Source organism: Coregonus clupeaformis, chromosome 30 (genome assembly GCF_020615455.1).
Source record: "Coregonus clupeaformis isolate EN_2021a chromosome 30, ASM2061545v1, whole genome shotgun sequence".
Taxonomy (NCBI): domain Eukaryota; kingdom Metazoa; phylum Chordata; class Actinopteri; order Salmoniformes; family Salmonidae; genus Coregonus; species Coregonus clupeaformis.
The window spans coordinates 30,030,301-30,101,847 of NC_059221.1; the positions used below are offsets into that span (position 1 = coordinate 30,030,301).

At 43.1% G+C, this 71,547-nt stretch overlaps 3 protein-coding genes across 6 annotated transcripts; 2 read left to right on the forward strand and 1 right to left on the reverse strand.

Annotated features, from left to right (window-relative positions):
• Nucleotides 1–14,608: 14,608 nt before the first annotated feature.
• LOC121545593 (E3 ubiquitin-protein ligase Itchy-like) lies at nt 14,609–33,997 on the forward strand. Of its 4 annotated transcripts, none has more exons than XM_045209542.1 (24): nt 14,609–15,081; nt 19,873–19,959; nt 20,311–20,452; nt 21,732–21,856; nt 22,629–22,766; nt 22,907–22,949; nt 23,056–23,258; nt 23,469–23,676; nt 23,997–24,092; nt 24,246–24,429; nt 25,068–25,137; nt 25,256–25,340; nt 25,574–25,702; nt 26,344–26,416; nt 26,605–26,676; nt 26,755–26,843; nt 31,165–31,324; nt 31,445–31,578; nt 31,762–31,902; nt 32,008–32,128; nt 32,255–32,359; nt 32,489–32,585; nt 32,689–32,761; nt 32,852–33,997. In XM_045209542.1, exons 2-24 carry the CDS (start codon nt 19,890–19,892, stop codon nt 32,949–32,951), a joined length of 2,658 nt encoding a protein of 885 aa, XP_045065477.1. In that variant the 5' UTR covers nt 14,609–15,081; nt 19,873–19,889; the 3' UTR covers nt 32,952–33,997. The 4 variants fall into 4 exon arrangements, with proteins under 4 accessions (XP_045065477.1, XP_045065474.1, XP_045065475.1 ...); XM_045209539.1 differs by having other exon boundaries at nt 14,610–15,081; nt 23,466–23,676; XM_045209540.1 differs by having other exon boundaries at nt 14,610–15,081; nt 19,877–19,959; nt 23,466–23,676.
• Nucleotides 33,998–34,290: 293 nt separating this feature from the next.
• Nucleotides 34,291–42,622, reverse strand: LOC121545594 (zinc finger protein 341). The gene is made up of 15 exons (XM_041856255.2): nt 42,540–42,622; nt 41,974–42,084; nt 41,608–41,798; nt 41,218–41,367; nt 40,901–41,116; nt 40,559–40,742; nt 38,896–38,989; nt 38,523–38,773; nt 38,136–38,344; nt 36,195–36,403; nt 35,938–36,034; nt 35,717–35,849; nt 35,513–35,624; nt 35,281–35,351; nt 34,291–35,144 (listed from the first exon to the last, which is right to left on the reverse strand). Exons 1-15 carry the CDS (start codon nt 42,568–42,570, stop codon nt 34,753–34,755), a joined length of 2,451 nt encoding a protein of 816 aa, XP_041712189.2. The 5' UTR covers nt 42,571–42,622; the 3' UTR covers nt 34,291–34,752.
• A 412-nt stretch (nt 42,623–43,034) lies between these two features.
• LOC121545597 (transcription factor E2F1) lies at nt 43,035–46,895 on the forward strand. The gene is made up of 7 exons (XM_041856261.2): nt 43,035–44,428; nt 44,570–44,672; nt 44,804–45,023; nt 45,220–45,372; nt 45,484–45,598; nt 45,750–45,978; nt 46,121–46,895. The coding sequence occupies exons 1-7, from the start codon at nt 44,183–44,185 to the stop codon at nt 46,354–46,356; spliced, it is 1,302 nt and encodes a 433-aa protein (XP_041712195.2). The 5' UTR covers nt 43,035–44,182; the 3' UTR covers nt 46,357–46,895.
• Nucleotides 46,896–71,547: the final 24,652 nt, after the last annotated feature.

Genomic DNA, 71,547 nt, shown 5'->3' on the forward strand with positions numbered 1-71,547 from the left:
GGCACAAGGGTGTAATCTCCCATCCGCACCCCTCTGTGACAGGACGGCTCCCACCCCACCTCTGAGGCGTCCACCTCCACCACGAAAGGTCTCTCTGGGTCAGGGGTCACCAGAATCGGAGCAGACGTGAAGCGGCGCTTGAGATCCTCGAAGGCCCCTGCTGCTTCCGGACCCCAGTGAATCTTGGTCCCTCCTCCCTTGGTAAGCGTCGTCAAGGGGGCTACCACCCGAGCTGAAATTCTTAATGAACTTCCGATAGAAGTTAGAAAAGCCAATGAACCGTTGAACCTCCTTGACCGTGGCAGGTGTGGGCCAATCGTGGACCGCCTTGACCTTCTTGGGATCCATCTCTAGGTGCCCGGGAGTGACAATAAACCCGAGAAACTGAGTCTGAGAAACATGAAATTCACACTTCTCAGGCTTAACGTAGAGGTGATTGTCAAGGAGCCTCTGGAGAACCCTGCTAACATGCCCCTCATGCTCCTTCAGTGACCTCGAGAAGATGAGGATATCGTCCAGGTACACGAAGACGAACAGATTAAGCATATCCCGGAGAACATCATTAATCAGGGCTTGGAATACTGCGGGGGCATTGGTGAGCCCGAACGGCATCACCCGATATTCATAGTGCCCCGTGGGCGTGTTGAACGCCGTCTTCCATTCGTCTCCTTGCCGGATCCGCACGAGATGGTAAGCATTGCGGAGATCCAGCTTAGTAAAAATGGAAGCCCCTTGAAGCAGCTCAAAAGCAGTGGCCATGAGAGGAAGGGGGTATCGATTCGAACCGTGATCTTGTTGAGTCCCCGGTAATCAATACAAGGCCTAAGACCCCCGTCTTTCTTTTCAACAAAAAAGAAGCCCGCCCCAGCCGGGGAAGTAGAGGCATAGATGAGGCCGGCTGCCAAGGACTCCTTAATGTAGGTGTCCATAGCTGCGTGCTCGGGGGAGGACAAGGAAAAGATCCGACCTCTAGGTCTGTCACAAACCGGGCTAGAAACTCCGGTCTCAGATGTGGAGAGCTGGGGGTACTACCCCTTAGCCACAGAGGAGGTGTTGTAGGACCCAAATGAAACACCCAAGGCAATACTCCAGGCAAGTAGATTTAATGTTCCAAAACAGGAGGCAAAACAAAACAACTCCACGAGGGGAGAAAAACAAACTAAAGATAACTTTGAACAACTTACTAGGACAGACACGGTGGGACAAAGCAGGAGACACATAGTCAGGACGCAATAACCAAGTGAGAAACAAGGGGAAAACACACAGCTAAAATACACAAGGGGAAACAAGGCACAGGTGACCTGGATCAAGCTAATTAGGACACATGAGGAAGAACTAAGGCAGAGGGGAACACAGATGACCTCTAGAGGCCCGGAGACAAACAGGAGGCAGGAAGCTGACACACACGAGGAAGAACTAAGGCAGAGGGGAACACAGATGACCTCTAGAGGCCCGGAGACAAACAGGAGGCAGGAAGCTGACACAAAGCATGATGTTTCCACCCCCATGCTTCACAGTAGGTATGGTGTTCTTTGGATGCAACTCAGCATTCTTTGTCCTCCAAACACGACGAGTTGAGTTTTTACCAAAAAGTTCTATTTTGGTTTCATCTGACCATATGACATTCTCCCAATCCTCTTCTGGATCATCCAAATGCACTCTAGCAAACTTCAGACGGGCCTGGACATGTACTGGCTTAAGCAGGGGGACACGTCTGGCACTGCAGGATTTGAGTCCCTGGCGGCGTAGTGTGTTACTGATGGTAGGCTTTGTTACTTTGGTCCCAGCTCTCTGCAGGTCATTCACTAGGTCCCCCCGTGTGGTTCTGGGATTTTTGCTCACCGTTCTTGTGATCATTTTGACCCCACGGGGTGAGATCTTGCGTGGAGCCCCAGATCGAGGGAGATTATCAGTGGTCTTGTATGTCTTCCATTTCCTAATAATTGTTCCCACAGTTGATTTCTTCAAACCAAGCTGCTTACCTATTGCAGATTCAGTCTTCCCAGCCTGGTGCAGGTCTACAATTTTGTTTCTGGTGTCCTTTGACAGCTCTTTGGTCTTGGCCATAGTGGAGTTTGGAGTGTGACTGTTTGAGGTTGTGGACAGGTATCTTTTATACTGATAAACAGGTGCCATTAATACAGGTAACGAGTGGAGGACAGAGGAGCCTCTTAAAGAAGAAGTTACAGGTCTGTGAGAGCCAGAAATCTTGCTTGTTTGTAGGTGACCAAATACTTATTTTCCACCATAATTTGCAAATAAATTCATAAAAAATCCTACAATGTGATTTTCTGGATTTTTTCTCTCTCAATTTGTCTGTCATAGTTGACGTGTACATATGATGAAAATTACAGGCCTCTCTCATCTTTTTAAGTGAGAGAACTTGCACAATTGGTGGCTGACTAAATACTTTTTTTCCCCACTGTATTTCCACCGGTCTAATGTCCATTGCTCGTGTTTCTTGGCCCAAGCAAGTCTCTTCTTCTTATTGGTGTCCTTTAGTAGTGGTTTCTTTGCAGCAATTCGACCATGAAGGCCTAATTCATTGTGGTCCTCTGTAACTCAATTGGTAGAGCATGGCGCTTGTAACGCCAGGGTAGTGGGTTCGATCCCCGGGACCTCCCATACGTAAAAATGTATGCGCACATGACTGTAAGTCGCTTTGGATAAAAGTGTCTGCTAAATGGCATATTATTATGCAGTCTCCTCTGAACAGTTGATGTTGAGATGTGTCTGTTATTTGAACTCTGAAGCATTTATTTGGGCTGCAATCTGAGGTGCAGTTAACTATAATGAACTTATCCTCTGCAGCAGAGGTAACTCTGGGTCTTAATTTCCCTGTGGCGGTCCTCATGAGAGCCAGTTTCATCATAGTGCTTGATGGTTTTTGTGACTGCACTTGAAGAACCTTTCAAAGTTATTGAAATTTTCCGGATTGACTGACCTTCATGTCTTAAAGTAATGATGGACTGTCGTTTCACTTTGCTTATTTGAGCTGTTCTTGCCATAATATGGACTTAGTCTTTTACCAAATAGGGCTATCTTCTGTAAACCACCCCTACCTTGTGACAACACAACTGATTGGCTCAAACGCATTAAGAAATTCCACAAATTAACTTTTAACAAGGCACGCCTGTTAATTGAAATGCGTTCCAGGTGACTACCTCATGAAGCTGGTTGAGAGAATGCCAAGAGTGTGCAAAGTTCTCATCAAGGCAAAGGGTGGCTACTTTGAAGAATCTCAAATATAAAATATATTTTGATTTATTTAACACTTTTTTGGTTACTACATGATTCCATATGTGTTATTTCATAGTTTTGATATCTTCACTATTATTCTACAATGTAGAAAATAGTCCAAATAAAGTAAAACCTAGGAATGAGTAGGTGTGTCCAAACTTTTGACTGGTACTGTATATATTGTACAAAATAAAGAAAGTAAATTATGGGTCAACATCTAAAGATTACTCACAGCATTGATCAAAGCTCAGAATGCTTATTTTCTTGATCTGACAGAGTTCTAATCTCGCCTGCCTCTGCAAACGAGTGGAATTATGAATACAGCCCAGTACATCACTGGGACCGAGCTCCCTGCCATCCAGGACCTCTAAATCAGGTGTCAGAGGAAGGCCCAAAACATTGTCAGACTCCAGCCACCCAAGCCACAGACTGTTCTCTCTGCTGCCGCACGGCAAATGGAACCAACAGGACCCTGAACAGCTTCTACCCCCAAACCATGAGACTGCTAAATAAGACTCCTAAATGGCTACCCGGACTACCTGAATTGACCCTTTTTTGTACTGACTCACTTTCTGGACTCTACCAACATACTCACACATACTTACACTGACACCCCCTCCCCCCCACACACACACACACAACATGCACACACATGCATACTGACGCCACACACACACACACTTTCACATTCACGCAGCTTCTACTGTCTATTATCTATCCTGTTGCCTAGTCACTTTAACCCTACCTACAGTATATGTACAGTACAAATATGCTTTTATGCTTGATCTGAAAATGTGGACGGAGGCTTCATATGGAGGGTGTGACGCAATAGCGGAGCCTCTGGAGGCATGCAGAGGCCAAATCAAGCTCCATACCGAATGGCTGTGTGCCTCTCAAATTTTTTAACAATGCAGAGGGCTCTGTATAGCTCCGCATTGTCATAATTGGTTGACTGTAAGTGAGGGCGGGAGGTCCTGTATATTTTTCTAACTTGATCACTAATAATCATAATAATTTGAGAGTGCTCTTCTTGACCATTGGTGGCCTGATAAATCCTACCCCCGCAAACCTATGTGAACTTTCCTCCACATCTAAATGTGATGAGTTTGCGGCATATTTCAGAGATAAGATAACAAACATTAGGCTGGGTATCAGTCAAGCAAGACCTGATGAGAAGTTTGATGAAATGTGCCCTAACCTACCACACAAAGGCACTATGTATTTATTTTCCCTGGTTGACACAGACATGCTCAGGAAAGTGATATCCCAACTTAAGCCTTCTACCTGCCTTCTCGATCCTATCCCCATCACCTTCTTCAAAACAGTTTTTAATTGCATATCTGAAGAAGTGCAAGCTATTGTTAATCACTCCCTGTTCACAGGCACTTTCCCCACTATACTAAAAATGGCTATAGTCAAACCCCTTCTGAAGAAAAGTAATCTAGATTCTTCAGCTTTTAGCAATTTTCGGCCAATCTCCAACCTTCCATTCTTTTTCTTATTTTTCTTATTATTCTTTTTTTTAAATACTTTTTTTGGGGGGTAGATCAGCTTTAATATTGCAGATAGATTGTAACTTCCATCAATGTAATTGTCTGCATCACTTCCAATCCCCCATATGTTGTTTTTTTTCTCCAACCTTCCATTCTTAAGCAAAAATGTTTTTTAAGTGCTAACTGTATTTTTGAAAAATTCTAATCTGTTTTTCGGGCCCACCGCAGCACAGTGGCAGCCTTACTTCAAGTGGTAAATTATCTTCGAGCCAACACATGCAAAACAGCTCTATGTCCTTGTACTCTTGGATTTAAGTGCTGCTTTCAACACTGTTGACCATTATGCCCTTCTGGACAGAGAGGTGGGTTTGCCTCTCCGGTCCAGTTCTAAATTGGTTTAGGACCTATTTAACCGGTAGTGAGTTTGGTCACCCTTGGTGAACATAAGAAAATACATATCACATGTGGTGTTCCACAAGGTTCGATTTAGGATGTGGTACTGTTTAGTTTATATATGTTACCCTTGGCAGCGTTATCAGAAAGCACAGCATTGATTTTCACTGCTACGCAGACGATACACAACTTTAAATGTCTGTGTCACCAGAGGATTTTAGCTCCACAGATAAATTATTAGACTGTATTAGTGATTTAAATACTTGGATGGCTCATAACTTCCTCCAGCTAAATCAATACAAGACCGAGGTACTTACTGTTGGAGCCAAAGCACAAAGAGAGAATCTGGCCGCACATTTTAATTCACGGGCAATAAAGATAAAACACCAGGTAAAAACCCTAGGTGTTATTTTAGATTCTGATCTCAATTTCGAATCACACATTAGGAATGTGACCAAAATAGCTTTTTATCACCTGAGGAACATTGACAAGGTGCGGCCGTTTCTCTCTCAGGCTGATACAGAGACTCATCCATGCTTTTATTACAAGCAGACTTGACTACCGTAATGCTGTCCTGTCTGGTCTACCCATGAAAGCCATTGGTCAACTGCAAAACATACAGAATGCTGCAGCATGGATACAGACAAAGACCAGATAAAGAGCACACATTACACTGGTTTTAAGGTCTCTGCACTGGCTGCCTATGAGTTTTATAATTAATTTTAAGATGATTCTATTGGTTTTTAAATCAATCCATGATGGTGCACTCCAATCCATGATGGTGCACTCCAATTAAGTTATGTACCCAGTAGGTCCCTCAGGTCCTCTGGCACTGGCCTTTTAACTATCCCAAAGCCTAGGACCAAGAGGCATGGAGAGGCAGCCTTTAGTTACGCCCCCAGCCTCTGGAATAGCCTGCCAGAGAACCTGAGGGAGCCGAAACTGTGGACATACATTTACATTTACGTCATTTAGCAGACGCTCTTATCCAGAGCGACTTACAAATTGACATATTTAAGAGATCTTAAAACACACCTTTTTAGTTTTGCTTTTCCTTAGGGTGCTTTTTAGTCATTCAGCTTTTATTGTTATTCTTTTAGTTTTTTATCCTCTTGTGTTTGTTGTGTGGTAATATTTCAGTTTTATTTTTTCAATGTTTATTTTTTCATTTTTTTCTGTGAAGCAGATTGTGTTGCATTCCATGTCTGAAATGTGCTGTATGAATACTGCTTTATTTAATTTGATCTGTATAAACACATCATTTATGGTGATATGGCCTCTGCAGGAGTCAGGGCATTCATACTTCTTGCGCTTCATGGAGCAGTATAGAGCGACGGTTACGTATGTAACCACGGTTATGTGAGCTATTGGATCACTCCAATATGGTATCCTTCCGCTTTCAGATTAGTCCCGTGTACCAGGTAGTGCTGCGGCTGACCCTCTTAAATAGCTGCCGTCGCATTACTCCCACCTCGTGTCCCGCCGTAGATCACCGACAAGAGGATTGGAGTGATCCAATAGCTCACATATCCATGGTTACATACGTAACCTTCATAATGTAGCACTATATTGGATCATTCCAATATCGTATCACAATACCACATTAATCGGTCAACTAGGCATGGCCAGACGAGCAAAATCCCTTAGGACTGAGCTCAGGGCAGTCATGGTTGCTGTGTCCCTCCATCCCCCTCCAGGGAAGTGGAGGCAACACCCAACACGGCCGTCCCAACCTGGTTGGCGGCAGCAACATTGACTCAATAGTACCTAGCAAAAGTGCTGGACGACGCCCAAATGGCAGAGGCGCAAATTTCATCAAGGGAAACTCCTCGGAGCAGGGCCCACGATGTAGCTACTCCTCTACTAGAATGCGTCACTACAGCAGACGGCAAAGGCCGGCCGGCCAGGTGATATGCTGTAGTAATAGTGTCCACAATCCAATGTGAGAGTCTCTGTTTCGATAGGCTCTTCCCCAGAACTCTCTGACCATAACACACGAACAGCTGATCTGACTGTCATATTGTCTTAGTCCGTGTAACGTAAGTGTCTACTTCCCTCACTGGGCACAGCACACTTGGGGGAAAAGCCAGCCCACTCACAGCCATGGGAGGTGCAGGTCGGGTCTCAGCGGCAGCTGCCACAGGGTCACAGTGAGGAGGGACAACAGGAGGTTGAACCATGGTTGTCTCAGCCAGTATGGGGCTATCAGGAGCAGCCGGTGGCCCATCAAACTGACCATGTCTAGCAAAGCTGTGATCAGGGGAAATAGTGAGAACGCATAAAGTGTCATTGCCGGCCTATCGTGGGTGAGGGCGTCCAAACCCAGAGGGCCTGGAGGGTCCGACATTGAGAACCAGCTGGGACAATTAGTGTTCTCCTGAGATGCAAACAGGTCCACCTGCGCTCTCCCAAACCTTTCCAACAGTTGTAACACAACCTGAGGGTGTAGACTCCAGTCCCCCTCCGTCGGGCCATTTCTCGAAAGCATGTCCGCTGCCCGGTTCAAGACCCAGGGGATGTGCGCTGCCCGCAGTGACGCCAAGCGGATCTGAGCCCACAGTAAGAGCTCCACAGCACCTCCATGAAATTGCTCGGATCTTAATCCCCTCTGGTGATTGATATATGCCACTACCGTGGTATTGTCTGATCTGACCAGGACATGCTTCCCCTCCAAGTAGGGCAGGAGCTGTTGGAGTGCCAGGCGAACTGCCCTGAGCTCCAGCACATTGATGTGCTTGCCACTCCATGGGGGGCTCCAGCATCCGCTCGCTGCCATGCCTCTGAACACCACCCCCCAAGCCGCTAGCGAGTCATCTGTGCACACTAGCTCCCTGCGGTGGACTCTGTTCAGTATCACTCCCTCCAACAGGAAGGAGTGAGAGTGCCATTTCAACAGAATCCTCACACATGCATTTGCCACCGATAGCTGACGATGTCTGTGTCGTCTCTGGTGTAGATGGTGAGAGTTGAACCATCGCTGGTGTGGCTTGAGGTGAAGAAGGCCCAACTTGTTATGTAACACTATATTGGATCACTCCAATATGGTATCCTTCCGCACGGCAGGATACATTCCGAGTAAGAATTTAAGATTAGTCCCGTGTACCGGGTAGTGTTGCGGCTGACCCCCTTAAATAGCTGCCGCACAACTTCCACTTCCTTTTCTCGGCACATTCCAGAGAGGATTCGCTTGGTAAGAGCTCTATGTTAGTGTATATAAGCGCAGAAGTATACCCACAGCTATTCAATAGCTTGGAGAAGCTAGCTAGCTAGCTAGCCTCTCCATCAGGGTGTTCTGCTGTCCCCCCACTCGGTTTGGCTTGTACCATCTCGTTTGGGTTTCGTCCTTGTTTTTATTTCTTGGGACAGTGTACCAACCTGGGCGATACTCGGTTTGGTCTAACAGTATTGCGGCGCTTAGGGTTTGTCTTAGTTGTCTGTGGGACTTTCTGTCCACCGGAACCCTCCCTGTTATAGCCTTCGGGTTCGGGGACCGCGCCTACCCCGCAAGATTGGGAGACTGTATGTTTAGCTTCGGCGGGCTTGCAGTTCTCCAATGAGAGAACCAGGTTATATCTCTCACAGGGCGCAGCCATCTTGCATAGACTCTTGTGTGTTCCACGGTGAATGAGCTATGCAAAGTAGCTAACTTAGCGAGTGGTGAACATTGCAGGACTAAGCACGGTTCTATACACACTTTCCCTTAAGTCCTGCCAACCAGCACCCCCACGTATATAGCAAGAGATAAGCTATAAACGTGGCGTTAGTTACAGCCAACCCACACGTATAAAGCAAGAAATAAGCTATAAACGTGTATGAGGTAGATTGCCCTGCCCCTTCACGGTCAGGCAGTTTACACTGTTTGCTTAATTATTTTTCCACAAGGAAAAGTTACAGCCATTCATGTCTTCTCTCCATCATTCAGATAGTGTATGAGACAAAGGCTGATACTGTAGGTCCGTAGTAATTTTTACCATTATACAGTATTGCACAGTGTTTACTATAAACAGTATATTACACTGTTGGCTTAATTGTTTCCACAAGGAGAAAGTACAGCCATTCACGTCTCCTCTCCTTCAGATAGTTTATGAGACTAAAGCTGATACTGTAGGTCCCATTTTATTACACAATATTACACTGTTGGCTTCATTTTCCAATAATGGGCTGAGTTTATGTTAGTCCGACCATAGTGAGATTACACTGGTGTTTTTTTCACACAGTTGCTGGGTTGCGATAGTTTTTGTTACACTGTTTTACAGTACAGACAGTAACTATCATCGTTTCCCTTGGAAACTCACATCTCAGCTCTATTCCACTGAGGGTTTCAGTGTGTAGCTGTGTTTACTATAGTTCTGTTGCACTACTTTACAGTACAGACAGTAACTATCCCTTCATTGAAAACTGACAGCTCTATTACACTACTTTTTTCACACAGTGTGTAGCTGGGTTTACTATAGTTTTTCTGTTGCACTACTTACAGTAGGCTACATACAGTAACTATGCTAGTTTCCAGTGACTATCCTAGTTTTCCCTTGGAAACTCACTTTTCAGCGATTACACTGCGGTCTTGCAGAGTGTGTAGCTGGGGTAACTAGTTCCGTTGTACTTACAGTTAAGACAGTAACTATCCTAGTTTCCCCTATTACATAGTGTTTTAGTTTATAGCTGCGTTTGCTATAGTTTTGTTACATTAGTTTACAGTACAGACAGTAACTATTCTAGTTTCCCTTAGAAACTCACATAACAGCTAGATCACACTGCTGGTCTTATGCAGTGTGTAGCTGGGGTTGCCATATTATATTGTTATACTACAGGGTATACTACCCATCTCTTCTTCCCACAGAGAGAAACTACAATTTCCAGTATGGCTTTTTGCTTTGAGAAATGCAAGGTGTCCCTGCCAACAGCAGCATCTAAGAAGGGTGGCACTGCAGTCACCCTGAGGTGCTTACCGTTGGCATTGGCAGCTTCTCACAGGCCCAAAGGACAAACTAAGAGAGGCAAGTGGAGGCCCCATGGGCACTAAATACAGTGATGGAAGGCTATGAACTCCAACTCCAATGCTGGCCAATGCTATAGTTCTGGCGCCTCAAATGTCGCAGGGTCTTCTAGTGTTGACGCCCTGGTTGACTGAATGTTTTCAGATGGAGTGTCAACCAACATCCAAACCCCTCATTCTGGCCAAGGGTTCTGTCTGACAGACACGTTAACCGGCCATTACAATTGTCCACACACGCCCCTCTCGCTGTTGCGGGTGAACTAGGGGCTTCCCCCAGTGTGTTGTGCCCGGCCACAGCAATTGACACTTTTCACAGACTCAGGCAATACGAAAGCTTTATCAGTTTTCATTAACTATGGTGAGAGAGTTTTTGGCCAGGGCCTATCCGACCAGACTCTCACATTGCATGGTGGACACTGTTACTGCAGCATTTCAGCTGGCCCCGGCTCTGAACAAATTAAGGGAATCGTTCACAAACATTGGCACATTCTAAGATCCGATGACAGTATTGGTAATGTGCTTTCGGACCCTCCATTGGTCGTATTCTTGCGGGGCAGAAATCTCAGAGATCAATTGGTAAACTCTGATTTACTACCCCTAAATATCCCTCCAAAACGTCTATTTGCGCCTCTACCGGATGGAAACTACAAGTGTAACGGCTGCGCTCAATGCAATGGCACTTACAAATGTAGATCCTTCAAACACCCCCAAACAGGGAAACAGATCCCAATCAAAGGTGTTATCACGTGCTCCACTAAGGCAGTTATTTATCTTATAACTTGTCCTTGTGGTAAAAATTATGTGGGTAAAACAAAACGCGAATTAAAAGTACGAATCTCTGAGCATCGTAGCACCATCAGCTGCAAAAACTCGACATACCCAGTCGTAGCCCACTTTTTGGAAATGAACCACTCGATTTCGTCCCTATGTTATATCGGCATCGAACATGTCACCCTCCCTAGGAGAGGGGGTGACCTCGACAACTTATTGTTAAAATGAGAGGCTGCCTGGATCTTTAATTTAAAAGACCCTTGCTCCCTTCGGTCTCAACGTAGACTTTGATTTGAAGCCATTCTTTTGATTTTGCTATTCATTGTAAATGTTTGTGGGCCTATGTAGCCAAGTTGTATCTATGATTGTATGCTATCCATTCATGTTTTTGTATGTTCTGTTTATCTGTGAATTAACCACACCCGGCCATGATTACAGACACCTGTGTGTCCTTTTGTAACAGTTTTGCTTCCGTCCCTCTCCTCGCCCCTAACTGGGCTTGAACCAGGGACCCTCTGCACACATTGACAACAGTCACCCTCGAAGCAACGTTACCCGTCGCTCCACAAAAGCCCTGGCCCTTGCAGAGCAAGGGAAACAACTACTTCAAGGTCTCAGAGCGAGCAACGTCACTGATTGAAACGCTACTAGCACGCTCCGCTAACTAGCTAGCCTTTTCACACCGGTTACACTTTGACACTATATAAACTAGAGACCTGCAGTGTTTTTCATTATACCCTGATGAAGACCGCTTGTCTGTCGAAACGTTGGTTATTAGGTTATTAAATTATTGCATCTGAGCTCCTAGAGTATGCAGCTCTCCTTTTCTTTTTCATATGGTGCAGGATTCTCAGAAATTGTATTTTGTCTTTCAGGAACTGAAAGCCTGGGACTTTTGAGACATGATGATCCTCGTCAAGGGCATTTGCTGAAATCACAAAGAGAACCAAGTGGAAGTTGTGCTCTTAATCTTGTAAATATATTGTTTACATTCATATGCATTACTTATGACATTTATATTAGCAAAAATTTGAATGCATAGATTTTAATTAGTATTTCTTGTAATTCTATACATTTTGTGTTGATTTCTGTTCATTCTTTTGTGCTTTTGTACTTGTCTGATGACTCATTTATTTTTTGGGTACTTTTCACCCCTTTTTCTCCCCAATTGGTAGTTACAGTCTTGTCCCATCGCTGCAACTCCCCTACGGACTTGGGAGAGGCGAAGGTCGAGAGCCATGCGTCCTCCGAAACATGACCCTGCCAAGCCACACTGCTTCTTGACACACTGCTTGCTTAACCCGGAAGCCAGCCGCACCAATGTGTCGGAGGAAACACCGTCCAGCTGGCGATCGAAGTCAGCTTGCAGGTGCCAAGCCCGCCACAAGGAGTCACTAGAGCGTGATGGGAAAAGGAAGTCCCGGCCGGCCAAACCCTCCCCTAACCCGGATGACGCTGGGCCAATTGTGCGCCGCCTCATGGATCTCCCGGTCACAGCCGGCTGTGACACGGCCTGGGATCGAACCCGGGTCTGTAGTGACACCTTAAGCACTGCAATGCAGTGTGTTAGACCGCCGCGCCACTCGGGAGGCCTTGACTCATCTTTTTATGGGTGTTTCCCAGCAGTTTATGATTTGTTAGTATATTTTATCAGGGGTGGCTTCATGTTCAAGCCCCGTTCTACCACACCTGATTCTACTAATCAGCTTGTTAGTAGAAACATGTATGGTAGAACAGGGCTTGAACAAAGGCTTGCATACCCTGTGGGTCCTTAAGAGCAGGCTGGACCAGCCCTGATTAATAAGTACTTGTTCCTAAGTTTGATTATTGTAGGTTTGACTGTAATTTGACTGTAATTTTGCTATCCATTCATGTAATTTTTCTTGTTGTTATAAGTCACTATTTTTACAGGTATTCTAAAGTACATTTCCGTGTAAATAGTTTAGTTATTGTTAATGATTTGTGCGTTTCCAGGAGCTTGCTTGATTGTCTTAAAAGTGATCTGGGACGTTATTTTAGTTTCTCCAACATTGGCTTAAATGGGTTTCTGTTTTTTTACTTCCCTCTGGAAAATAGGTATTTCAAAGTAGCATCAAATAAAAACTATCATTGATATTATTTCTGTTTCCATGTGTCATAATTTTGTGTCTTTACTACACTACAACTTACCTACATTTTGCATTAATGTTCATCAGCAACTCATTGAAGGAGCTCTATGCATTGTTTACCAGTTTTCTGTGACTTTTCCACAGATTAAGGGCCACTATGGCACAACTCAATTTTAGGAACGTGTTCCTAATGTTTGGTATACTCAGTTTATGTTCAATGTAACACTGAACGCTACAAAAAAGGCAAATTTCCATCATTAGTCAGGCTTTTAAACGGACACTAGATGGGGTAGCTGTTCAAAGTGAAATGTTTTCATGAATATGTTTCTCTTTTAATCATGTTCATTTTCTTATAGATCTTATGTAAGCTGCACTGCAATTCAGTTTTATTGCAAACTGCCAAAGTGCTCCATTGTGGCACATGTATTTGTATAAATAAAACCTAGCTATCTAATATCTGGATGTAAGCTGATTTCCAACTCTTAAAGGACAACAATAATAGCAATGACAACCTTGGGGATGTAAACTGTTGTGGATTTGGAAACTACAGGTGCTCCTGAGTAGAATGGACCCCCTTTTACTGCAACATAATGTACAGAAAATTGTGTATGGTGCAATATGTATGTCCAAATGAGCAGCGACACTCCTCTGGGTGTAAACTCTGTGGATTTTGAAACTAGAAGTGCTCCTGAGTAGAATGGACCCCATTTTTACTGTGACACAATGTAAAGGAAATTGTGTACTATGGTGCAGTATGTCCATATGAAAAATGTACTGAACATTGTGCAATAGGAATGGGCTAATTAACAGTGGGATTCATAAGTGTTTTCTAAAGTTGATTATTATAATTATAATATTATTCATATTGTTATTACTATTATTAATAGTAGCATTATAAATAATGTTTTGTTATTTGTATTACTGTTGTTACCATGATAACTATCTAGTTACCATTACTTTCAATGCTGTCAACAATAATGTAAATGTTATAATATTATTTGTGCTATAAAGGCTATTAACTTTACTTTATTCCTTTTTTCATATTGTTAAACAAAATTTCGACTATTTATATTATTTTTCACCATCTTCATTATGGGACTTTTATTTTGAAAGAAAATGGCTGCCCTCATGGCCTTATTCTTGCTTATTCTTACTGGTCTAATGGAGATGGACCCGAGGTACACTCCTCGACCACTTACCGGTTTCCGGGTCACGGAGGAGGAGGACGGAAAAGAGAGGACATAGGACGGATTTTTAACCGAACGAGAAACCCCCAAAGATTATCCTATGACGTGCACCCCACCTTGTTTCGGCAGAGATACGTTTGAGGAGATGGGAACTCCATTGAAATCGTATAAATGCCGCGTTAATATACTAGTCGGTACTAGGAAACTCGAACATTCAGACTTTCTGATTCGTTTAACGCGGCACGTGTATAACTACAACCAGTTACCAAGTCGGACATTTCAAAATGTTCTAGTTTCGATTAACACATGAACGCAGCATAACGCCCTTTGTGTGTTAACCATGCGTCGTCAATGGGCCGCGCGCTGCATTCTGGGTGATTCTAGGACAAGGAGCTCTCCCTCAAGGAGTGAATGGGACTCAATTGGGCGCTAGCTCAAAAACCCAACATTAGCATGAATAACGTGAACAAGAAGTACAGCATTACAAATGTTTTCCGATATGTGAGATAATTAACTTATTCTCTGTAATATCGTATAGCTTTGAAATCATGACATTACATACTGTCGAGGACAATAGGCAGGTTTCTCGACTCATACCCTGACTTTTAGAAAGGATGGCGTGACGATTATCATAGCAACCGTGTGACGCTCATGACAACGTGAACGCGATTGGTCGACAGTCTGCCGGGCGGAGCGTTACGCGTTTCTCTATCGTTTCTCGCTGGTATTATGTCCTCCTCTAATATATCTGGTTTTGGTCACGTGAAACGATTACGAAGATGGTGGAAGTTTCTTTCTTGAAGTGAAGCCGCAAAAGAACCCAAACAGACAGGGATATTGGGGAAAGTTGCCTGTAACGTCTCGTCTTGAACTTCTTCTGCCCTTGGATTCGGGTAAGCGAAACGACCGAGGTGGAAAGTCCTCAACCACAATATTTTGCGAACTCACACTTCCACTGGGCTAGCCAGCCATGACACGAGCTAGCTAGCTTGTTTTTTTAGCCAGTCGTGCGATTGTGTGGTAACGATCAGTTGCCAGATGACATTTAACACGTAAACAACAACCCCGTTTTAAAAATATTGAAATCAAACTCTGCATCCCGGAGTAGAATGCAGTATATGTAGCAAACATTTAGTTAGCTATCAGATTGTGGAGTTTCAAGGTTGTCATTTCACTAATTTTGAGACCGAGCTAGCCACTCGGCTAGCTAAGCTAACGTTAGCCTCCTTCCTTGTCAAACAGGTCGTCACTAAGCCTTTTTGTCAATGTCATGCGCGTTGACGATAACATGAAATCCTAATGATGACAAACAAATTGCAGCTATTATTAGCTGTGTTTATGCTGTCCAGCCCTAATATTGTTATTGAGTAAATGCAGTTGGGGATCTCTTGCTGTCATCCGGTCACATTTGTATCCATAACGGCATACTCTGTCATTTCACCAGCCTGGCCCAGCCACTTTGTTTTGTGAGCTGAGGGGTGGGGCTGCATTGTGGGTTATGATGGGTAAGACGGTAGTACTAAGTTCATAGAGCATTTATATTCTTCAAGAATCAAAGCTCTTCCTTTTTGAATGTGACACTGTAACAATTCCATGTTTTTAAAAGTGAAACATGCCTGTGTGTATATCAGTTGATTTTGTCAGTTATATTTACATGTTCTTCTGGGGTGTAAGCATAATAGCATATGTTATTCACTTTTGAATAGTTTATGGAATATCTGACACTTTAACAGAAACATAATAATTGGCTGATGGTGAGTCATTCTTCCTGGTCTCAGCTGATGAGCTCCTGACTTGTTGTGAGTCATTTAGCTGGCTTGCAAAGCAGTCCATCACTGTGAGTAACACACATCCTTTGTCTGTAGGCCGCAGAATCAGTACTGATCAATTATTAACTCCGGGTATAGCCAAAGTGAAAGTTTATCCAGAGCTCTTTCTCTCATTTGCACAGGGGAGATAGGCGAGGAACATACATTATGCAGAAGGACAGTGAAGTAACCACAAACCAGGAAAGAAGACTAGGCTATGCTTCCTGATGCTACTTTCACAAGTGTAACATTCTCTCATGGCATTTTCCAGAGAGCAAGCATTTCTAAATGACTCGTATTGTGAGCTCTTGAGATGTGGTTTCGGAATGTATTTAGACCCCTTGACTTTTTCCACATTTGGTTACGTTTCAGCCTTTTTCTAAAATTGATTACATAGTTTTTTCCCCCTCATCAATCTACACACAATATCCCATAATGACACAGCAAAAACAGGTTTTTGTAAATTTTTCGCAAATTTAGTAAAAAACATAAAAACTGAAATCACATTTACATACACTACCAGTCAAAGGTTTGGACACACCTACTCATTCAAGGGATTTTCTTTATTTTTACTATTTTTTACATTGTAGAATAATAATGAAGACTTCAGAAATATGAAATAACACACATGGAATCATGTAGTAACCAAAAACGTGTTAAACAGATCAAAATATATTTTATATTTCAGATTCATCAAATAGCCACCCTTTGCCTTGATGACAGCTTTGCACACTCTTGGCATTCTCTCAACCAGCTTCATGAGGTAGTCACCTGGAATGCATTTCAATTAACAGGTGTGCCTTCTTAAAAGTTCATTTGTGGAATTTCTTTCCTTCTTAATGTGTTTCAACCAATCAGTTGTGTTGTGACAAGGTAGGGGGGTATACAGAAGATAGCCCTATTTGGTAAAAGACCAAGTCCATATTATGGCAAGAACAGCTCAAATAAATAAAGAGAAACGACAGTCCATCATTACTTTAAGACATGAAGGTCAGTCAATATGGAACATTTCAAGAACTTTGAAAGTTTCTTCAAGTGCAGTCGCAAAAACCATCAAGCTCTATAATGAAACTGGCTCTCATGAGGACCGCCACAGGAATGGAAGACCCAGAGTTACCTCTGCTGCAGAGGATAAGTTCATTAGAGTTACCCGCCTCAGAAATTGCAGCCCAAATAAATGCTTCACAGAGTTCAAGTCACAGACACATCTCAACATCAACTGTTCAGAGTGGACTGTGTGAATCAGGCCTTCATAGTCGAATTTCTGCAAAGAAACCACTACTAAAGGACACCAATAATAAGAAGAGACCTGCTTGGGCCAAGAAACACGAGAAATGGACATTAGACAGGTGGAAATTTGTCCTTTGGTCTGGAGTCCAAATTGGAGATTTTTGGTTCCAACCGCTGTGTCTTTGTGAGACGCGTGTGGGTGAATGGATGATGTCCACATGTGTAGTTCCCACCGTAAAGCATGGAGGTGTTATGGTGTGGGGGTGCTTTGCTGGTGACACTGTCTGTGATTTATTTAGAATTCAAGGCACACTTAACCAGCATGGCTACCACATCATTCTGCAGCGATACGCCATCCCATCTGGTTTGGGCTTAGTGGGACTATCATTTGTTTTTCAACAAGACAATGACCCAACACACCTCCAGGCTATGTAAGGGCTATTTTACCAAGAAGGAGAGTGATGGAGTGCTGCATCAGATGACCTGGCCTCCACAATCCCCTGACCTCAACCCAATTGAGATGGTTTGGGATGAGTCGGAAGGCAGAGTGAAGGAAAAGCAGTCAACAAGCGCTCAGCATATGTGGGAACTCCTTCAAGACTGTTGGAAAAGCATTCCAGGTGAAGCTGGTTGAGAGAATGCCAAGAGTGTGCAAAGCTGTCATCAAGGCAAATGGTGGCTATTTGAAAAATCTTTTGATGTCCTCACTATTATTCTACAATGTAGAAAATAGTAAAAATAAAGAAAAACCCTTGAATGAGTAGGTGTGTCCAAACTTTTGACTGGTACTGTAAGTATTCAGACACTTTACTCAGTACTTTGTTGAAGCACCTTTGGCAGCAATTACAGCCTCAACTCTTATTGGGTATGATTCTACAAGCTTGGCACACCTGTATTTGGGGAGTTTTTCCCATTCTCTGCAGATCCTCTCAAGCTCTGTCAGGTTGAATGGGGGCGTTGCTGCACAGCTATTTTCAGGGATGTTAGATCAGGTTCAAGTCCGGGCTCTGGCTGGGCCACTCAAGGACATTTAGAGACTCGTCCCGAAGCCACTCCTGCGTTGTCTTGGATGTGTTTTTAGAGTCATTGTCCTGTTGGAAGGTGAACCTTCGGCCCAGTCTGAGGTCCTGAGCGCTCTGGAGCAGGTTTTCATCAAGGATCTCTCTGTACTTTGCTCCATTAATCTTTCCTTCGATCCTGACTAGTCTCCCAGTCACTGCCGCTGAAAAACATCCTTCACCGTAGGGATGGTGCCCGGTATTCTCCAGACATGACGCTTGGCATTCAGGCCAAAGAGTTCAATCTTGGTTTCATCAGACCAGAGAATCTTGTTTCTCATGGTCTGAGAGTCCTTTAGGTGCCTTTTGGCAAACTCCAAGCGGGCTGTCATGTGCCTTTTACTGAGGAGTGGCTTCCGTCTGGCCACTCTACCATAAAGGCCTGATTGTTACAGAGTTGGTTGTCCCTCTGGAAGGTTCTCCCATCTCCACAGAGGAACTCTGGAGCTCTGTCAGTGACCATCGGGTTCTTTGTCACCTCCCTGACCAAGGCCCTTCTCCCCCAATTGCTCAGTTTGGCCGGGCGGCCAGCTCTAGGAAGAGTCTTGGTGGTCCCAAACTTCTTCCATTTAAGAATGATGGAGGCCACTGTTTTCTTGGTGACCTTCAATGCTGCAAACATGTTTTGGTACCCTTCCCCAGATCTGTTCCTCGAGACAATCCTCTCCCGGAGCTCTACGGACAATTTCTTCGACCTCATGGCTTGGTTTTTGCTCTGACATGCACTGTCAATTGTGGGGCCTTATATAGACAGGTGTGTGCCTTTCCAAATCATGTCCAATCAATTGAATTTACCACAGGTGGACTCCAATCAAGTTGTAGAAACATCTCAAGGATTATCAATGGATGCAGGATGCACCTGCGCTCAATTTCAGGTCTCATAGCAAAGGGTCTGAATACTTATATAAATAAAGTATTTCAGTTTTTTATTTTTAAATGTGCAAACATTTCTAAAAACCTCTTCACTTCATTATTATGGGGTATTGTGTGTAGATTGATGAGGGGAATAAATAATGTAATCAATTTTAGAATAAGGCTGCAACGTAACAATGTGGAAAAAGGGTTGGGGTCTGAATACTTTCCGAATGCACTGTAGATGTCAATAGGTCTAAGTAAACCCAGACCGCAGAGCTTTTGTTTTTAGGAATCATAGTATCAATCACACATCTATTTATTATTTTGTATATTTATTTAAATAAATAAAAATTACGTCTCAGCTGAGTAAATTGGACTCCCAGACTCTGATCTACTTGTAGTGAGGACTAGTAGGATAATGCCTGGTACCAGCATAATCTTTTATGTTTAATAGCAATATAATTTTATTACCATTCAAAAGAGGTCAATGTGTTTTATTCGCTGGGTGGTTAACTAATATAATGCTGACCATGATATTTTATACTCTTGTTACATTACGCCTATAAAGATTAGATAACCCTCTGTCTGTAACAGTGTAAAGCATTTGTCATAATGCATTGAACAAAAATAGAATTCCTAGACTGTGGATGGAAAGGCTATGACTTGCATTGTATGGAATGTGCTTTGGGCCATTGCATTAATGGTTGACTGAATGTGTGTTTGTTTGTTGCAGGTAGCCAGCCCTATGTCATGGCCTCCAGCGTTGCTAAACCAGGCCCTGGGAATGGCTACCCCATGAAGGCACAACTGCAAATCATGGGTTGGTTCATGATCCTTGTAATTTTCATAATACGTAGTCTATTCATGTCATATTTTAGAATTCTTCAGAATGGAAATTAAAAGGTTAAATTTGGAGAATTAGTATACGTGCTGTAGTGTCTATGATTTATAGTTCCCTTATTTTTTATTTTGGTATTGAAGTCAGTTGCATAGCCATGTTTTGTATTGTAGTGTAAGGGTATAGTCCATAGCAAACATAGGAAATTCTGTTTCTCAGGGTGTGGACTGTTTATTTACAGAATTGACCTGAAGTGCTATCAAACTAACTTCTACCAGACAGTCTAACTTCTAGCTCTGCCCTAATTGACAACACTTGTTTACATCCCCTCAGTGCTATCAGCAAAACTGAAAGAAAACAGGAAGAACTGGTTTGGTCCCAGTCCATATGTTGAAGTGGCAGTTGATGGCCAGTCCAAAAAGACAGAGAAATGCAACAACACCCACAGTCCCAAATGGAAGCAGCCGCTAACAGTGTAAGTTGTCGTTGTGTTATTGATGACAGTCAGTGTTGAGAACAAGGAACGTCCTCTTAATTGAACAACTACAAATTATTTACACAAGTGGCAGGTGTAACTGCCAAAATAAAGGGAACACCAACATAAACCGTCTTAATAGGGCGTTGGGCACCACGAGCCAGAACAGCTTCAATGCACCTTGGCATAGATTCTTTAAGTGTCTGGAACTCTATTGGAGGGATGCCACACCATTCTTCCACAAGAACTTCCATTATTTGGTGTTTTGTTCATGGTAGTGGAAAACGCTGTCTCAGGCACCACTCCAGAATCTCCCATATGTGTTCTATTGGGTTGAGATCTGGTGACTGAGACGGCCATGGCATATGGTTTACATCATTTTCATGCTCATCAAACCATTCAGTGACCCCTCGTGCCCTGTGGATGTCATCCCCTGGGGACATAGCCACAGTGGCCAAAATAATGGCCTGCCCAGCATTTTTATACGTGACCCTAAGAATGATGGGACGTTCATTGCTTAATTAACTCAGGAACCACGCCTGTGTGGAAGCACCTGCTTTCAATAGGGCCCCGTGTAGCTCAGTTGGTAGAGCATGGCGCTTGCAACGCCAGGGTTGTGGGTTCGATTCCCACGGGGGGCCAGTATGGAGAAGAAGAAAAATGTATGCACTCACTAACTGTAAGTCGCTCTGGATAAGAGCATCTGCTAAATGACTAAAATGTAAAATATACTTTGTATCCCTCATTTACTCAATTGTTTCCATTATTTTGGCAGTTACCTGTAGTAGTGCCAAGTGCCAACACATCCACACAATCAATCCCTTCATTGTATAGCTCTGGACTCTTACTCTACTGGCCCTTCTTATATTAGAGTGGGCCCCTCTCCTATTTCAGTGTGTCTTGGTGTGGTGTATTCAGAGCAGTCATACTATGGTGTAGTAAGCTGATGGGCCTTGTAACTCTATTTTCCTGCAAGCATTCAAGTTTTAACTAGGCAGCTGTTATAGTAGGCATGGACACTTGCGTCTAGTCTCCACGCTAACACTGTTGAAACATTTCTTCAAATGTTATAATAATAATGTATTCAACATTTATAGCGCTATTCATTACATAAATAATCTCAAAGTGTTTTAAGGCAACAAAAAAGACAAGCAATTTAGAAAAATAACAGAATTAGATGTTCACCATAGACGATCATCTAGACGCTTTCATATATTACTGCTATATTTACAGTGAATTAACTGTCATCTTCATTGTCTGTCTTTCATCTCGTCAATAGAATTGTCACTCCTTTTAGCAAGCTAATCTTCCGAGTATGGAGTCACCAGACCTTGAAGTCGGACATAATGTTAGGCATGGCAACTCTGGAGGTCAGCGAAACACTCAAAGCCAACGACATGAAAAGTGAGTGCCTTCCTTGTATCATGTTATGCATACCTTGCTTGGCTATGTGATGAAGGCCTGTACTGTGTCTGTGTGCTAGTTCTCACACACAACACGGCACAGGCACCACTCTCTGCATTGAGGCAGATGAGATTACTTTCCTCTCATAAAGAGTAAATTCAGTCCACTGCCAATTTTCTAAACACATGTAAGCCAAACCAGATGGAAAATATCACATCACTCTCCTATTTTGATGATCGGTAAACAATGATAACTTTGGTTTGAAGTAGGATAATTACTTTGTTCCTAATGGCTGTATATTTGCTAACAGAACTCCTCTGTTTTGATTGGTTGGTTTCCTTGCCTCTTATGGGGATTCTCTCTCCATTACTTTTTCCATCCACTAGTTTGTTGAATGTATATTTGATAAGGTGATAACAAGAGAGAAACATTGGTCATAGTCTATGTGGTGTACTATCCATGCAGTACTGTCCCTCCTGTAGCTTAGTTGGTAGAGCATGGCGCTAGAAACGCCAGGGTTGTGGGTTCAATTCCCACAGGGGGCCAGTATGAAAAATGTATGCACTCACTAACTGTAAGTCGCTCTGGATAAGAGCGTCTGCTAAATGACTAAAATGTAAATGTAATGTCCCAAACTCATTAAGAGTCCTGGTGGAAAGTGGCAGACAAAAATGATTCAAAGTGTTGATAAAGACTTTTGACAGGCGAGGAGCTGAGAGGAAGGAGGGTTTTTATTACATAACCAATACTTTTGTTCCATGTTTTTCCCCAGTCTCTGAGGTGGTGCAGACGCTGCAGCTGAGTGCAGACAGAGACCAGACAGATGTTGTGGGGGACCTGTCTGTCTGTCTGGATGGCATGCAAGTGGACCCAGAGATGTTTGCCTCTGCTGCCGAGGCTAACACCCAAAGTGAGTCTGTGAAATGTTATCCACAGTGTTGTCTGTAATGATTTGTAGGGCGCGTTATGGTTTTCCCAACTTGCCCAGAAAATAAGCTCCAGCTTCCCCTCAGTACGTTCAGTTCCCAACTCTGTGTTTCTGGATCTCAGGTACATCGAATGGGGAATCGCAACAGAATGGGGATGATGTGAGGTAAGCATATTATTCATGGTTACTGTGGTAATGATGCTCTTGCTTATATTTGTATATGGGCACTGTCTTGTCAGTGCTCCAAAGTTAATAGTTGATCTTGTGGCAGGCGGAGTAGAGACGGCTCTCCTTCTCTGGATGGTTTGGAGCACAGAGCTTCCCCAAATGGTCGTGTGGTCACAGTGAATGGCACAGGGTCTTGCAAAGGGTCTCCCTCTCTGTCAGCAGGGGGCTCCAGGGGTAATCCTCTACGGCCCCCCAGGCCCTCTCGACCCCCTCCACCCACCCCGCGCAGACCAACCTCCTCTCCAGGTGAGGCGGTCAACATCATAACCCATCTTAAAACCAACAGCAAAGCTCCTGGGGATTTATTGGCATAATATTTTGCTTTATTTGTCCACAATTGAAGCATTTGTCAGATAATGGCAGAAAAGGACACTACATTACATTTACAATACACTAGATGGTTTTGTTTTCTCAAACTCACTCAATCTTCTTTTCTCATTCACTGGTTCACAGCAGCATCCTCTAATGGATCCATTCCAACTGAAGAAAGTGATGGCCCCAGCATAGAGACCCCAGTCTGCACACCTGCAGTACCAGCCCCAGACCCTAACGCCCCACCCCCTACACACGACCAGAGCCAAGCAATAGCAGCCAGCCAAGCAGACAGTGTAACCCCAGGACCCCCCAGAGCCCCCGCTGTCGCCGCAGGCCCATTGCCTCCTGGGTAAGAGTCAAACCATCCATGGTGATCTGGCTGGCAGAAACACACTGTTAGTCAGTTTGTGTTGTCAATACAACTCCACCCTCAGGATCATCTTACTGTTATGCGCTGTTAAAAAACACAAGCGAGATTGGAATGCGGCTGTTGTCGTGACTGCTTTCAAACTGCAATGACCTGTTATTATTGCTCCAGGATTACGTAGTCTCATCACTTTTATACTTTAACTCTACCCTACCTGCCGTGACTTGAATTTCTGCTTTTGAAGCTGGCTGACTGATGTTGTAAATGTTTTAATTTTCTTTGAATCACATGTTCCTGTGAAGATGGGAGCAGAGGGTGGATCAGAATGGAAGGCTGTATTTCGTAGATCATGTGGAAAAGAGGACAGCGTGGGAGCGGCCTGAGCCTCTACCTTCTGGGTAACTCCTCTTACATATCCTGTGTCTTTTTCCTATCCACGTATTTACACCAGTTCACAAGACAAGCAGAGAATAGTGTGTTTGTTACTAGAGGATACTAAATGCCAAAGCTCTTTATATAGCCTCCCCTGTTCCTCTTTGCCCTGTATGTAGGTGGGAGAGACGAGTGGACCCCATGGGCAGGGTCTACTTTGTAGACCACATCACGAGAACTACCACATGGCAACGGCCCACCATGGAGACGGTACGGAACTATGAACAGTGGCAGCACCAACGCAACCAGCTACAGGGTGCCATGCAGCAGTTCAACCAGCGCTTCATATTTGGAGTGAATGGGGTAAGTGGGTACTCTGACTGGTCAAACCAAGTGCTCCGCTCCTACAATAACAGTACTGAATAGGTGTGAAACACTCAACAGATGAAGAGTTTAATGGGATACTTTGGGATTTTGGCAATGAGGCCCTGTATCTACTTCCCCAGAGTCAGATGAACTCGTGGATACCATTTTTATGTCTCTGTGTCCAGTATGAAGGAAGTAAGAGGTAGTTTCGCGAGCCAATGCTAACTAGCGTTAGCGCAATGACTGGAAGTATAGACTTCCAGTTAGCCTAGCGGTTAGAGCATTTGGCCAGTAACCGAAAGGTTGCTTGTTCGAATACCTGAGCCGACAACATGAAAAATCTGTCTGTGCTCTTGAGCAAGGCACTTAACCCTAATTTGCTCCAGGGGTGCTGTTTTACTATGGCTGACTGTAAAACAACACATTTCACTGCACCTATCTGGTGTATGTGACAATATAAAGATCTTTATTTTATTTTTTTTGCTTCTCTTAACTCTTTTATACATATTGGGCTGTAAACAGTTTGTCCTTTTTCAGTTGGGGATATTTAACCAATCTTTATCAGTTGATATTTAACTTAACTGTTTTTATATTGTTTTTATATTATTATCTTTATCTTGTCTTGTGCACTGAAGCTCCAGGACCAGGTTCCAGCCACTGAGAACAAGCAGTTTGATCCCCTGGGCCCACTGCCACATGGATGGGGTAAGATCTCACTCACTACCTCACATGAAAAGGTCACAGATGAATCTGTTTTCTAGACTTTTGAATGAATTGATCATTTTACTTAAACTATTCTGTTTCATCCCATTTACGTTCTCAGAGAAAAGAACTGACAGCAACGGGAGAGTGTACTTTGTCCAACACACCACACGGACTACACAGTGGGAGGACCCTCGCACTCAGGGGTGAGAAGTTAATCTGTACTACTCTTAGTACAGATATGTATCCTAACAGCTACTTTTAACCTCAGTGGGGGCTAGCCTGGCACACCTAGAACAGGGTAAGATTAGCTCGGTCCCTGGGTCTAGTACTCTCCACATGCCCATACACTGGAATTGAAGTGTAAATTCAGACATTGTGCAGATCTGTATCCTACTGTATGTCCCTGTATTATGTTGACACTCTGTCTCTCCCTTAGGCTGCTGAATGAGAAGCCTCTTCCAGAGGGCTGGGAGATGAGGTTCACGGTCGACGGCATCCCATACTTTGTGGACCACAACAGGAGAGCCACTACGTACATCGACCCTCGCACTGGAAAATCCTCACTGTACGTCCCAACTTTACAGTCACTTATCAAAGCATTGGACTACCTCTCTGACTAAACAATTTTTCTTTGAGGCCATAGTTTAGACTAAAACTAGGCTCTTTGTAGCAAACACGGGTCTGTTTCATAGGCACTAGTTTTGACTCCAGTGATGGAACTGTTGCTAATAATAATAATAACGCTTTCTTTCTGTACCCAAAATGTCAAATTAGGATGACTAATATGGGCTGAACAGATAATGTACTGTCTGTCTGTGTATCTTTTCAGTATTCTAATGAGCCACACCTGAGGGATGATATTGGTGTACTGTCAACATGACTGCTCTCTGTTTAACAGTGACTATGCTGTGCTCTATTCCCCAACTAACAGGAATAACATGTTTGGTGCCTTTCACAGGAATGCTGTTTCAGTCTGCACACCTGTAGCCTGCTTTGGCTTAAACATTTATCATTATCTGTTTAGTCTGCGCAGTGTAGTGAAAACATAACATTTTCTGACTGTCTGGGGTCTATGGTTTGACGTTCTTCTATAGTTCTACTACACTATAGTAAAAGCCAGGTAATCTGACAGAAAGCTGATTCAGTATTTGGTCCATGATGCGTGACTGAATGTATGCCTTTTCCTTCCCTCACTCTCTCCAACAGTGAAAATGGGCCCCAGATTACTTACGTTCGAGACTTTAAAGCCAAAGTCCAGTACTTCAGATTCTGGTGCCAGGTAGGTGTCATGCCTTCTGAGTTTGAGTGGTTAAACAGTGACATTGTTTTTATGGTCAACAGAACAGCATGAATTCTAATGCACAGTGACCCAATGAAATGAAAACAACGACCTGCTATTTCTGTTGGCACGTTTGGGAAAAAAATTATATGCTTCAAAATCACTTATGATTTCCTCTTCTTGTCCAGCAATTGTCAATGCCTCAGCACATAAAGATCACTGTCACCCGCAAAACCTTGTTTGAGGACTCGTTCCAGCAAGTGAGTAAACATCCTCCCAAATGAGCATGTTGACATTGACATATGTTGTCCATATTAATTTGACTCTCTCCATTGTAGATAATGAGCTTCAATGCACAGGACCTCCGCAGGAGACTATGGATCATATTCCCTGGGGAAGAAGGCCTTGATTATGGAGGGGTGGCAAGGTAAAGTTATAATGTACTCTTTTCAATTACTCCCATGCAGTTATTGCACCCCAATAAATAATAAGTAATTCAGTGGCGGTCCGTGCCGTTTAAGATTAGGGAGGACGATTCCTTTCTTTTTTTATGAGCATGGCCTTATTTCTATTACAGCATATTGGATGACTGTCATTCATATTCCATTCACCCAGCTCAATGTAACATAGATAGGTTTAGGCTACTACATGATACTCGAATTTGCCCTATACCCATCATGAGGTTGCTACAACCTAGCCTATGAATGAAAGTTCATAACACAGGTGCAGAGGTCGAGAGACAAATTGGAGTAATCAAGGTGACAGTGACACATTCAATACCGCCTTGCACACTCTCCTGCATCTAGCTGATCTAGGGTGTAATCGCTAGTCCAAACGTTTTGCAACTAAACGAGAGTTTCTATTCGACAAATTCAGGTCTATCCTAGGGATGTGGCGGCCATCACATTTTGTCAGATGGTGATTGTCAAGCAAATAACTTCCTGTCTCACAGTAATTGACCGTTATTTTAGCATCTCCTGGTTTCCACACATAGCCTGATGCAGACATTTGGAACATCTACATTTTAAAAAAGTCAAATAAATCCATGTCATATAGCCTACACCGACACAATAAATCCATTCTTTATTTTAGACGGGTCTAAAGAAACATGATATGAAGAAAATGTAGTCGATTTCAGAAGAACAGAATAGCATACTCCTTATGTTAGGCCCTGATCTGGCTATGCCATGGCTGTGGGTTACACTAGTTTAGCAGATAAGATTTGCTTAGAATTCCGTGGCATTATTTTATATTATTTTAATAGGATGAAGAATACAATTGAAAATAGATAAATAAAATCGAAAGGATATTTTCTCCAAACGATTTGAGGGAGTGCACACATGCGGCTATTCTGTGTTGAGCGGTTAGCAAAGAAACAGGTCCTCCTATATGCTTAATTTAGAGTTACCCGGCGGCCGTAATGCCCCCTAAAAAAATCCATGCCTTTTGCGGCCAGTGGCCGTTGTGCCCTTGGGCTGAATATAATAATTATAATTCCTTTCTCCCGGCTGCATGCTCCGAAGCACCTCTCACTCATATGGCTCTCTCAGATACTGTCGCTCAATTCTTATTAGCCAATGCCGTCACGTGATCGGGTCTTTCTCACAGGCTACAAGTGAAGACCGACACATCGGGGACGCAACTGCGCACTTCCTTATCCAATTCCTAGGCGCATATTAAAGATATTGGAAGAACTGTCCACATTTACTTTTCGTCAGCCAACAAGATGAGTAAGCCTAACAAACAGCAAAAGCACTAGCCTATGTCAATCTACTATCCCCGTAGCACAAAAGTTGACCTTTTCTGTGCGATAAATAAATATTCCAAACAGTCTGGGACAGTTGTGGGATGCGGTAGTTCCCAAATTAATACAACCATTAGCATCAAAAAAACGTTTTTAAGCAACAAGGCTGACGCAACAGATCAGAACGTTTAGCTTAAAATGTTGATAAACTATTAGGTTATTTCTTCACATTATAAGTGCAGCAATGCGCACATGGCAGTAGGCTATAAGCGCGAATGCTCCAAAATACAATTAATTTGCGGGAAAACACCATTCTCAAAAGTGACCGTAAATGCAATAATGCATTTATTATAAATGTGCATTTTTATGTGGAAAATTATCTTCCCCAATCTTGAAACTCACGCGCTGCGTGTGTATGCCAGTTAGGCTCTACACCCATTGTAAAGCGGATTAATGTGCTTTACTTTAAGAAGTTATTTGGACACTTTAGTTGTGATACAAACCTTATCAAAACATATATGGGCTAGGCTACATGAGGTGTGCGACTATGATTTGAAAAAGTTGAGCTGTTTCTTTAATAATAATAATAATATGCCACTTAGCAGACGCTATTATTCAAAGCGACTTACAGTCATGCGTGCATACATTTTTGTGTATGGGTGGTCCCGGGGATCGAACCCACTACCCTGGCGTTACAAGTTCTCTACCAGCTGAGCTACATAGGACCACACTTACTTACTACACACAAGCTGGGCATCATTCACAAGTGACAATATATAATTCTCAAGTGATAGGCTAATATTGTCACCCATCAGACTATTCTTGATTTAGTTTGTCTTTACATATACTAAATAATATGTGTGAAATTTGTTTTGATTTAGAATGGATCATTATCATGCACCTTTCTCGAAACAGGGGCAGGGAGAAAAAAGACATGTCGTCTATGCACTTAAATAGCGAATGGAGGATTATTTTTCCTTGGTTCACTTTCATGCCAGCCATGTGGGCTATACTCCTGTTGTAAAGAGAAGCAATGTCCTTAATATTAGGAAAGTTGAGAAATAAATATAGAGGCCTAGCCTATAGAAAGCTGATGGGATCTTCCTCTTTTTAATAGAGGCCATCACAATTCTCACGCAATTGCATAGCCTATAGAAATGTTGCGCAACATGAACTCATGGGCTGTCATGAAGTGTTTTGATTCGATTTTTTATTTCATTTGCATTGATGTCAGAGTGATTAGAGGGACAATAGAGTGCTGAGTACCAGGCAGTTAGCAAGTTTGGTAGGCTACTAATGACCATCGGCAGCATCAGAGCTTGAAGAAGCCTAATTACTGTGACTAAACAGTCACGTGGAATTTGACTGCCGTCATGACTTGTGAACCACCGGTGTGGCGGTAATACGGTCACCGTAACAGCCCTAGTCCATCCACGTTTAGTTCCGTTTGCTTCTTTTAAGAAATGTTTTGCAACAGAATTGGCGGAATTAATACACCCCTGATCACCCGCACACACAGTTCCCTTTCATAGCAGCCATACAAACAGCATCATCACATCTACGTGCTCTCTTCCTCTCACATTTTCCCTTCGCTTGTGGACTTCAGTGCACAACACCACAGCGGTCTGTGACCAGGCAAAAAAAAACTCTCCAAGCCAAACCTTTATACAATAACCACTACACACAACCTACATCATTGTCACCATATCTGCTAACATCATAGTCAACATACAGTGCTATGAAAAAGTATTTTCCCCCTTTCTAATTTTCTCTACTTTTGCATATTTGTGATACTGAATGTTATCAGATCTTCAACCAAAACCTAATATTAGATAAAGGGAACATAAGTGAACAAATAACACAACAATTACATATTTATTTCATAAACAAAGTTATGCAACACCCAATTCCCCTGTGTGAAAAAGTAATTGCCCCCATACACTCAATAACTGGTTGTGCCACCTTTAGCTGCAATGACTCCAACCAAATGCTTCCTGTAGTTGTTGATCAGTCTCTCACATCGCTGTGGAGGAATTTTGGCCCACTCTTCCATGCAGAACTGCTTTAACTCAGTGACGTGTGGGTTTTCAAGCATGAACTGCTCGTTTCAAGTCCTGCCACAACATCTCAATTGGGATTAGGTCTGGACTTTGACTAGGCCATTCCAAAACGTCCAATTTGTTGCCTTTTAGCAATTTTCATGTAGACTTGATTGTGTGTTTTGGATCATTGTCTTGCTGCATGACCCAGCTGCGCTTCAGCTTCAGCTCACAGACGGATGGTCTGACATTCTCCTGTAGAATTCTCTGATACAGAGCAAAATTCATGGTTCCTTCTATTAAGGCAAGTCGTCCAGGTCCTGAGGCAGCAAAGCATCCCCAAACCATCACACCACCACCACCATGCTTGACCTTTGGTTTGATGTTCTTACTGTGGAATGCAGAGTTTGGTTTTCGCCAGGCATTACTGGAACCATGTCGTCCAAAAGGTTATACTTTTGAATCATCTGTCCATAGAACGTTATTCCAAGAGTCTTGATGATCATCCAGGTGCCTTTTGGCAAACTTGAGTCAACTTTTTGGATGAGATGGGTCCCATTATGCCTGGCGAAAACCAAACACTGCATTCCACAGTAAGTCAAGCATGGTGGTGGTGGTGTGATGGTTTGGGGATGCTTTGCTGTCAACTTTAAGTCAACTTTGGAAATGGCAGGGCGATTTCTGCATAGTGCATCTTTTAATGTTTCACTATTTTTAGTTTTATGAAATTCACTGAGTAGGATGGTCCTCCTCTGAGGAGCCTCCACTGAAGTTATTGTAGTGGTGAAGGTACCTTCTGTGCCCCCTGGTCAAGGTTTGAGCTGCTTGAATAACCTTGTAAAACATCCTAGATAAGAGTGGTTGTCTACCAGTTGATATTTGACCCAGTTATGAAGTATGGTGTTAACTGGATACTTGCAGAGAGGTTTTGTATTGTGATGAAATATACATTTCTCTCTTTGTAGGGAGTGGTTCTTCCTGCTCTCTCATGAGGTGCTGAACCCCATGTATTGCCTGTTTGAGTATGCTGGGAAGGACAACTACTGCCTGCAGATCAATCCTGCCTCCTACATCAACCCTGACCACCTCAAGTACTTCAAATTCATCGGACGCTTCATCGCCATGGTGACTGTTCTTAGTCACTACGTTTTTCAACTGCAATGTGACATTTATGAATGCAAACATCTGCTGATGCAGTTGTTCTGCATTTTTTTTTTACATTAACCTCCTGATCTCTTTTCCCAGGCTCTTTTCCACGGGAAGTTCATTGACACAGGCTTTTCACTGCCGTTCTACAAGCGCATGCTGAACAAGCCATGGGCACTAAAAGATCTAGAGTCCATTGACCCAGAATTCTACAATTCTCTCATCTGGATTAAGTGAGTCTTCTGAGGAAGCTGTACTGAAATTAACTTTGGTTGTAATGGATATACATGTTTGTTTAATGTTTTGGTGGCTGTGATGAACACACATTTAACTTCATGGCCCCATTTTTCTTGATGACAGTTGTTTTCCATTTTGGGTCACTGATACATGTCTTTGTCATCTGTTGTACACTTCAGGGAGAACGATATCGAGGAGTGTGGCCTGGAGATGTACTTCTCTGTGGACAAAGAGATTCTGGGTGAAATCACCACTCATGAGCTTAAGCCGGATGGAGGAGAGGTCCTGGTCACTGAGGAGAACAAGGAGGAGTATATCAGGTCTGTCTTAGCTAATGGCCTCCCCCCCTTCTCTTAGTACCTCTGACTCCTTTTCACTACTGTTCTGATGTGTGGTGCCTTGATGGTCTGTGTTTCTCCCCCCAGGCTTGTAGCAGAGTGGAGGTTGTCCAGAGGTGTGGAGGAGCAGACCCAGGCCTTCTTTGAGGGCTTCAACGAGGTCCTCCCACAGCAGTACCTGCAGTACTTTGACGCCAAAGAACTTGAGGTACGAGTCTTCGTTTGGGCTACTTATTTATACCAGGTTCCCCATATTCACTCTGGTAAAGATGAGAGTTGTTGTTCCAACTCTCATGTACCAGTGAGCCAATTGTTACTTGTCCACTTCCTGCAGGTGATGCTGTGTGGGATGCAGGAGATCGACCTGGCAGACTGGCAGAGGAACACCATCTACAGACACTATGCACGCAGCAGCAAGCAGGTCCTCTGGTTCTGGCAGGTCAGTGTTACCCATCTCTCCTCACCAGTACTACAATCAGGTGCCACATCTCCTCAGTATCATTACATTCAGATCACGCACCAAAGAACAAGTATGAACATACTGTACCCTCCTGGACTTCCCTTCCAGCTCATCAAAGAGATGGACAACGAGAAGCGGATGAGGCTCCTCCAGTTCGTCACAGGCACCTGCCGCCTTCCTGTCGGAGGCTTTGCTGACCTATTGGGTAAGGAATACAACCGACAGGGGTGAAATATAACGAAATATAACATTATGCCATTTTTACCTGTAAGTAGATGGGTTAGTGACTTACATATTTGGTTTTGTAGGGAGCAATGGCCCACAGAAGTTCTGCATCGAGAAGGTGGGAAAGGAGAACTGGCTACCCAGAAGTCACACCTGGTGAGTACTGTATGGATGAGTCAAGGTTAAAACAGAGTAAAGGCTTCACTCGACAGATAACTAACCTGCCTCTATTTCCCCCTTCTCTAGCTTCAATCGATTGGATCTGCCTCCTTACAAAAGCTACGAGCAGCTGAAGGAGAAATTGATGTTTGCGATTGAAGAGACGGAGGGCTTTGGGCAGGAGTGATCCAGCAACGGATCAATAGACAGAGGAGTGTGGTCTTCATTTGTCAGTGTTTAAGCCTGGGAGCCTCTTGAAGACCAGCGTGTGTTTGTGTGTGCTTGCCAGTGTTTCCCCTATATGCATTTAGCAGTGGCGCAGTGGCGCACCGACGCTACCTCCTGCATTTTTTTTATAATGTGGAGGCATAGATGTATGCCCCAGGAAGACCCCATCCACCTCCCCCCGCAAACTCTGCCACCGCTGTAGAAAATAATCCTAGGGGAAACACTGAGTGCTGTTGAAGGGAGAGAACTTGCTCTAAAATACTGGAAGAATATTGGAGGAGGGTATCGATCCACAACAGAAAGCTGCTCCCGTCTCTCAATGTCCCCCACATCATGCATGAACGCTGGAAACCCACCCTCAATAACATATTATAAATGGGACAGGGATATCAGAAGCATCGGTCCCATCATCCTTTGATTGACCCACCACTATTTCTGACAATCCCAACGCTGACTTTGAGGAAAATGAGGACCTCTGATCAGGCAATGGCCAGATCCAGAAGTTGCACTGCACATGCTTCAAAATAGAACAGTCCTTCTGTTCAAGGCTACTTGGCGTTTATCTGTGAATCAATAAAAAATGGCAAGGGACAATATTGGCCCCTATATTTATGGTACGAGAGTACATGGATGTGGCTCTAATATGACCCTAGTTTTATAGGGCATTGTGACATGATAAAATGTAATATCTTTTATGTATTCTGGGGAATAAGAAGTGTGAAATGTTGGTCTAGAATATTGCCTTGATGTCTTTGGTAATGAGATTTAACCACATTGTGGAGACTAGATATACATGTAGCTTTTAATAGTCTGGGAGATTTTTAACATACAAATTTATCGATTTTTATATTAATGGGAGATGTTTTTCTGGCCGTGGCAAAGGCATGGGAACGGTGGGAATACATCTTTTTTTCTGGGAAGATTATGAATGGAAATCCCAGGGAAGTAAATGTGTAAATAATGATAATTTATGTTACATTGCAAATAAAAAGTCAGCTCCTTTTATTTTTGTCTCCAGATGTATCCTTATGCAACTTAACTGCTCTCCCTGTATATGAAACCATGTTGTAAATACTGTTAAATGAATTTCCTTTTATAAAAAGGGGTTTATGGTGAAATGCTGTTTTGATTTATGTACATTATAAATGTGTAAGAAAAAAATAAGATTTTTGCTCAAATGACATAATGGGTTTAGTGGTTTTCCTTTGGATGTGTTAGTTTGATAGTGATCGTAGTCAAATGAAAAGTCTATTTGTTACAATCATGTAGAGTGAAACTGCTTAAAATCACAGTATCCATTTTGAATAGACGCAGCTTAATTTATTCAATAAACATCAAGTGCATGCCTTAAGATTCATACCTTACATAAAATGTTTTCACAAAATAGAATCAGTACCTCTAAGGTAGTCAGGAATGTCCACAATACATTTACTGTACATGCGGCAGGTGAAAAAATACATTTTAAACTAAAAGTGCTCTCGTAAGGATGAAAACATTATCACCTGTTGTCTGGTCATGGATGAGGCAACTCACTGTTCTGAATAACAATCATCACTAAAAGGAAAAAGTGCCAAGCTTCAATGTTTTAATATAAAACATAGAAACCCCTTTAATTGGAGGGATATAGTGAGATTCAAATCCCTTCCACATGCAGAGATAGTCTCAGGACAATATCATCAAGATTTTGCTTGAATGTAACTCAGGCCTCAATCCATTGTCGCTATGAACATGGGTGCTCTGCTGTAACCAGCCAGTGTCACTCAGCAATCTGCAAAGTGTTCCTCCTGCTCTGCCTCTCCTCCCTCTGACTGATCCTCAACTGGAACAATTGACTTCACCGCCTGAGGGTCCTCAATCCTCTCCTCTTCTTCCTCCCTTTCATCCACCTCTTCCCTGCTCTGTTCCATCTCCTCCTGGTTCCCCTCTGTCCTGTGTCTCTGCCTCTTCACTCTCTTCTCCGCCCCTTCCTTCTCCACCGCAGCCCCTGCCATGGGGCACTTGTGGTCTCTGTAGTACTTCTGTCGTGTGAAGCCCTTGTTGCAGGTGGCACAGCGGAAACGATAGTTGTCTGTGTGCGAGCGTTGGTGCTCCAGCATGTGTGCTCTTCTGCTGAAAGCTTTCTGGCAGTACCCACATTTATAGGGCTTGATACCTTGGGACGACAGAAACAAAAGGTATGACTCGATTGTTTTGAACCCTAACTTTAAAATGGCTGTCAAGACCTGCAACAAGGTCTATTAAGTTTACAGCTGTGACTTAATCATTTACAACAGAGAGGAAACACTCACCAGAATGAGACAATATGTGTGCCTTCAGCTTGTCTGGTCTGTTAAACTCTTTAGTGCAACCAACATGCGTCCTGAAAGCACAAAACAATGCCTTAAATACACCAATAAAAAAAAGCAGAGCTTTCTCTTACATTGACAAAGGTATCCCCAGCTTTCTATTGGAATCCTTTGTGGCTCAGCTTTCCAAATAGCTTCACATATGATCTGTTAGGACAACAGAAGCCTCACTTACCTAAATGGACATTTGTATTTCTTAAAGGGCTCATGAATGAGCATGTGCCTCTTCACCTTGTCCTTCCTGTTGAACATGGCCTCACAAACAGAACATTTGTATGGCTTTTCTCCTGCAATGGAATTACAGTGTTGCCATAAGCACAGCAGAAAGAATCGAGTGAAAGTTATTTGCATCATGGGGTAATGTGTCTGCATGCCTCACCTGAGTGGATACGAGTGTGCAGTTTGAGGTAGTGCTCGGTTTTGAAGAACTTTTTACATATCTGACATTTGAACCTCCCTCCAATACCATGTGTGGGCAGGTGTCGCCGGAAATACCTCTCACAAGGAAAAACCTGCCAAAATGAAAAGCATCCTTTAGAGTAACTGTGCTTGGAAAGTAGATCCTAGCAGTGAATGACAACCATTTTTTCAAGAGCATACCTTTTGGCAATGTGGGCAGGGGAAGTTATGAGAGGCAGTTAATAAATGCTGCTCCAAGGCCTCTTGCGTGGCGTACCGGCTTTGGCATTTCATGCACCTGAGTGTGATAGAAACACTTGTGAAACCATAACCATGGGGTCAAACAACAGAGAGTTGTGATCACACTGAAAATAAAAATGTTTGAACCAAAGCCACTGACTTGAACTTTGTAAGCATTAGTATGGCCTAATTAGAAGAGTGGAGATGGTGAAGTTGACCTATAGAAAGTGGACTCCTTGCGTGGGTTCTGCTGGGGACAGAAGCAGTGGGAGTACTGGTGCACCCCCAGCTCAAACAGCGAGGGGAACACCTTGCTACACAGGTGGCAGCGGTAGGTGAGCTGCTCCTGGTGCGTCCGGATGTGCTCCAGGAACAGATCCAGTTTCTGGAACGTCTGGGAACAGGACTTCACCACACACTTATATACCTGAAACACAGCAGGAAGGAACTTTAGAAGGATGAGTGGTGAGAAAAGAGCTTCTAAGAGAGACATCTGACACAAATCAAATCAAAGTTTATTGGTAGCGTACACAGATTTGCAGATGTAATAGCAGGTTTCAAGCTCCAACAGTGCAGTATTACCTAGCAATAAAAAAACAATACACACATAATCCAGAAAAATTTAAATAATAAGTTATATAGGATGAGCCATGACTAGAATACAGTATATACACTCGGTAAAACAGTATGCAAACATTATTAAAGTGACCAGTGTTCATGACTATGTACATAGGGCAGCAGTCTCTAAGGTGCAGCATAGAGTACCGGGTACTGGGCGGAGGCCGGCTTGTGGTGACTGTTTAACAGTCTGACGGCCTGGAGATAAAACCTGTTTCTCAGTCTCTCTGTCCCAGCTTTGATTAACCTGTACTGTCTCCACCTTCTAGATGGTAGTGAGGTGAACAGGCCGTGGCTCGGGTGGCTGAGGTCCTTAATGATCTTCTTGGCCTTCCTGTGACACCGGGTGCTGTAGATGTCCTGGAGGGCAGGCAGTGTGCCCTCGGTGATGTGTTGGGCTGACCGCACCACCCTCTGGAGAGCCCTGTGGTTGCGGACGGTGCAGTTGCCGTACCAGGCGGTGATACAGCCCGACAGGATGCTTCAATGGTGCATCTGTAGAAGTTTGTGATGGTTTTAGGGGCCAAGCCCGAATTTCTTTAGCCTCCTGAGGTTGAAGAGGCGTTGTTGCGCATTCTTCACCATGCTGTCTGTGAAGAGACCATTTCAGGTTGTCAGCACGCCAAGGAACCTGAAGCTTTTGACCCTCTCCACTGCGGCCCGCCGATGTGGATGGGAGCATGCGCTCTCTGCTGTCTCCTGTAGTGTACGATCAGCTCCTTCGTTTTGTTGACATTGAGGGAGAGGTTATTTTCCTGGTAGCACTTCACCAGGGCCCTCACCTCCTCCCTGTAGGCTGTCTCGTCATTGTTGGTAATAAGGTCTACCACTATTGTGTCGTCATCAAACTTGATGATTGAGTTGGAGACGTGCATGACCACGCAGTCATGGGTGAACAGGGAGTACAAGAGGGGGCTAAGCACACCTGGTGGGGCTCCCGTGTTGAGGATCAGAGTGGCGGAGGTGTTGTTGCCTACCTTCACCACTTAAGGTCGGCCCGTCAGGAAGTCCAGGACCCAGTTGCACAGGGAGGTGTTCAGACCCAGGGCCCCGAGCTTAGTGATGAGCTTGGAGGGGCACTATGGTGTTGAAGGCTGAGCTGTAGTCGATGAACAGCATTCTTACATAAGTATTTATCTTGTCCAGGTGGGATAGGGCAGAGCAATGGCAATTGTGTCGTCCGTGAATCTGTTGGAGCAATATGCTCTAGGGTGTCAAGTAAGGTGGAAGTGATATGGGCCTCAAGTAGCCTCTCAAAGCACCTTGTGATGACAAAAGTGAGTGCTACGGGGCGATAGTCATTTAGTTCAGTTACCTTCGCTTTCTTGGGTACAGGAACAATGGTGGACATCTTGAAGCAAGTGGGGACAACAGACTGGGATATGAAGAGATTCATTTTTGAATACCTGTGCATCGGAGGACAAAAAAAGTTTGCCAAATAATATTAGCACTGATTGCCGCTGTGCATAATAAGGCTTGTGCATGAGTGCTTCATTATTGATCCGGGTAGATCCTTCCCTCATGTGGTCATGTGGACTCACCTGCTCCCCCTTGTGCTGGGTCATGTGAGATTTGAGCTGGAAGTAGGTGCTGAACTTGCCGGCACAGAACTGGCACTGGTAGGAGCTGTCGATCAGGATGATCTGCTTGGTCTGGGCCTGCTGGCCGTTCTGCTTGCAGTCACCATCACCCAGGCTGTCCACATCAGTCTGGGAGTCACAGTCTCTCTCCTCAGGCTCACCTGGGGCTTCTGGACACACATTCAGTACACAATCTACATTTATAATACATACTTAAGCCCTTATACAATACTACATATTTCATTGACTTTGGATTTTGGTAATCATTACGTATTAGCACTATGTCATCCTCAAAAGGTCTCAGTGGCCTATAGAGAAATTATCATGATTCGACAGTGAGATGATTACCTGGCTGCTCCTCCTCTTCCTCTTCCTCCTCCTCATTATGTTGTTGTTGTTGTTCCTCCTGTTCTTCCTGTTGCTCCATGACCTCCTCTGCACACAGTGGGACCACCTTGACAGTGATGGGCAGCCTGGATACTGTGCTGGCCACGCCCGAGGGCCACACTTTGTGTGTCTGCATGTGCTTCTTCACATTAGACTTCTGGGCAAAGGCCCGGCCGCATACAATGCACTGGAAAGGCTTCTCCCCTGTATGACTGTGGAGACATCCAAGATTATAATGTAAAACATGTGATATTCTTATGCTGGGTAGATTCAATGCATATGGATATTGCTTTTCTGTTTGAGCTGATTGGTGAACTCGATTTGTGAAACTCACCTTCTGATATGTTGCTGGAGATCAAAGTTTTTGGAGAAGATTTTGTCACAGAAATTGCACTTCAGCTTCTGGGACTTTACTTTCATTTGTTCTGCTGAAAAGCCAATGGATAGAATGGACAACATTGTTTTATTTAGCCAATAATGAGAAACATGAAATATAAATAATAAAGATTAATTTCTTAGGATATAGACCTACAGTGCATTCGGAAAGTATTCAGACCCCTTGACCTTTTCCACATTTTGTTACAGCCTTATTCTAAAATGGATTAAATATATTTTTCACACACAATACCCCATAATGACAAAGCGAAAACAGGTTTTTAGAAAATGTTAGCAAATGTATTAAAAATAAAAAACTGAAATACCTTATATACGGCCCCACAGCTGACAGTGCATGTCAGAGCAAAATACAAGCCATGAGGTTGAAGGTATTGTCCGTAGAGCTCCGAGACAGGATTGTGTTGAGGCACAGATCTGGGGAAGGGTACCAAACATTTCTGCAGCATTGAAGGTCCACAAGAACACAGTGGCCTCCATCATTCTTAAATGGAAGAAATTTGGAACCACTAAGACTCTTCGTAGAGCTGGTCGCCCGGCCAAACTGAGCAATCGGGGGAGAAGGGCCTTGGTCAGGGAGGTGACCAAGAACCCGATGATCTCTCTGACAGAGCCCCATAGTTCCTCTGTGGAGATGGGAGAACCTTCCAGAAGGACAACCATATCTGCTGCACTCCACCAATCAAGCCTTTATGGTAGAGTGGCCAGATGGAAGCCACTCCTCAGTAAAAGGCACGACAGCCCACTTGGAGTTTGCCAAAAGTCACCGAAAGGACTCTCAGACCATGAGAAACAAGATTCTCTGGTCTGATGAAACCAAGATTGAACTCTTTGGCCTGAATACCAAGCGTCACGTCTGGAGGAAACCTGGCACGAAGCATCCCCCACCATGAAGCATGGTGGTGGCAGCATCATGCTGTGGGGATGTTTTTCAGCGGAAGGGACTGGGAGACTAGTCAGGAAAAAGGGAAATATGAACAGAGAAAAGTACAGAGAGATCCTTGATGAAAACCTGTTCCAGAGTGCTCAGGACCTCAGACTGGGGCGAAGGTTCACCTTCCAACAGGACAACGACCCTAAGCACACAGCCAAGACAACGCAGGAGTGGCTTCGGGACAAGTCTCTGAATGTCCCTGAGTGGCCCAGCCAGAGCCCGGACTTGAAACCGAACGAACATCTCTGGAGAGACCTGAAAATAGCGATGCTCCCCATCCAACCTGACAGAGCTTGAGAGGATCTGCAGAGAAGAATGGGAAACACTCCCCAAATACAGGTGTGCCAAGCTTGTAGCGTCATACCCAAGAAGACTCGAGGCTGTAATCACTGCCAGAGGTGCTTCAACAAAGTACTGAGTAAAGGTTCTGAATACTTACGTAAATGTGATTTTTTCGTTTTTTATTTATAATACATTTCAAAAAATTTGAAACGCCTGTTTTTGCTTTGTCATTATGGGGTATTGTGTGTAGATTGATGAGGGGAAAAAACAATTCAATCCATTTTAGAATAAGGCTGTAACGTAACAAAATGTGGAAAAAGTCAAGGGGTCTGAATACTTTCCGAATGCACTGTATATGTATATTGACATTTGTATCTCAAAATCATACCTGCTGCTCCATCCTGGCATTTCTTGCCATTTCTGGGTTGTTTAGGAATGATCACTTTGTCAAACTCCTCAAGCTCAGTTAGGTTTGCAGTGATGCTGCAGGTTTTGGTTTTGGTGCCTTGCTTCCCAGGGCTATATACTGGAGGAGTGTTGAATGACTGGCTCTCCACACACTGACTGGGGACCTGTGGGGCATAAATAATACATGTATTGTGTTAGTGAACTAATGATCCAAACTCTTTAGGATGTTGCCCAAACACTGCAGAGTACAGACGTGTAAATAAACAAGTCTGTCATCCTCCTCATTCTGTGCAAATCACAGATTGCATTAGTAAAAGCTCACCTGTACAGATTGGAACGGCTGCAAGCCCAGGGTGTGAATCTCTGCACTACCACTCACAGACATTTGAGGCATTGTGCTGTAGACCTGGACCACTGAGTTGCTGATACTGGACAGCACCTGGGAGGACAGAGGCTGAGACTGTCCAGGTGGGAGAGAGTGGGAGGACTGCTGATGGTGCTGGAGGTAGGATGCACCTGTGTGCATACTCAGGTTACTCTGAGAAGGAAAAGTAAACAAGATTTATAGAGTGAATACAGGTAGAAGAATAGCTTAATTAAATGAAAACCACTTACCTGAATTAAATGAAAACCACTTACCTGAATAGGGGGCTGCATAGCTGCCATGGGTTGGTCAATGGACGTGAAGGCGGAGATGGCAGACATCAGAACATCATCACTCACTAAAACATTGCCTTGGACCAGTGTCTGAGTAAGAGGAGATGGAGGCACTGTGATGTATGTGGCTACCTGATGTGGATGGCAAAACAAAGAAAAAAGGAAGACTGCATTAGCCAGCATTTACAATGCAAGCAAATGATTGTTCTGGAGGATGCTATGGTACTACTCACTGGCCCATACAGTAGCTAAGTACAGATAAATAAATATTTTCTCATACCAGACTCATGGCACTCCACTGTGGGAAGAGACTAAGTAATAACAAACATCTTAGCTAACAATAAAAACCATAAGTAATAAGCCAGTGCCCACCTGTCTGTTGGCGGGGGTCTGTGGCACAGAGCTAATGGAGGGCACAGGGGTGTAGGCGTTACTAGATGCCAGTGATACTGTAGACAGGGAGGGGGCATTGGACTGGCACTGCTCTCTCTTGTGGGTCATGAAGGCAGACAATGAATTGAACTGTTTCTTGCACTTCCCACAAAGAAAGACGTCTTCATCGTCTGTAGAGAACAATTGGGTATATATCAACACTTCAGTATTTCAATGGCAATAAATGGAGATGCAGAATACATGTTTGATGTGTGTTAATGTAGTTCCTCTCTATGATCAACACAATGCAAAATGCAGTCATGCACAGATCAAGATGATAAAGGGGAAGTGGAGAGAAGCACACACCCATTGTCTGAATGGTAGATGAGCCTGAGACGTTCTGGCTGTTTGGGTCAGGGACACCTCCCTGGCCATCCAACAGAGACTGGACAGCCAGGACTGTCTGGTTGTCCATCCCTGGAAGAGAATAATATATATGGGGGTCAAAACAGTGCACATCATGGTGTATATACCATAGTACGACATGAACAAATCAAAATGCGTGATATGACTGGTGCGCCACTGCTCTTCCGACAAGACTGCAGGCTGCTACCATTTTCTCGTGGTGGTAACTGTTAGCTAGTTCGTGGCAGTTGTTGTTTCTTCTCAAATAATTACCAAGCCAATGGAAAAGCAATGCATTACCACAAGCAAATCTAAAGAATGCATGGAAGATTATCAAATTTCGCTCAACGAAATATTAGCTAGCTAGCTCTCTGGCATCGATTATAAAGGCTTTATCATACCACATTGATATAAATTAACCTCCTAGATAACCTAAAATAACCTAACTGTTTCTAGAAAACGTTGTCTTAAAACCCATTAGTATGTTGTTAAAATAAAAGTGTGAATATGATCAAATGTATCGATACCTTCCAGGACTTCAAATATAGCCTGCGCCATCTTGTAGTTATTCTGTGTGTAGGCGCTCAATTAATACGACTGCGTGTCCGATAACGTTAGGTGGGCGGATTCCCAACAGCTGGTCCAGGGCCAGTTCCAACAGTTTTGGTCTTTTCTTTTTACTTTGGGATTTGGGTAGGAAAGGCTGATCCCAAGTCAGATGTTAATGGATGTGGTAACTTCTGCACCCCTCTTGATTTGCTTCACAAAATAGTTACAAAATAATAAAGTGAATCAAATGATTTAGGATATAGTCCAACTATACACTTTCTCACATTTTATCCGCCAAAAAACATTTTCCCATTCAAAACAACGAAAAGCGTGGTATCACAGAGAGTGGCACTTCATGGAGCCAATGACAAGTCTGGGAAATTCTGAGTTTAGCGGGGCTCATTCGCTCAGCCAATTGAAATCGTGATATTGATTGACGTGTCAATTTCGCGGCTAAAGGATTTGGCGGGTAAACCTCAACTTGTTCTGATCAGCTGGGACAATAACAAATAATAACAGTTGATTTGGGGTCCAGATGATACATATTTTGCACGGACTATAGTCAAGGTGTTCAGCAAGATGATCCATATGATTCGTTTATCGGATATGTAGATTTTTGGTTGAATATTTATCATTATTTCAGTTTTGCCGTATTGCTTCCTGGGTGTGCTGACCAAAACGAGGGGGTGAAAAACTGAGTTGGCTAGTACTGTATCTAGCTAGCTAGCATGCTAACTTGCCCTCATTTTGTCATTTTGAAAGGATGCATTATATAAATCCAGTTAGTTATTCTTCCAAGTTAAACTAGACGTTCGGGGTAGTGCAATTTTGTTAGGAAGAGTAAAAACTAGTTAGATTGTTGACTTGTTATAGCTGATGTTTTGCTTGAGGGTTTCGTATGAAATTGAGTTGTGTTCTAAGTTAACCCTGACGCGAACACAACCCCCTTTCTTGGCTAACAATACTAGAAAGCCAGCTAGTTAACTAACTAGTTAAACTTTTCTAGGTCGTTGGATACAGTATTCAATTAACTCTGCTCGCTAGCAACACAGTAAGCAAATTATTATCATTATGTTTACAACTTGCTCCAAACTAACGTTATTTTGATGTCAACTAACGTTAGCTACAGTAAATTAACTAGTTAGCTGACAAAGGGAAAGGAGTTGCTAGATGTGGCCTTGCCGCAAAACTTAGCAGCGAGTTAGCACGCTAGCTGACATTGGTGCTTGTTTATTACACCTTTGTCAACTATCAATATACAATAAGTGTTGCTGTATTGTATAGTTTCGGACTGTAACAATTGTATATTAGACTGCAACTGTCAGAAACCTCAACCACCGTCTCTAACTTTATTTTATAGCTGGCTAATTGGTAGGAATCACGCCCTATATTTGACCATACATTTTTAATTGAGTCAGCTTTTGTTGTTGAAGCTTGATTGTCAGCAAGATAATGTCAATATTAGACATGGTTAACCTCAGTATTTGTAAGCCAACTCTTTCAATACATTTACACTATTATTCACATACATTAGAGATGACATATGTCAGAAGGTGCTAATACTACCATACCAAGCCATTGGACTTGAATTCTGCCCCAACACACCCCAGTTTTGTGTGCGATGTCAGAGACGCTCCTATCAGGTCAGACGTCGGAGGATCTATTGGTAGACTTTGAGTCTCTTCTGAATGCTGGGAGTATTGACCTGTTAGAAGACCACCAGATAGTCATCATTTCCACCCCCAGCAATGTGGGCTTCAACTCGGCAGTCCCCAGCAACACTGGGGAGGTCCTTCTGTTCGCCACCCCCCAAGGCCCTGCAGATGTGGTCCAGGACCAGCGACGGCCAACTCTGGGACGACCTCCGGTAGTTAACTATTTTGATATAGGTGTTCGCCGGAGTGTGACTAGGATGAGGTTATCCCTGTACAATGACTACAGAAAGTGTGTCTGTGTGAGAAATAAGTATCTGTGTGCATCCATACTAACCTTTTACCTTGTGTTTCAGGTGAAGAGGAAGCTGGACTTGGACAGTGATCACCAATATGTGAGCACCTCTCGCCCCCCTTCTCTTGGGAGAGCCCCAACATCCACACCAGCACCTCCTAGAGGTACAAGACCCCCTGTTTTACATTCACAATTCAAATATAACTATTCATTTTAATTAAATTGTAACTATTATCATTTTGGCCAAAGGTAATAAATACAAGTATTTTCATTCCTGTCTCCCTCTCTCTCTCAGTTCCAAAGCTTTCGACAGAGAAGTGTCGCTATGACACGTCTCTGAACCTGACCACCAAGCGCTTCTTGGACCTTCTAGCCCAGTCTCCTGATGGGGTGGTGGACCTCAACTGGGCCTCGCAGGTCCTGGAAGTGCAGAAGAGGCGCATCTATGACATCACCAATGTCCTAGAGGGTATCCAGCTCATCTCCAAGAAATCAAAGAACAACATACAATGGCTGTAAGTCTGAACTCTTATACTGTACATGCAGTATGACAATATCAAAAGTGTGTTCTGGCCTTTCTGGCTTACAATCCTTATTGTGCTGGCCTCTACATATATGAGTGAATGCATACATCAGTGATTCCACAGGATATTTGTATTAGAAACACTTCTTTCCATTATCCTAACTATGAGGTCATTCTGTTTGTCACAGGGGGAACCACATTGATGGAGCGTCTGTTTCCCGTTACCAGGACCTACAGAAAGAGGTCTCTGATTTGACACAGGCGGAGGAGAAACTGGATGAGCTCATTACCAAGTGTAACCTCCAGCTGAGACTCCTCACTGAGGATACCCAGAACAAGAAATATCCTCTTGTCTTGTCTCTCTGTTTGTGTGTGTGTGTGCTTTTTGTATCTACTGTATGTGTTTGAATATGCATTTATAGGGCAGTGTTTTTTCTTTAACATAATGGCACGCTGGGTTATGTGATGTGCCAGGATCTGCGGAAGTCTTTTGACTCTCCTGACCAGCTGGTGATGGTCATCAGAGCCCCTCCAGAGACCGAGATGCAAGTCTCAGAGCCCTGTGAGGTATGTGGGAGGGTAAAATAACAATGGACGCTTGCTCAATACTATTTTCTGGACCAAATACTGTATTCCAGCTAATGTGGTTTACACTCCAACTACAACTATTGATTTGTGTCCTTTGTTTCAATAAATGATTCCTTTCATCTTCTGGCAGGGCTATCAGGTCTCCCTGAAGAGCACTCAGGGTCCCATCGACGTCTTCCTGTGTCCAGAGGACAGTTCTGGTGTCTGCAGCCCAGTGACAGGCATCAGCCCCTCTAAAGCCACAGACCAGACAATGCCCCAGCCTGAAGAACAACCACAGTGCAGCTCCACACAGGAAATTACATCAGCAGCTGCGTCCCAACAGAACTCCTCCTCTCTGCCATTATGTCGTGAAGCGGGTAAGCTGCTCTCACTAGTGTCACACTGTCACCCTGAGGTTCAGGAATGTCTGAGATTTCTCCAAGAAATCCATGAACACTCCTCAATGGCTATTTGCTGTGGTCACTAAAAGTGCGTTCCCTTTCTTTCTGTCTCTTTCAGAAGCATTCCTGGAAGGCGACCCATTCCCCAACCTGGGAGTGCTGCCGGACTTTGACCTTTCACCCCTGCCATCCTCTGACTTCCTCAGTGGGGAGTGCTTTGGGAACCCACTGGATGGCTTCATCAACCTGTCCCCTCCACAGAACCAAGACTACCACTTTGGCCTAGAGGAGCACGAGGGCATCAGCGAACTGTTTGACTGTGACTTTGGGGACCTGACCCCACTGGAGTTCTGAGAATGTGGTGGAATGGAACAACCACAGAATTAGAATGAGGTTCTGTTTCTATGGGAACACCCCATACCATCTCAGAACAAAGAAGCATACCCAAGTGGTTAAAATACAGAATTGTACAGCACAGACCGTACTAGCACTTAAGTTGCCTAGCAAAATACTTTAGCTTTAGATGGCTATTTAATTTATTTATATACAAATAATGTTTTTGTACAGAGTGTTTTTTTGTTTTGTTTTCTAAGTGGTTTGTGCAGGTGTATTCTTGGGATATGGACGTGATTATCAGCTGGAATATTAGCATGTAAAGCTAATACTGAATTTGTTATATTAGTTAGGCATTTTAGCCATAGTCTCAGGTGTAAGGAACAGTCAGACTTTTACAGTAAGAGTTGGGTTTCAGATGCATTTTAAGAAGTCATACAATATGTTGGCCAATGGCAATGGCAGGCTATACACTGAGTCTACAAACCATTAAGAACACCTGCTCTTTCCATGACCTAGACTGACCAGGTGAATCCAGGTTAAACCTATGGTCCTTTTTTGATGTCATTTGTTAAATCCACTTCAATCAGTGTAGGTTAAGGGGAGGAGAGGTTAAATAAGGATTTTTAAGCCTTGAGACAATTGAGACATTGATTGTGTATGTGTGCCATTCAGAGGGTGAATGGGCAAGACAAAATATTTAAGTACCTTCTTGAACGGAGTATGGTAGTAGGTGGTAGGCACACCGGTTTGTATCAAGAACTGCAACGCTGCTGGGTTTTTCACGCTCAACAGTTTCCCGTGTGTATCAAGAATGGTCCACCACCCAAAGGACATCCAGCCAACTTGACACAACTGTGGGAAGCATTGGCGTCAACATGGGCCAGCATCCCTGCGGAATGCTTTCGACACCTTGTAGACTCCATGCACCGACGAATTGAGGCTGTTCTGAGGGCAAAGGGTGGGGTTAAACTCAATATTAGGAAGGTGTACCAAATGTTTGGTATACTCAGTGTATCTTCCCAAGGTTGTTTTATTTCCCCACATGGTGTTATTTATTTCTCTGACCTGTGGGTGACCTCTGACCTCTTAACAACCCTTCCATAAGATAATTACACACACACATTTAATGGTCAGACTGTCTCAGCCTTCAATTTGATTCTCTTGAAATGGCAGCTGAACTAATAATACTTTTTTTAATGTGATGTTTTGTTTATTTTGTCATTATCATGAACCTTGTCACAACTCTTTTCTGCAAGACTCATGTAGTGCCTTATAAAAAAGGGTTCATAAAAAAAAAACAATCTGGATGTCTGGTGGATGGATTTAATTCAGGTGTTATGCTGTGTGTGTATAATTGAGGTGTTTATGAAAGTGTTAGATTTGCATTTCTTAACAACCGCAAGTTGTGGATTACTACTATTTGGGGGCCATCAGGCTACTGTTGTTGACAATTCAGCCACTGTGTTAACAACGCGTAAGGGACACAAGGAAACTAACGCTGTAGTCAATTTCACATTGTTCAGCGCTTTGTTTTATAACAATGTTACAAGATTAACTTTTTTGCCATAAATTCAGTGGATAAAAGAATGACTTGTACCAATCTAACAAGTGGTTTCTAGCATGTCCTTTGCATCAACTTTGTTTTTTAAAGAATAAAAATATTTTGATTTCACCCTACAAAAAAAACAAGTTCTGCTAAGAATAGGTATGTAAGCTAAAATATGACTCAAGTTCAGTGAGGCAAAGCAGAGGTACTGATAAGACATACTGTATATCCCAAGCATTCCTACATGTCTGCATAGCATGTCATACAGTGCATTCAGAAAGTATTCAGACCGCTTGACTTTTTCCACATTTTGTTACGTTACAGCCTTATTCTAAAATAGATTAAATACAAAATGTTCCTCATCAATCACACACAATACACCATAATGACAAAGCGAAAACAGGTCTTTAGAAATGTTTGCTAATTTATTAAAAATAAAAAAACAGAAATACCTTATTTACATAAGTATTCAGACCCTTTGCTTTGAGACTCGAAATTGAGCACAGGTACATCCTGTTTCCATTGATCATCCTTGAGATGTTTCTACAACTTGATTGGAGTCCAACTGTGGTAAATTCAATTGATTGGACATGATTTGGAAAGTCACACACCTGTCAATATAAGGTCCCACAGTTGACAGTGCATGTCAGAACTAAAACCAAGCCATGAGGTTGAAGGAATTGTCCGTAGAGTGCCGAGACAGGATTGGGTCGAGGCACAGATCTGGGGAAGGGTACAAAAAAATGTCTGCAGCATCGAAGGTCCCCAAAAACACATTGGCCTCCATCATTCTTAAATGGAAGAAGTTTGGAATCACCAAGACTCTACGTATAGCTGGCCGCCCGGCCAAACTGAGTAATCGGGGGAGAAGGGCCTTGGTCAGGGAGGTGACCAAGAACCCGATGGTCACTCTGACAGCGCTCCAGAGTTCCTCTGTGGAGATGGGAGAAGGGCCTTCCAGAAGGACAACCATCTCTGCAGCACTGCACAAATCAGGCCTTTATGGTAGAGTGGCCAGACAGAAGCCCCTCCTCAGTAAAAGGCACATGACAGCCTGCTTGGAGTTTGCCAAAAGGCACCTAAAGGACTCTCAGACCATGAGAAACAAGATTCTCTGGTCTCCTGAAATCAAGATTGAACTCTTTGGCCTGAATGCCAACCATCACATCTGGAGGAAACCTGGCGGATTTTCAGCGACAGGGATTGGGAGACTAGTCAGGACTGAGGGAAAGATGAATGGAGCAAAGTACAGAGATCCTTGATGAAAACCTGTTCAGGACCTCCGACTGGGGCGAAGGTTCACCTTCCAACAGGACAGCGACCCTAAGCACACAGCCAAGACAATGCAGGAGTGGCTTCGGGACAAGTCTCTGAATGTCCTTGAGTGGCCCAGCCAGAGCCTAGACTTGAACCCGATCGAACATCTCTGGAGAGACCTGAAAATATCTGTGCAGCGAAGCTCCCCATCCAACCTGACAGAGCTTGAGAGGATCTGCAGAGAAGAATGGGAGAAACTCCCCAAATACAGGTGTGCCATGCTTCTAGCGTCATACCCAAGAAGACTCGAGGCTGTAATCGCTGCCAAAGGTGCTCCAACAATTGTTATTTTTAAAGCTGTTTTCGCTTTGTCATTATGGGGTATTGTGTGTAGATGGGGGAGGGGGGGGATTTAATCCATTTTAGAATAAGGCTGTAACGTAACAAAGTGGAAAAAGTCAAGGGGTTTGCATACTTTCCGAATGCACAGTATATGTACATCAGTAACACGCAAGGCCTTGAGCAATGAAGAATGATGTCTCAAACATCGGTTGACTGTTATTTGTTAATTTTCTAGTGGAACAATGTCTCTTTCTGAGAGTTGATAATGATTATCCATGTGCAGTGCCTATTAACTTATGTTATGCTATGCTATGTTGGTCCCCTGCCATTGTCCCCATCATGATTGTTATGATGAGTTTCTCGGGTATCAAGTAATTCATGATGTAAGAAGATATTTAATAGGTACCATGCTTCGCATAACAAACAGACAGTACTTTGCCTCTAGCTCTTCCGAACTACTGAACAAAGAACATATCTCAGCTTATATAGCTTTGATTACACGTTTCTTCAACACATCTGTTAACCATCAGTGGGCACCCCCTTCTCTGATTTTATTCCCTTTTCCCCCAAGTCAGTATATCATATCCATCAATCATTCTACCATAAACATCAGTAATCTCCCATGACATAATGGAATGCAGACTCTGTGGCACCAAGTCACTTATCTACTAACTTTAACCTGGTTCACACAACACTATGAAAACCTCATAACAATCCTCCTTTTTTCTCTCTCTCTTTTGTGGAAAGTAACATTACTCAGATATAACATTACTTAACCCCAACAATTCACCTATAACTTGATATAAAATAACATGTTCTACATTCAGTAGTATAGATATACATGATTAGAGTCTAAACCATGCTACCAAAAAACATACATAGAAATAAATTCTTAACATCATGACATGTTGTGGAAAATCATCACTATACTTTATTAAAAATCAAAGTTCTTGTCAAGGGGTCAGTTTCCCGCTTCCTTTGTCTATGATGGCGGCTAAATTCGACTTTCATTCAGTTCAGAATCAATAGTAATACAATCAATCAATCCCTTATCTTGCAAAAACACTCATGTTTAGTTTAAACTCTGTTCAACCCCGGCTCTCCCTCCACTTTGTTTGAGGAGAGGGGCAAAAGGCCACAGTCTGGTTTCAGTCTCTGATAAGGTAGGACAGCCATGGATTTAAGTAAGAGCAAGCAATTCGACCCTAGGTCAGATTCCCACTTCACCCACACACACACAGTGAAATGACCCAATTAAGTTCCTGCCTAGCAACAGAGAATTCTAACTTACATGTTTGTGATTAACTCAGTTTTATCTCATAGTCCACTAAAAAGTCTCCCTCAGACATCATCCCCACAAATAAAAAGATACATGACACTTACTAAGTTACATGGATATTACAATATATTCAAATGAATATATCTAAATAAAAATAACTTCTTCATCCATGTTCATTCAGAGGAACCCCAAGCTTTTCTCTGGTCACTTGGGGCGCTATCTGATCGACTGAGGAAGTCGTAAACTCCTGAGTGGCGCAGTGGTCTAAGGCACTGCATCGCAGTGCTAACTGTGCCACTAGAGATCCTGGTTTGAATCGAGGCTCTGTCGCCGCCGGCTGCGACCGGGAGACTCATGGGCGGCGCACAATTGGCCCAGCGTCGTCCAGGGTAGGGGAGGGAATGGCCGGCAGGGATGTAGCTCAGTTGATAGAGCATGGCGTTTGCAACGCCAGGGTTGTGGGTTCGATTCCCACGGGGGGCCAGTATAAAAATAAATAAATATATGTATTCACTAACTGTAAGTCGCTCTGGATAAGAGCGTCTGCTAAATGACTAAAATGTAAATGTAAAATGTAAACCTTAAAATCCACGTTATACATTCCCCATTCCTCAATCAACATTATCAATGGACTCTAAACTGGAATAAGATTATGTATATTAAAAATTATTACTCTTAATGCCTTCCTGCATGTCTCTAATATTTCCCATAGCTTTATTTAAATTCCCAAGACCTTCCTAATCTTGATGGCCAGCATGTACAACATGTATCCCCTATATAATCATATACATTCCCCCTCTATCTACTATAATAGCATCCAATGCTATGCAATTATCAATTGCATAGTCTAATGAGTGACATCTCAAACCCAATTTCTTGAAAACCCATGATTGTTAAAAGGTACCATGTTCAACTCTGTTCAACCCCTAATATGCCTGATGAGAGATACACAATATAACACTCTGTTTTCAGTCCCTGTTAAATCAGTACATCCTTGAACTAGTTAGAATAGAACAATTCAACAATCAGATCAGATGAAAATAGCATAAACATTCCTGTCTAAAATACCAAAACTCCATGATAGGAACCAATTAAGTACTTGCCTAGCAACATAAATATGTACCACTCTAAACATCCATATCAATACCACCCAATACTCCAAATGTGTATACAGTGAGGGAAAAAAGTATTTGATCCCCTGCTGATTTTGTACGTTTGCCCACTGACAAAGAAATGATCAGTCTATAATTTTAATGGTAGGTTTATTTGAACAGTGAGAGACAGAATAACAACAAAAAAATACAGAAAAACGCATGTCAAAAATGTTATAAATTGATTTGCATTTTAATGAGGGAAATAAGTATTTGACCCCCTCTCAATCAGAAAGATTTCTGGCTCCCAGATGTATTTTATACAGGTAACAAACTGAGATTAGGAGCACACTCTTAAAGGGAGTGCTCCTAATCTCAGCTTGTTAGCTGTATAAAAGACACCTGTCCACAGAAGCAATCAATCAATCAGATTCCAAACTCTCCACCATGGCCAAGACCAAAGAGCTCTCCAAGGATGTCAGGGACAAGATTGTAGACCTACACAAGGCTGGAATGGGCTACAAGACCATCACCAAGCAGCTTGGTGAGAAGGTGACAACAGTTGGTGCGATTATTCGCAAATGGAAGAAACACAAAAGACTGTCAATCTCCCTCGGCCTGGGGCTCCATGCAAGATCTCACCTCGTGGAGTTGCAATGATCATGAGAACGGTGAGGAATCAGCCCAGAAGTACACAGGAGGATCTTGTCAATGATCTCAAGGTAGTTGGGACCATAGTCACCAAGAAAACAATTGGTAACACACTACGTCGTGAAGGACTGAAACCCTGCAGCGCCCGCAAGGTCCCCCTGCTCAAGAAAGCACATATACATGCCCGTCTGAAGTTTGCCAATGAACATCTGAATGATTCAGAGGAGAACTGGGTGAAAGTGTTGTGGTCAGATGAGACCAAAATCGAGCTCTTTGGCATCAACACAACTCACCGTGTTTGGAGGAGGAGGAATGCTGCCTATGACCCCAAGAACACCATCCCCACCGTCAAACATGGAGGTGGAAACATTATGCTTTGGGGGTGTTTTTCTGCTAAGGGGACAGGACAACTTCACCGCATCAAAGGGACGATGGACAGGGCCATGTACCGTCAAATCTTGGGTGAGAACCTCCTTCCCTCAGCCAGGGCATTGAAAATGGGTCATAGATGGGTATTCCAGCATGACAATGACCCAAAACACACAGCCAAGGCAACAAAGGAGTGGCTCAAGAAGAAGTACATTAAGGTCCTGGAGTGGCCTAGCCAGTCTCCAGACCTTAATCCCGTCGAAAATCTGTGGAGGGAGCTGAAGGTTCGAGTTGCCAAACGTGGAGGGAGCTGAAGGTTCGAGTTGCCAAACGTCAGCCTCGAAACCTTAATGACTTGGAGAAGATCTGCAAAGAGGAGTGGGACAAAATCCCTCCTGAGATGTGTGCAAACCTGGTGGCCAACTACAAGAAACGTCTGACCTCTGTGATTGCCAACAAGGGTTTTGCCACCAAGTACTAAGTCATGTTTTGCAGAGGGGTCAAATACTTATTTCCCTCATTAAAATTATAGACTGATAATTTCTTTGTCAGTGGGCAAACGTACAAAATCAGCAGGGGATCAAATACTTTTTTCCCTCACTGTAATGACTAATATGTTAATACAGTGGGGGAAAAAAGTATTTAGTCAGCCACCAATTGTGCAAGTTCTCCCACTTAAAAAGATGAGAGAGGCCTATAATTTTCATCATAGGTACACGTCAACTATGACAGACAAATTGAGAAAAAAAATCCCGAAAATCACATTGTAGGATTTTTAATGAATTTATTTGCAAATTATGGTGGAAAATAAGTATTTGGTCACCTACAAACAAGCAAGATTTCTGGCTCTCACAGACCTGTAACTTCTTCTTTAAGAGGCTCCTCTGTCCTCCACTCGTTACCTGTATTAATGGCACCTGTTTGAACTTGTTATCAGTATAAAAGACACCTGTCCACAACCTCAAACAGTCACACTCCAAACTCCACTATGGCCAAGACCAAAGAGCTGTCAAAGGACACCAGAAACAAAATTGTAGACCTGCACCAGGCTGGGAAGACTGAATCTGCAATAGGTAAGCAGCTTGGTTTGAAGAAATCAACTGTGGGAGCAATTATTAGGAAATGGAAGACATACAAGACCACTGATAATCTCCCTCGATCTGGGGCTCCACGCAAGATCTCACCACGTGGGGTCAAAATGATCACAAGAACGGTGAGCAAAAATCCCAGAACCACACGGGGGGACCTAGTGAATGACCTGCAGAGAGCTGGGACCAAAGTAACAAAGCCTACCATCAGTAACACACTACGCCGCCAGGGACTCAAATCCTGCAGTGCCAGACGTGTCCCCCTGCTTAAGCCAGTACATGTCCAGGCCCATCTGAAGTTTGCTAGAGTGCATTTGGATGATCCAGAAGAGGATTGGGAGAATGTCATATGGTCAGATGAAACCAAAATAGAACTTTTTGGTAAAAACTCAACTCGTCGTGTTTGGAGGACAAAGAATGCTGAGTTGCATCCAAAGAACACCATACCTACTGTGAAGCATGGGGGTGGAAACATCATGCTTTGGGGCTGTTTTTCTGCAAAGGGACCAGGACGACTGATCTGTGTAAAGGAAAGAATGAATGGGGCCATGTATCGTGAGATTTTGAGTGAAAACCTCCTTCCATCAGCAAGGGCATTGAAGATGAAACGTGTCTGGGTCTTTCAGCATGACAATGATCCCAAACACACCGCCCGGGCAACGAAGGAGTGGCTTCGTAAGAAGCATTTCAAGGTCCTGGAGTGGCCTAGCCAGTCTCCAGATCTCAACCCCATAGAAAATATTTGGAGGGAGTTGAAAGTCCGTGTTGCCCAGCGACAGCCCCAAAACATCACTGCTCTAGGGGAGATCTGCATGGAGGAATGGGCCAAAATACCAGCAACAGTGTGTGAAAACCTTGTGAAGACTTACAGAAAACGTTTGACCTGTGTCATTGCCAACAAAGGGTATATAACAAAGTATTGAGAAACTTTTGTTATTGACCAAATACTTATTTTCCACCATAATTTGCAAATAAATTCATAAAAAATCCTACAATGTGATTTTCTGGATATTTTTTTCTCATTTTGTCTGTCATAGTTGACGTGTACCTATGATGAAAATTACAGGCCTCTCTCATCTTTTTAAGTGGGAGAACTTGCACAATTGGTGGCTGACTAAATATAATAATAATAATATGCCATTTAGCAGACGCTTTTATCCAAAGCGACTTACAGTCATGCGTGCATACATTTTTGTGTATGGGTGGTCCCGGGGATCGAACCCACTACCTTGGCGTTACAAGCGCCGTGCTCTACCAGCTGAGCTACAGAGGACCACATACTCTTCTTGATTGTCAGTTTCATGGAACGGAATGTAAGTGGTTGCGTCATAAGATCCGACCTCTCTCTAAAAAGGTCACACAGGTTGTAATGCCTGTCTCAGACAGTAAGATGAAACGATAACATGAAAAATATATATATCCGGTATAGACGGGTTGGTTGTTTAGCAACAAAACCGACGCGTGCGCAACTATAGGAAAAAACAGACTGGGTTAGATTGTTGACAACATGTAAGCTATATTTTGACTACAATGTTTATTGAAAACATAAATACATTTGCACAATGAGCACTTGTTGTCTCTCAAATACATTGTTACAGTTGTTGGTTAACTAGCTAGCGAATTTTTGCCATATTAGCATTGACATGAAATCAGTTAAAACACCTAAAAACAAGACATGGTGTCAAAAACAATATGAAATTAGCCATTTACAATTCCCCAAATTGCAGTTTCTTGTCATTCTTGCTAGCAATCTGGCCATCCAGAACACGCTGACTTCTGCCCCATGGAAGCGCGCACATCATTTTTGTGAAGTTGTCAGTTTACCCATCTATAGGGTTTTAGCAACAGTAGAAGGAATAGGGGAGTTCATAGATCTTATAGTGACATCCTGGATTAATTTAATCCAGCCATTCCTTGTCATTCTTTAGTCCAGCTATTCTCTAATAGTATTGTGTTCCTCGTAGGGTGTACCTCCTGCAGCCAGGACAGACCATGGAGAAAAATGTTTATTTCACCCCCACCACAACCGGCACCAAACTGTTGCAGGCAAGCCTGCTTTACAACAAGTCTCACAGCCATCAGAAGCTTCCACAAAGTCTCTGTTTTTGCATAAAGGTTGATGCTTTCTACTGAGCATACTGAAGGATGTGAGTGTTTGTATTGTCTTCACTTTTTTTATTTCTGTGCTTTTGGTCAGTTAATATTAAAATGCTCGTTCTATTTCTATATTAATTTTTTGGATTTGTGTGTTTTGTATTGTTAGGATTTACTGCACAGTTGGCGCTAGAGCTAGAAACAGTCCCTGCAATAACATCTGCAAAATATGTGTACACAAGCAATATATATATATTTTGAAATGTGTGCTTTTCACACCTGGATTGTGCAACATTTGCCCATTTATTATTTTCAAAATTATTCAAGCTCTGTCAAATTGGTTGTTGATCATTGCTAGACTAGCGTTTTCAGATCTTGCCATAGTTTTCAAGTAGATTTAAGTCAAAACTGTAACTCGGACACTCAGGAACATTCACTGTCTTCTTGGTAAGCAACTCTAATGTATATTTGGCCTTATGTTTTAGATTATTGTCCTGCTGAAAGGTGAATTCATCTCCCAGTGTCTGGTGGAAAGCAGACTGAACCAGGTTTTCCTCTAGGATTTTGCCTGTGCTAAGCTCCATTCCGCTATTTTTTTAAATCCTGAAACTCCCCAGTCCTTAATGATTACAAGCATACCCATAACATGAGGCACCCACCATTATGCTTGACAATATGGAGAGTGGTACTCAGTAATGTGTTGTATTGGATTTGCCTCAAAGGTAACACTTTTTGAATTCAGAACAAAGTCAATTGCAGTATTACTTTAGTGCCTTGTTGCAAACAGGATGCATATTCTGCACAGGCATTCTTATTTTCACTCTGTCAATTAGGTTAGTTTTGAGGAGTAACTACAATGTTGATCCATCATCAGTTTTCTATCACAGCCATTTAACTCTGTTACGTTTTTAAAGTCACCATTGGCTTCATGGTAAAATCCCTGAGTGGTTTCCTTCCTCTCCAGGAAAATGAGTTAGGAAAGGCGCCGGTATCTTTGTAGTGTCTGGGTGTATTGATACACCATCCAAAGTATAGGTAATAACTTCACCATGCTCAAAGAGTGTCTGCTTTTTAAAAAACCCATCTACCAATAGGTGCCCTTCTTTGCGAGGCATTGGAAAACCTCCCTGCTTTGTGGTTGAATCTGTGTTTGAAATTCAGTGTTCGACTGAGGGTCATTACAATTATCTATACCCGTGGGGTACAGAGATGAGGTAGTCATTCAAAAATCATGTTAAACTATTATTGCATGCAGAGTGAGTCCATGCAACTTATGTGACTTGTTAAGCAAATTGTTACTCCTGAATTATTTAGGCTTGACATAACAAAGGGGTTGAATACTTATTGACTCAAGACATTTCAGCTTTTCATGAAAAACATAATTCAACTTTGACATCATGGGGTATTGTGTGTAGGCCAATCTCAATGTAATCAAATTCAGGCTGCAACACAATAAAATGTGGAAAAAAGTCAAGGGGTGTGAAGACTTTCTGAAGGCACTGTAAATTCAGCTCTCCAGCAGGAGGATCTCACTGGCATGCTCTTGTAGGTGGTGAGTGTATTGGACATTTTGACAGTGCTCTTCAACAAGCCTATAAGGACCAGGGATAAGGATCAGTTTATAGAGGACTTGGGTTGTGTGTAGGGGAGAGTGGGGTAAGTCGAGCCAAAGGGGTAAGTTGAGCCACCCTTGTTTCTAGGAAACTATACACAAAATTAATCATTTTACCAAATATTTAGGAAGAGGTCATCAGTTCATGAAGTCTGTGAAGGAAGAAACATGGAAAAAGTGGTACGCAAGTTAGGTCCCAAAACTGATTTTCAACAATTCAAAATAATTTATTGCGTTGAGGTTTCATGATGCTTGTATCTAAACCAAAGTAGATAATTTTAAGATTGTTCTATACATCAGTTGGTCTCAATATGCTTCAACATGAGGTCCTAAACCTAGCATGAAAGTGCATCCTTTTAGGTGTGTGGGCTAATATAGTCTAAAGGTTTACCTTGGGGTAAGTTGATTCAATGGCCATGGGGTAAGTTGAGCAAATTGAATTGTTTTCTTCCCAGGCGTAATGCAAGGAATTATCACTGGCATATGAGGTAACAACAGGGCCTCTGTTAAAACGTACAAAGTGTTTGTTAGGAGTTAAGCCTGTTATAAAAGATGCTTAAAATAATTAAAAGACAAAAAGCGATTGTGATTGAGATTGTGTTGAATTGTATTTGGGAAATAAAGATAGACATAGTTCTTAAAAGGTAGTTTGTAGACGGCTTAACTTACCCTGTCCCATGGCTCAACTTACCCATACCAGGGGGTAAGTTCTGCCAAGAGACCACTTTCTTTGGACAAGCTATGTTTTCAAAACTGTTATATTGACATGAATTCTGATTATTTCCAGGGATACACAACATCCTGAAATATATGTAGATATCTTAGAAATAAGAATATATTTCCCTGTACGGAGTGATGCTAAATGTAAAGAATGGCTCAACTTACCCCACTCTCACCTACTTTGTAGTAGGCCTACCTGTTATGATCTTGAGTCATCACTAGATGGAAGCATTGAAGTTCTTCAAAATGAATGTCACCCCCTTGTAGCTGTGTGTGTTTGCCTTGTATCCCTTTTGTGTGAATATGACAAGTTATGATGTTTGTAATTCTTTGAATGCTGACATTGCTTTGACAAATGTTCTGCTGTATCATAGAACACAATAAGCATGATTTTTGCTAAAGGGAATTTAATCTGCCTCAATTATTTCACTTGACATTTGACCAGTGCTGAGAGTGTGTAGATAGAAAGAAACCACTACTGGGCCTTCTTTGGTCAGTATCAAGCTGTAACACCTAGATCACACATGATGATCCTGAGATTTTTGTTTTTAAATACAACCTCACGTGAACCCAAATGGTGAGTAAGGGGCTGGTGGATCAGAAGATGACCATAAAAACAATTCTTACCTACATATTCTTTGACTGATGTATGGAACATCCTTGTGAACTCTCTCTTTTGGTGCTGTGGAAGGCTTTTACATGCAGTCACATTGGCAGACACGAGCGATAATCCGACTGCACAGTTGCTGATTTTCAGACAAATTAAATGTCTGGGGAGCGGGACCGCTCCGGTGCTTTGAAAAGCTGTGGCTATCATAAATTATTAACGGCTTCTCTCTTCCTCCCTCTGCCGCTTCCAAGAGTGTCACACCAAATTTGATTTAAAAGGTGCTGTATAGGCTAGAGGTAAAGTTTTTGAACTTCACAGAAGAGTGGGGGGAAACAATGTGAAAGAGCAAATAGATTGCAGCTGCGTCATTGTTCAGTTTAATAAAACTGCTAAGTCAAGTGTCAGTCCAACAAGCAGAGAGGGTGCTAGGTTTCATAGTTTGGGATAAAAAAGAGTGATATCTCTTTACTTTCATTATTCTGTAGCCTAGTGTATGATTGAAGTATGCCCTATCTTTCCAGATAACAGTTTTATTGAAGCCTTTGCAGAGGTTCATTACCAAATGATGTGTTACCTATTGCAAATATGGACATATAATGGGGAATTCAGGGAGAAATTATTCAAGCTATTGCATGGGTGGTAAAAATAGTCCCCTAACAGTCCTGAGTAAGAGATGTGGGAGTAATCAGATTTTGATGACTGTGATAATGAATCTAGTACTGACCCATCCATCTTCACCCATTAATGGGTTTGCCCCCGAGGTCACAGCTTCAATAGCGCATTACTAACATTGGCTAATGTGCCAAAGGCGCCACGCATTGGTCAAACAATCCATTTATTTAGCTGTGCAATTGTATCGTTGCCTTTGCCTTGGTTCTTCTCACACCATTGATCTCTGTGTTTTTCATTATGGTCTCCGCATGCTTGGAGAGGTGAGTGAGGGTATTTCCAATGCTACTGATACCTACTTACCCTGCATTCTTTCATTAGCCAAGAGAGGGTCGCCTCTGGTCATTGCAATTACCCCTAGACAAACTGTTTTCGCTCCTGGCCAGGCTAGGTAATGTGAGTGGAATTGCTGGTGGCTGTTCTAATAGGTGCAGATTGATGGAGAAGTAGCCGGGCCTAGCAGAGAACTCTGTTCTGTGTTATGTTGTGCTTGCTTTGTTTTATTGAGCATGCTTACTGTGTCCATGGTACAGTCTGCTGGTCAGAGGTGGGCTATTTTTCCTGCAGTGAGTTCTTAGATTATCTCTCTTGGAGCTTGTTTTTGTATTTATTCATTATGCTATTGTAACAATGAGAATCAGATGTTCATCATTGATTAATAATGCCTGAGCTGTGTCTACAAATTCCTGTCTGTCATGTGAACTGATGGAGATGGTGGTTGCTTCAAGATAATAAAGACATGTTATACATAGCTCCTGTGTGCTGCCTCTGTCTAGTCTTAACTATCTTATAGTTGACGTTCCACTCTCCAAAGTCTCTAAACAGCGCCTTACACTATTTCTGTTTTAAAGGCTATTGTTGTTGACTAACCACATTCTCTTCTTGAATCTCCTGGATCTGGTGAAGTTGGGTTGTAGTGCTACCGCAGGGATTTTGTGGTCCCCATAACTACACCTGAAGAGCTGTGGTGACTGGTCTGGGAGGACCTCTGTGGAAATTGGTTTTTTATTACCACCACATTGTACATCAGAGGCAGGATGGAGGGCAAGACGACAAATGCAATCTTTCTCTATGGTTTACTGAAAATACCAAAGGAAAAATTAATTCATGAATTTGCTATTCATGCCCAGGTCTCTGTGTTTCTTAGTTAGAGGAAAGGATTTGGATGGTCACCTGCATTGACATGAATTGCATCTGGAGTTTTAGTGCCTGTATCAGAAAAATATGATACCCCTGAAATGACAACTTATTTGTCTCCATGTTTACAGCTAAATCAATACTTGCCACAAACTGTTATTGACCTCTGTCCAGCCCACCTTGTCCTGCCCTGAGTCACAACACATTCTCATGTCAAAGCTATTACTTCTCTGTAGAATCACAGCAGGACACGTTAGAAGGTCATGTGATGCCACACTGTCATGCTCCACGCTGTAGAATAGCAGCACGTACGAAGACATACAGTATGTCACGCGATCCAATCCAATATGGCAGCCAGCATTCCTGCTACCGCCTTGTTAGAACTGTAAGGAGAAGTAGAGAAATAGAAAACTTGAATCTTTCCCATCTGTGCCATGCAAGTCAGCCATTTGTGAGCCAGGATGCTTGTTAGGGTTTAATCAGTCAATTAGACCAGCGGATGATGAATATGGCAGGATTGGCAAAACTAGAGCTAACACAGAACTTGGCCAACCGACCAGGATCAACCCCTATTAATTACAGTAAGTGGGCTGTGAGTTGAGACCATTTTGTATGATGAAGAGAAGAAAGAAAACAGGATACATGCACACAGCATAAGTGCATCCAAAAATGCACTATTTAATCAAAACGAATATGGGTAGCCAAGTGTTCATGTAATCATCAGTTAAAATATAAGCATGATCTTTTCAGGAGTTGAAATCAGTTTAAGAAAATGTTTTCTTGAAAACCAACAATCGATAATCTTGGGTCATGTAGGCTATTGAGCATTAATCGAGCTTCTCTATATGAAGTTCACTACATTTAATTAATTTTCTAATAATACCTCACACTGTTTCCTCCAGAAATAAGTACAGTGTAATACATTTTACAGGAGTAGAATACAGGGGGTCTTTAGGATAAGCAGTGCCTGTACAAATGGAGAAGCATGCCATGCGGCTTCATTAATTCTCCGGCTCTCCCATTTTAATATATATAGATTATGAATCACAAAGACACTATACAGGTGAGCCAAACAGAGCCTGATGAGTTTGAACAGTATATCAGTCCCATCCCCCTGGGGTTATGACATCCATTTGCACAGTGACAGCTCGTCTGGAAAGTTGAATGATTATTTAAAGGTCCAATGCAGCCCTTTTTAAAAATCTCAATAACAAATCATTTTTGGGTAACAATTAAGTACCGAATTGTGATTGTTTTATTAAAATGGTAAAAAAGAAACAAAAATAGCGTCTTAGCAAATAGCAATTTCTCAAGCAAGAACTTTGCTAGGACTATCTGGGAGTGGTTTGAGTGGGGATGGGGAAAACTGAAAATTAGCTGCTATTGGCAGAGGGGTTTGGAACTCTCTTTCTTATTGGCCTATTAACTCATTTACTGCATGGTGATGCCACAATGGAAGGCCAAAACTCCCTCCCACCAAAACAGGCTGAAATTTCAGCCGGTCTTTTCAAACAGCTTTTACACTAAAAGGGCATTATCATCATTTTCACAATTTCACAGTGTTATTCCAACCTCATAGTGTGGAAATATACATAAAACACAGGAAAATCACGTTTTTGACTGCACTGGGCCTTTAAGCATTCAAAAACAACTTGGCAAGACTATCCGTTTCTTCTAGAGGTAAATCTATATCATTGTCAGAATATACATGCCACAAAATGTGTTGTAGTTTACTGTAGATGATGACAAAGTTAGCAAACAGATGCGATTTCTTCTGTTGAGGTGGGCTACACTGAAATGGTAGGAATGGATAGTCTTTATCATTATACAATATTATAGGATATCACCCAAAGAAACAATTTACTGGATGTGTGCTACTACTGTAGATGTCTATTTTCAATGGACAAAGATTACTTGGATAATTTAGGACTGAGCTATACTGCTATACAAAATTGAAATGTGTAATAGCTGGAAATAAAATGTGATTTTGTGACTATAGCCAATTGTAAAAGTCTGATTTCCTCCAGTAAACTCCCTTTGGCACAGAGTTTCCTTCCCCCAGAGAATGAGTCATGAATCTTGACCAATAATAAGCAGGAGATAGGGAAATATGTGTAAAAAGCATTTTATCTCAGTGGCTTGGACGAACTCCAACCTCATCAGAGGAGCACATTTATTTTGGACTCAGAATGCATTCCTTTTAATTTCACGCTGAATGCCCTGATACCAGCCAGAAGAGGAAATGTAACGTTTAATTTTCTGATAGGAGTTACTAGCAGAGAGAATGAAAGTGCCATACACAAAGGAGAGAGAAGAAAAAGTTAATTTCAGAGGTTATGTACATTAGAAAAATGATATACTTTGTTTGGATTCATTTACTTCACTTTGGTTATATATATGTTTTTGTTTTGTTCACTCTTTCTGAGAGTTGTTTTCCTCTGCTTTAGAAGGGGAATAACTGATGTTTGCTCTGTCTGCTGTGTCAGATATGATATTGAAAGTTTGATGTTCCACTTTTGTGTTCCATTTATATTCCTCTGTGTTGTCAAGCATGTTGATGCCACAATGCTGTTTGGTCTTAATAACCAATTCACAGAGAGAGTGGAGTTTCTCTTCATTCCAGCTGGAGGATAGTTAAATTATTCTATATCAATTCCTCTTTGAGCTGGAAATCACTGATGGCATTACCCATTCTACTCCAGATTTTACCTGATTAATTGTTTTTGCTGTCTGTTGTCGATTCCTACTATACATCCAACAGACACCATGGGTTTTGCCCATGGGGGTATTCATGTTAGATATATCTACTTTACATGGTTCGTCATAGGGGGAACACATTTTCATTGTATATTACATTATCTTCTTTTGTTTGCATACTAATGTAAAGTCTTATAAATCATGTCCTAGTTCATTACAACAGCCCAAGTAACACGAACACACATATTTGTCTGTCTCAGGCATTTGTGTTGTTGTACAATACCTCCTTTTTATGACCCCTTGTAGTCAGTAGATGCTGTTGATTAAACATCTTTGGACCACAAGGCTTCTGTTTACACCTATTTCACTGCTGTCTTGCAACACCCCAGTAATTTGGTGGATTGTCACAAGGAGACTTGTATACAATATTCAAAGGTTATTTTATTGTTGTGTGAAATAGTTTTAGATGTACAGTTGAAGTCGGAAGTTTACTTACACCTTAGACAAATACATTTAAAGTCTGTTTTTCACAATTCCTTACATTTAATCCTAGTAGAAATTCCCTGTTTTAGGTCAGTTAGGATCACCACTTTATTTTAAGAATGTGAAATGTCAGAAAAATAGTAGAGAGAATTATTTATTTAAGCTTTTATTACTTTCATCACATTCCCAGTGGGTCAGAAGTTTACATACACTCAATTAGTATTTGGTAGTATTGCCTTTAAATTGTTTAACTTGGGTCAAACGTTTTGGGTAGCCTTCCACAAGCTTCCCACAAGAAGTTGGGTGAATTTTGTCCCATTCCTCCTGACAGAGCTGGTGTAACTGAGTCAGGTTTGCAGGCCTCCTTGCTCGCAGACGTTTTTTCAGTTCTGCCCACACATTTTCTATAGGATTGAGGTCAGGGCTTTGTGATGGCAACTCCAATACCTTGACTTTGTTGTCCTTCAGCCATTTTGCCACAATTTTGGAAGTATGCTTGGGGTCATTGTCCATTTGGAAGACCCATTTGCGACCAAGCTTTAACTTCCTGACTGATGTCTTGAGATGTTGCTTCAATATGTCCACATAATTTTCCTTCCTCATGATGCCATCTATTTTGTGAAGTGCCCCAGTCCCTCCTGCAGCAAAGCACCCCCACAGCATAAACTTCCGACTTCATCTGTACATCCATAGTTGCTTTTGCTTTGGATGTAGTTTTCTTTAGAATGTCATTCATTTCTGAGTTGACAGACTTAAACACTAGTCAAAGTATGTTGCGCTTTCTGCCATCTTTGTATTTACTTTCTTATTTGTTTGCAGCAGAATAATACCTAAAGGAGAATGAATGAGACATTGATTTAGGCCCTCTAGAGTAATAGTTTGTTTTTACTGGAGTGAGAGTGGGACCAGCCCATAACCCTGGCTGCCAATCCATTCTTATCAATAGACATTATACTTTATATAAATCTCTCTTCTGAAATCAATGGACATAAAATATCATCATAATTTCCTGCCCATTCCCAAGCAGCACAAGCTCAAACTGCAGGGAGTATATCACAGTGAAAATAATTTTAGCTGTGTGGACCTCTGGCTTTCAAACATCAGCTGAGAGCAGTAGGAACTATTGCTGAAAGCCCTGAAATGGGGGCAAATCAGCTTAAATCAGCATGATCATCCAAGTGTTTCAGATTGTGTAATATCACTATAGAGGTTTAACAGTTTCAATCAACATACTGTCCACTCTAACCACTGAAATGTTACAACCAAATGAAATGTACGATTTGGTTAATTCACCAAATAATAAAGAACCACACAAAATAACTGGAGTAAAATATTAAAGTGCAAAGTATGTCTGGCAAGTTAGTGGGAGGCTTTTGGAATAATGTAACTGTAGATGGATGGCTTGTTGGATTTAACAGAGCATGTTGCAGGTATTGCTCACATGCTGAGGTCATCAATCATGCTTGACTCTGTTGTAGAACATAAGGTCATCGTTTGCCACCTCTGCTTGTACGCTGTTGACATTGATCCAAAGGCTGTCACGCTCTGGTTCCGGGACGTTGTGAATGAACCAGGGTGTGTTTGTTTTGTTGGGTATTTGTTGTGGGGTTGGTTGTAAGGGTGTATTCGGTTGGTTGTGTTTTGGGTGTGTTAATTGTGGTGTCGTGTGACTCCCAATCGGAGGTAACGAGTGTCAGCTGTCGGCTCGTTATCTCTGATTGGGAGCCATATATATTCTGTCTGTGTTCTCATGTGGGTTGTGGGTTTTTGTTCCAAGTTTAGTCTTTGTTACTGTTGGACTTCACTTTCGTCTTTTGTTTTGTATTGACGTGCTTGTCTAATTAAAAGTCATCATGTTCACTCGCAACGCTGCGCCTTGGTCTCCTGTTATAGACGATCGTGACAGAAAAACCCACCACAAGAGGACCAAGCAGCGTAACAAGCGACAACAGGACCTACCTACACAGGATTTATGGACGCCTCCAAAGGATTCATGGACATGGGAGGAGATACGGGCTGGAAAGGGTCCTTGGGCACAACCGGAGGAATATCACCGCCCTCGTGAAGAGCTGGAGGCAGCTAAAGCAGAGAGGAGGTGGTATGAGGAGGCAGCACGGAGGCGAGGCTGAAAGCCCGAGAGTACTACCCAAAAATTTCTTGGGGGGGGGCTAAAAGGGAGTGTGGCGAAGTCAGGTAGGAGACCTGCGCCTACTCCCTGGACTGACCGTGGAGAGCGAGAGTACGGGCAGACACCGTGTTACGCAGTAGAGCGCATGGTGTCTCCTGTACGCAGGCATAGCCCGGTAAGGTACATTCCAGCTCCACGTATCGGCCGGGCTAGATTGAGCATTGAGCCGGAGGTCATGAAGCCGGCCCTACGCATCAAGCCACCAGTGCGTCTCCTCGGGCCGGCTTACATGGCACCTGCCTTACGCATGGTGTCCCCGGTTCGCCCACATAGCCCGGTGCGGGTTATTCCTCCTTCCCGTACTGGTCGGGCGACGGGGAGTATACAACCAGGTAAGGTTGGGCAGGCTCAGTGCTCAAGGGAGCCAGTACGCCTGCACGGTCCGGTATTTCCGGCGCCACCTCCCCGCTCCAGCCCAGTACCACCAGTGCCTACACCACGCACCAAGCCTCCTGTGTGTCCCCAGAGTCCTGTGCGTCCTGTTGCTGCTTCCCGCACTAGCCCTGCGATGCGTGTCCTCAGCCCGGTACCTCCAGTTCCGGCACCACGCATCAGGCCTACGGTGCGTCCCCAGGGCCAAGCATGCCCTGTTGCTGCTTCCCGCACTAGCCCTGAGATGCGTGTCCTCAGCCCGGTACCTCCAGTTCCGGCACCACGCATCAGGCCTACGGTGCGTCCCCAGGGCCAAGCATGCCCTGTTGCTGTTTTCCGCACTAGCCCTGAGATGCGTGTCCTCAGGCCGGTACCTCCAGTTCCGGCACCACGCATCAGGCCTACGGTGCGTCCCCAGGGTCCAGCATGCCCTGTTGCTTCTCCCCGCACTAGCCCTGAGATGCGTGTCCTCAGCCCGGTACCTCCTGTTCCGGCACCACGCACCAGGCCTACGATGCGCCTCAGACGGCCAGAGTCTGCCGTCTGCCCAACGGGGCCTGAACTGTCCGTCTGCCCAACGCCGTCTGAACTGCCCGTCTGCCCAACGGCGCCTGAACTGCCCGTCTGCCCAACGCCGTCTGAACTGTCCGTCTGCCAAGCGCCGCAGGAACTGCCCGTCTGTACTGAGCCTGCAAAGCCGCCCGTCTGCCATGAGCCTTCAGAGCTGTCCGCCAGACCTGGAGCCGCTAGAGCTCTCCGCCAGACAGGAGCAGCCAGAGCCTTCCGCCAGACAGGATCAGCCAGAGCCTTCCGCCAGACAGGAGCAGCCAGAGCCTTCCGCCAGACAGGATCAGCCAGAGCCTTCCGCCAGACAGGATCAGCCAGAGCCTTCCGCCAGACAGGATCAGCCAGAGCCTTCCGCCAGACAGGATCAGCCAGAGCCTTCCGCCAGACAGGATCAGCCAGAGCCTTCTGCCAGACAGGATCAGCCAGAGCCTTCCGCCAGCCAGGATCCGCCAGAGCCGTCCAGCCAGGATCCGCCTGAGCCAGCCAGCCAGGATCTGCCCCTCAGTCCGGTGCTGCCCCTTAGTCAGGTACTGTCCCTTAGCCCGGTGCTGCCCCTTAGTCCGGTGCTGCCCCTTAGTCAGGTGCTGCCCCTTAGCCCGGTGCTGCCCCTTAGCCCGGTGCTGCCCCTTAGTCCGGTGCTGCCACTTAGTCCGGTGCTGCCCCTTAGTCAGGTGCTGTCCCTTAGTCCGGTGCTGCCTATTAAGCAGTTTGTGACTGTGGTGGGGTGGGGATCACGACCGGGGCCAGAGCCGCCACCGTGGACAGACGCCCACCCAGACCCTCCCCTAGTCTTTATGTTGGTGCGTCCGGGGTTCGCACCTTTAGGGGGGTACTGTCACGCTCTGGTTCCGGGACGTTGTGAATGAACCAGGGTGTGTTTGTTTTGTTGGGTATTTGTTGTGGGGTTGGTTGTAAGGGTGTATTCGGTTGGTTGTGTTTTGGGTGTGTTAATTGTGGTGTCGTGTGACTCCCAATCGGAGGTAACGAGTGTCAGCTGTCGGCTCGTTATCTCTGATTGGGAGCCATATTTATTCTGTCTGTGTTCTCATGTGGGTTGTGGGTTTTTGTTCCAAGTTTAGTCTTTGTTACTGTTGGACTTCACTTTCGTCTTTTGTTTTGTATTGACGTGCTTGTCTAATTAAAAGTCATCATGTTCACTCGCAACGCTGCGCCTTGGTCTCCTGTTATAGACGATCGTGACAAAGGCAAACTGCTTGTCAGGAACATATGAAGATGGATAGTGCTGGTGTGTGTGTGTGTGTGTGTGTGTGTCAAATCAAAATGTAGACAAAATTCAACCTGAGTATGTCAGTCATCCGTCTGCCTTTCATGTAAGTTTTACCATAGTAATGAGCAAGCGTTCAGCTAACAGTGACCTTGTTGCACTATGTGGGAAGTTTGTGAGAGTGACACATCCAGGACATTGTACTGACAGAATAACAGATGTATCAATGTTTTCATGTTTTCCTCTCTTAACTGTGCTCACAATAGGTTATCACAAAGGTGACTTTATGTTATAGATAAGTCAAAATGGGAGAAAAGAGATACAAATGTTACTCCATATCCATGGTGAAATTTCGAGGGGATCAAAATGACTTGAGTTCAATAACTCAAGCTGTTCCGAAGGCGATTGTACCTTAGTGAAATGTTTTATAGATATTGAAGTTTCTAGTTAATCTATTGACCATGGTGATTAATGTTCACACTCTCTGACGATAGATGGCCTTATGACTAAGATCTAATGAATACTTATTAGCGCTGCAATTAGCCATTAAACGATCATGCATTAATCAGATCTATTGGCAATGTTTTAGTCCAGAACCACATGCGTATGAACTCATTAGTAGTGTGAAAGGCATTTTGAAGCGCCAACCCCTGCAGAATGTATGCTCAAGAAAATAATTATATTCTCACAGGTGATTCGAACAAAGCCCATGGCTTCAGTAGAACTGAGGCATGGACTCATTCTGCATGTTGAGCTCTATGTCAACAACCTGCCAGGTCTGCCACATCTCTCAAGACAAGGCCAATAAGCTGATTGAGGCTAAAATAGGCTGATCTTATGTATGTTCCAAAGCAAAGGATTGGAAAAACCTAGCTCACAGATGCTGTAGGAGATGCATGTACAGCCAGAGACAGGCTGGCGTGCACACATGCACGCGTACAAACAAACAAACACACACACACGCACGCACACACGCACACACACACACACACACACACACATACACACATACACGAGCACACACAAAGATTGTAATGCAAGAATATGCAAGAATAAGAGTGAAATAACTCTAGAGCATATTGTGTAGACTGGAGAGGGAACTTAATGTTGGTTACATAGTGTTTGTTGACAGATAGATTATGATAGATTCAATTTACCAAATACAGTATAGGCCAACTTCAAACAAACTAGTAACATGCAAAAATCTATTTATGTCTCATTTACTGATATAATTGAAATACATAATTGTAAAAAATAGCACATAATATACAGTAATCATCTATTGATATAAAAAATGTATTTGTGATGGACCAAAAGACCGCTACGACCTTTTTCATAATGATATTCTGAAGAGATCTGCTGCTAGATTCATAAATTCAATTTAAGTTACTAGTTCTGTATAATCCATTTCTCAGCTTTGACATACTGTCAGACCTCTATATACTGCAGTAGTTTCAACTGTTCAAATACTCGCTAGTCTTCTCTTATCTATCACCTCTGTGAGTACAGCAGAGAGAGAGAAGGGAGCAAAGACAAAGCGGTCATAACATGTGGAACCTGCTAGAAGGATTTACAGGAAGGGACTATAGATTTTACTGGTAGTTCAGATTATGTTGAATTTAAAATGATGAATTTGAGTTATATTCTGCTAGTTTCCCCATAGTATCAAGAAATGCATCTTTCAGGGAAAGGTCATGGCTTTTAATATTTATTATACTCTATCTGTGATCATACACAGCCGCATGGTTAACTCACTGATTTACAAAACCATCCTATTCAAAACAGATTATTATTCTGATTACTTTAAGAATAGGAAGCGAGGGGATCTGCCTTTTAACTGTACCAGGAGAGGTGACATGATAAGAAGAATTATCACTTGGGATCAGGGTTAAGACAAGCTTTACCTTTACTGTGATGTGTGTCTTGGCTGAGGGCTGAGGTCTTTTTCGAAAAGCTTCCACATGGAATCATAACTTGTCCTAACCTGTCATCTTCAACCTAGCCATTGACCACAGACAGCTCTCAGGATCCTTTCTGTGGATTCTCCCGAGAGTTCTAAAGGGAATCTTTTGATATCGTTGACATTTGCTTCAGTTTTCCAGAGGCATCTTTTGTGTTTTATTTCTCAAATTGTTTGTGGTTTGTCCCGTGGTGATATTTTATCTCCCGTGCTCCTCCTCTCACAGCTGGCCCTTTCTGTCACCTTGCTGCTCTCGCAGGCTTGACTGATGGGCTATTGAGCCGGGACAGACGGACGCCCGGTGAAGGATTGCCCCTGCCATGAGCTGACACAAACCCATTCAGCCCAGGGAAATGATAGATGTTAAATCTAATTTTAAACACCCCCAACTAAATTCCCGTCGACAGATGATCCAGCCGGCGATGGGGACACAGCTGTGGGATTCAGATAAGGTGTACAGTCACCTGTGCCTCCCCAAACCCTTACTTAAGAACAAAGGGGCCACGAATGATCAATATTACACAAAGAGGAGGCAGGGGAGAGACAGGGAAAAGTGGTCAGGTTGGTGAATTAGCCGATCAGGGTAGAGAGATAAGCAAGGCTGCTACAGATGTAGGATCTTAATTTGATGACCTTGCTGCAGGAGAACTTTCCTGCAATGCAGGAAAACCTGTAGTGTATTTAAGGTTTAAAAAGGCTTCTGAAGTTTGTAATTTCTACTTTGAAATTTCAGACTTGATTTTCCCTTACAAAAAATGTATCAACTCCTACATAAATGCCCATTAATTATAATCCACATGAATAATTCACATTTCCTGTTGCTACAGGATTATATTCCTGCTGTAGCAAACTGGCTCAAATTAAGATCCTACATCTGTATAGTATTGTGCTCCACATGACCTCCAAGCACATTGACTATTCAATTCAGAATCTATGTGTTGTTTTTGATTCACACTTTTCCCTGAGAGTGTGCAGCTAAGCAAAGGGCCTTCATGCATAGCCAATTGGCTTAGGTCTAAGTCTCTCAGGTAGGTGTAAAGAAGGGCTGTCTTATGGTGCAGTAATACACAGCTGATGATGATTTATGGCTTAGTGGGTGTGCTGATTAAATCACAGAGTGCCACATAGCATTACTGCATGATCTCTGTTTTATAAGGTTGTTGCATGGCAACCCTCCCTCACACAGGCAGAGCGGAGAGCAAGAGAGTCAAAGCAAAGAGTCAAAGCCTTGCAGGGAATGAAGTAGCTCTAG

What these genes read in the sequence shown, in the direction of transcription:
- LOC121545593 (XM_045209539.1), top strand. Translation starts at nt 19,890, where the DNA reads ATGGCCTCCAGCGTTGCTAAACCAGGCCCTGGGAATGGCTACCCCATG. An exon ending in TCATATTTGGAGTGAATGGG is followed by an intron (nt 24,430 to 25,067) that starts GTAAGTGGGTAC and finishes TGTGCACTGAAG; the next exon opens with CTCCAGGACCAGGTTCCAGC. An exon ending in GAGGACCCTCGCACTCAGGG is followed by an intron (nt 25,341 to 25,573) that starts GTGAGAAGTTAA and finishes TCTCTCCCTTAG; the next exon opens with GCTGCTGAATGAGAAGCCTC.
- LOC121545594 (XM_041856255.2), bottom strand. Translation starts at nt 42,570, where the DNA reads ATGGCGCAGGCTATATTTGAAGTCCTGGAAG. An exon ending in CTATGCAGCCCCCTATTCAG is followed by an intron (nt 41,117 to 41,217) that starts GTAAGTGGTTTT and finishes TTTCCTTCTCAG; the next exon opens with AGTAACCTGAGTATGCACAC. An exon ending in AGCCGTTCCAATCTGTACAG is followed by an intron (nt 40,743 to 40,900) that starts GTGAGCTTTTAC and finishes TATGCCCCACAG; the next exon opens with GTCCCCAGTCAGTGTGTGGA.
- LOC121545597 (XM_041856261.2), top strand. Translation starts at nt 44,183, where the DNA reads ATGTCAGAGACGCTCCTATCAGGTCAGACGTCGGAGGATCTATTGGTA. An exon ending in AAGTCTCAGAGCCCTGTGAG is followed by an intron (nt 45,599 to 45,749) that starts GTATGTGGGAGG and finishes ATCTTCTGGCAG; the next exon opens with GGCTATCAGGTCTCCCTGAA. An exon ending in GCCATTATGTCGTGAAGCGG is followed by an intron (nt 45,979 to 46,120) that starts GTAAGCTGCTCT and finishes TGTCTCTTTCAG; the next exon opens with AAGCATTCCTGGAAGGCGAC.